The sequence below is a fragment of the Rhinolophus hipposideros genome, assembly GCF_964194185.1.
Source record: "Rhinolophus hipposideros genome assembly, chromosome: X".
In the NCBI taxonomy this organism is placed as follows: domain Eukaryota; kingdom Metazoa; phylum Chordata; class Mammalia; order Chiroptera; family Rhinolophidae; genus Rhinolophus; species Rhinolophus hipposideros.
In genome coordinates, this window is record NC_138046.1 from 55951327 (window position 1) to 56012274 (window position 60948).

At 40.8% G+C, this 60948-nt stretch overlaps 1 protein-coding gene across 1 annotated transcript; it reads right to left on the reverse strand.

Moving 5' to 3' along the window:
- Positions 1-29203: 29203 nt before the first annotated feature.
- Positions 29204-36194, reverse strand: ARMCX4 (armadillo repeat containing X-linked 4). Its single transcript, XM_081043789.1, has one exon. It carries the CDS (start codon positions 36055-36057, stop codon positions 29533-29535), a length of 6525 nt encoding a protein of 2174 aa, XP_080899915.1. The 5' UTR covers positions 36058-36194; the 3' UTR covers positions 29204-29532.
- Between the last annotated feature and the right edge of the window lie 24754 nt (positions 36195-60948).

Genomic DNA, 60948 nt, shown 5'->3' on the forward strand with positions numbered 1-60948 from the left:
TTACCCACCATTGCTGTTGTACCATTTGTATAAATGTCAACATAGTGAAAAATGCAAATAATATTTCATTGTTATTATGAATATATTTTTCCAGCTTTATTGAGCATATGGAATTATTTTTTTCCAAATAGTTAGCTAATTGTCCTAATGTACTTATCAAATAATCCCTGTCTAACTCACTGATTTAAAATGCCAACCTTTATCAGAAGCTAAATATTCATACATATTTGGATCGAGTTCTTGATTCTCTATTCTATTCCTTTAAACTGTTATTTTTTTATTTCTTTTTATGTACTAAGTTGTTTTAATTATAGTATCTTCATAATAGGTTTTAATATCTAGGAGGGTAAGGCTTCTCTAATTACTCTCTTTTTTCATAATTCCACAATGTGCCTATTCACATGTGTTTATTTAGAGATAAAATGTATTATTTTGTTAAATTCCCCTAAAAATCTTGTTTTTGTTTCAATTTAAATTACATTTAATTTATAAATTAATTGAGGTATCTTTACAAGAATATCTTACCACCTCACACCCATTAGAATGGCTATTGTCAAAAAGACAAGAGATGAGTGTTGTCCAGGATTTGGAAAAAAGGGAACACTTGTGCATGATTGATGAAAATGTAAATTGTTGGGGTGGCCGGTTAGCTCAGTTAGTTAGAGCATGATGCTAGTAACACCAAGGTTGCTGGTTCGATCCTCACAAGGGCCACTGTGAGCTGCACTCTCCTAAAATAAATAAATAAATAATGAAATAAAATAGATAATGGAACAGGTGTCTTTCTTAACTCTGATAATTTTTTTTAATGTAAATTGTTGCAGCCACTTTGTAAGAGTATGGAGGTTCCTCAAAAAATTAAAAATAGAACTATTAATGCCATATGATATAGCAATCCCACTTCTGGGTATATATCCAAAGAAATGAAAACAGGATCACAAAGAGATATCTGCACCCCCATGGTCATTGTGGCATTATTCAAAATATCTAATACATGGAAACTACCTAAGTGTCCATTGAGAGATATACAGATATATAGATCTCTCTATCTATCTATCTATCTATCTATCTATCTATCTATCTATATGTATATACGTATGTATATATGTATACATATACGTATATATATGTGTACGTATATATGTATGTATGTACATATATATATATATATATATATAGAGAGAGAGAGAGAGAGAGAGAGAGACAGACAGACAGACAGACAGACAGACAGAGAGAGAGAGAGAGGGAGGGAGAGAGAAAGATTGGCCAAAGGGTACAAATTTCCAGTTATGAGATGAATAAGTAGTTCTGGGGAGCTAATGTACAGCATGGTGACTAGAGTTAACAGTACTATATTGTATACTTGAAAGTTGCTAAGAGAGTAGATCTTAAATTTTCTCACCACAACTACACAAAAAATGTTAATTATGTGATATGATGGATGTGTTAACTAACCTTATTGTAATAATCATTTCATAATATATATGTGTATCAAGTCATCACATTGTTCACCTTAAAGTTACACAATATGTCAAGTATACCTCAGTACAGCTGGGGGAAAAATAATGTATTTCCATCCAAGAACACATTCTTTTTCTAGTTACTATTTGTCTCCATTTATTTTACTCAGCAGAATTTCTAAATTAAAGAAATACTCCTAGCACATTGCCTGACACATTGTAAGTTATTAATAAGTGTTTGTTGAATGAATGAATATGTCTTGCAGATTTCCTTAAATTAATATTTAAGTAGCTTATCTTTTCCCATGGCTACTGTAAGTTGAATATCTTCTTTTTATTACATTTTTTGTTCATTGGTTTTATATATAAAAGTGATTGGTTTTGCATATTGATTGTATGACCAGCTTGTTTATGAAGTTTGTAGTTTTAAATAGTTTTTAGTTGATTCTCTTAGCTAATCTTGCCTCTTCCTTTCCAACATTAATATCACATTTCCTTCTTTTAGATAATTGCATTAACTAGTGGTTCCACAATAATGTTAAATAATTATGAAAAAACTGATGTCTTTGTCTTTTTCCTGATTTTTATGGGAATGCTTCCAGTGTTTCTCTCAAGAATAAAGGGCTTCTTTTTAGAAATTTGTATATTTTTATCATATGAAAGAAGTATCCACCTATGCTTACTCCAATAAGTTGTATCCAGAAGATATCTGGCTTCAAGTACAATTTGATTAAGATTCTAGCTTAATTTATTTTCTATGATTCTCTCTGCTGTGACCTTCTTTACATACAAACTTCATCCTGAGACTGGCCACTCTGATGGAACCAAAATAGCTGCAATAGTTCTGCACCTTACATCTTTAGCAATCAAAGTCCCAGCAGAAAAAATAATCTAACTCAGCTGGTTTAAGAGACTTGAATATAGAGACTACTCAAAGAGGTATATGCAAGGCTGAGAAACCAAACAGGGAATTCTGAGGTAACCAAACACTGGCAATAGCAGGAAACTGTTACCCCAGGTCTAAAAGGGCAAAAGGAAGAAATAGTATTACTAGGGCCTAGTGAGAGCTAGAGCCATGGAGGAGGGGCCTTCTGGAAGGAGCTAGTCTTGGTTCATCACTGCCAATACATTTATTTATATTTATATATTTTATCTATTTATATTTATATCTATTGGCAGTCACTCAATAAAACAGCCCAAATCAAGGAGGGTGCAGGGAAGAAATACCTTGTCTTCTCCCTTCTGTACTCCAATGTTTTGTCCAAACTCAAAGAGACCACAATCAAGAATGGAACCTGGGGGATACAATCCATAAGGGTCAGCCTCCCAGGGCAAAGAATAGGACAGAGGAGGGCAGGGAGTTTATCAGGATGTGGAGCAACATAAAGAATAAGCAACACAGTCCACCCCTTTTGCCACTCAGCAACCATTCTTGCCCTTTATTCCAATGAAGAAATTCTCATCTCCAACAGGGAGGCAGGGACAAAAAGTCCTATCAACCACTTTACTGTCATGGAGTAATGCTAATTCATAGTCTTCATCTGAAACCTAACTTATAACAACTGTCTCCAGTATTTTTCATATATTAGAGAAAGGAAAAAAAATAATAAATTATCAACAAAGATACACCTAGCTGCTACAGTTCCCTTTTGTAGCTGGTCATGAATCCAAAGTCAATCATCATAATTTCATTCTCTCACCACTTATTTCATGTTCCCCTTCGCTGGTCAAAGTTCACCCTGATGTAGTGACCCTAACCTTCAATGCTATATTTATTGGATTTCTGCACTTTCCCATCAACGAGGACTACTGGGCAAGTGAATATCAAAAGGTGCTCCAGTGATTATCCCTGTGCTCCAAGCATAATTCTGGTTCTTATTGTATAGCAGCATACCCCTTGGTAATGGGATCCAGTCACTCCAGCCTATACAGTAACCCCTTTCTCTGTCTGTCAGTTCATAGCATGAGGAGACCAAAATGGCCAGAGTGCAGTTTCAGCTTTTAATTTAATGGAACTATGGCTTTATTCTCTGGTGGAAGCATCTTTTTCCTTGGAAGAATAGAACCTCCACACCTGCTGAGCCCAAAGTTGTGGAGACAAAATAATTTTCTTTATTGGGTTAATTGGTATAATAATGAGAGGAGCTACTCCCTCCTCCACCCCATCATTCCCAGACTTGTGTATCCTCCCTATAAGAGAAATAGACTATATATTGGTCACTAGTTTTAAAGTGGCTATTGTCTTCTTGTAGTATAGCACTCTCAACCTGGAACAGCTGATTCCATAACTAAGGCTTCAGTAAGTCAGTTACTTTTCTATCAGTCATGTTGCTTCTACATGATGGAGTAAGTGATAAAGACTAGTGAATCTTTGGATACGACTCCATTATTCTACTTCATCTACCTTTAAATGAGTTTCTTGGTCAGAGACAATGTTGTATAGGATACCCTGATGATGATCAAGGCATTCTGGAAGTCCATGGATGGTGGCACTGAAAGAATTATGAGCAAAGAAGGTAAATGTGTTTGGAATATATATTTATTTCCATGAGAAAAAAAATTTGTTCTCACCGTGATGAAGAGTGTCCTATATAAATAACCTGACCATCATGGGGGTGACTGGTATCCTCAGGGAATAATGCCTTATTGTATTGAATGGATTATCATCATCATATTTTGTTGTTGGGTTGGGCACTCAGCATTATTAGTGCAATATCAGCCCTGGTGAGTGGAAGTCCATGTTGTTGAGCCTCCATAACATTGATGCCAATCTAACAAAGATAGCACACAAACAAAATATAGGGGCCATTACTACTAGTCTATTCTTTTACTACAGTGTTAGATTTAATTTACCAATTGTTTGCTTGTACTTTTGCATGTATGTTTACAAATTAGACTGACCTCTGGTTTACTTTTTATAGTTCTATTCTTTATTTTGATATGTCTTATGAAGACTTATAGAATTAATTGGGTATTTTCCACCTTTTTCTATGCTCTAGGACACTTTAAATTACATAAAAAGTGTTGAATCCCAAACACTTTTTACAAAGCCACTGTCACCCTGATCCCAAAAGCAGATAAAGACACCACAAAAAAAGAAAACTACAGTCCGATATCTCTAATGAACATAGGTGCAAAAATCCTCAACAAAATATTAGTGAACAGAATTCAGCAATACATTAAAAAAGATCATACACCATGATCAGGTGGGATTCATCCTTGGTATGCAAGGCTGGATCAACATCTGCAAATCAATTAATGTGATACACCACATTAGCAAAATGAAAAATAAAAATTACATGATCATATCAATAGATGCAGAAAAAGCATTTGATAAAATCCACCAGCCATTTATGATAAAAACTCTTAAGGAAGTGGGAATAGAGGAATCATATCTCAACATAATAAAGGCCATATATGACAAACCCACAGCTAACATCATACTCAATGGGGAAAAGCTAAAACCATTCCCCCTAAGATCAGGAACAAGGCAAGGTTGCCCACAATCTCCACTTCTATTCAACATAGTGCTGGAAGGTCTAGCCACAGCAATCAGACAAGAAAAAGAAATAAAAGGCATCCAATTGGTAAGGAGGAAGTAAAATTATCACTATATGCAGATGATATGATACTATATAGAGAGAACATTAAAGACTACACCAAGAAACTATTAGACCTGATAGATGAATTTAGTAAAGTAGCAGGATACAAAATTAATATTCAGTAATCAGTTGCATTTGTATATACCAATGATAAAATATCAGAAGGAGAAATTTAAAAAACGATTCCATTTATAATTGTTCCAAACACTATAAAATACCTGGGAATAAATTTAACCAAAGAAGTAAAAGATCTGTACTCAGAAAATTATACAACACTGAAGAAAGAAATGAAAGAAGACATAAATAGATGGAAACACATTCCATGTTCATGGATAGGAAGAATCAATATAGTTAAAATGTCCATACTGCCTAAGGCAATATACATATTCAACGCAATTCCTATCAAACTACCAACGACGTTTTTCACTGAAATAGAACATATAATCCTAAAATTTATATGGGACCATAAAAGACCCCGGATAGCCTCAGCAATCTTGAGAAATAAGAACAAAGTGGGAGGTATAACGATACCTGACTTCAAATTATACTGCAAGTCTACAGTAATCAAACAGCATGGTACTGGCATAAAAATAGACACATAGATCAATGGAACAGAATAGAGAGTCCAGAAGTAAATCCATGCCTATATGCCAATCTAATCTACGACAATGGAAGCAAGAATGTACAATGGGGTAAAGACAGTCTGTTCAATAAGTGCTGTTGGGAAACCTGGACAGACACATGAAAGGAAATGAAGCTGGACCACCTCCTTACACCATATACAAAAATAAATTCAAAATGGCTTAAAGACTTAAATGTAAGGTCTGAAACCATAAAATATCTAGAAGAAAATATAGGAAGAAACTTCACAGACATTACCCAGAGTAAGATTTTTACTGATATATCCCCTCGCGAGACGGAAGTAAGAGAAAAAAATAAACATGTGGGATTACATCAAATTAAAAAGTTTTTTCACAGCAAAGGAAACCATGAATAAAACAAAAAGGGATCCTACTCAATGGTAAAGGATATTTGCCAATGATATATCTGATAAGGGATTAATATCACAAATCTATACAAAACTCACTCAACTCAACTCCAAAAAAACGAACAACCCAATTAAAAAATGGGCAGAGGACTTGAGATATTTTTCTAAAAAGGACATACAGATGGCAAACAGACATATGAAGAAATGCTCAGCCTGACTAACCATCAGAGAAATGCAAATAAAAACCACAATGAGATACCACCTCACCCCAGTCAAAATGGCTATCATCAATAAAGCAACAAACAACAAATGCTGGCGTGGATGTGGAGAAAAGGGAACGCTAGTGCACTGTTGTTGGGATTGCAGATTGGTGCAGCCACTATGGAAAACAGTATGGAGGTATCTCAGAAATCTGAAAATGGAACTACCCTATGATCCAGTAATCCCACTCCTAGGCATCTATCCGGAGAAATCCAAAACTCCAATTCAAAAATCTGTATGCACTCCTATGTTTATTGCAGCACTATACACAATAGCTAAGACATGGAAACAATCGAAATGCCCATCGGTAGATGACTGGATTAAGAAACAGTGGTACATTTATACAATGGAGTATTACGCAGCCATAAAGAAGAAAGAAATCTTACCATTTGCAAAAACATGGATGGATCTAGAGAACATTGTTAAGTGAAATAAGTCAGACAGAGAAAGACAAGTACCATATGATCTCACTTATATGCGGAATCTAAAGAAAAGAATAAGTGAATGAAATAATCAGAAACAGCTTTGGGGACAAAGAGGAAAAACTGAGAGTTGTTAGATGGGCGGGGGGGTGGGGATAAGGGGGAAGGTGAAGGGATTAGGAAACAGTTGGTAACCACAAGAGGGCCTCAGGATTTTTGAAAATTAATTTGGGGAACGTAATCAATAATGTTGTAAAGATTTTGTAGAGTATCCAATGGACATGTGTCCCATTTGGGAGACCGCCTCAGGGATACTGTGGATGCTTGATGACTGCACTGTACACCAGAAGCTAAACAATAATGAATGCCAACTATAATTTTATATATATAATGTGATGGCTCGGTGCGAGGTCAGAGGGATAGTGGATGGGGGGAGGGGAGTTCACAGTGTGAGGGATATAAATGATGAACGTCTAAAGAATTACCTTGTCTTGTACACCTGAAAATAATAAATAAATAAATAAATAAATAAATAAGTGTTGAATCCTTGATGACTGTTGTGGTAGGAAGAATAGTGACCTTCCAAAAATATCTGCATATTGGAAGCAGTGGTTTGTTACCTTATACTGCAAAAGAAACTTTGCTTATGTGATTAAGTTAAAGGTACTGAGACAGGGAGATTACCCCAGATTGGCTGGGTGGACCCAATGTAATCACAGGATCCTTCTAAGGGACCAGAAGAAGCAGAAGAGTTAAGAAGATGTGACCATAGAATCAGAGGTCAGAGTGATGTGGGTGATGGGCCAAGGAATGCAGGCAGACTCTAGAAGCTGGAAAAGGCAAGGAACTGGATTCTCCACTACAGCATCCATGGCAACACAGCTCTGTCAACCCATTTTAGACTTATGACTTCCAAAACTATAAAATAATAAATTTGTCTTCTTTTAAGCCATTGAGTTTGTGGCAATTTGGTATAGCAGCAATAGGAAACCAATACAATGTTTTGTTTTTTAAGAACAGAAGAGAAAGTATTTTATATTTACCCAGATATTAATATTTACAATTTTTATTGCTTCTCTTTCATTCCTGAATTCCATATCACCCTCTGGTACTGGTATTTCACTTTAGCCTGAAGAGTTTCTTTATCATTTCGTGTGCAGCAAGTCTGCTGGCAACAAATTATCTTGGTTTTCCTTCATCTGAGAACATTTTTTATTTTGACTTCATTCCTGAAGGATATTTTTTCTGTATCTGGAATTATGGGTTGGTAATTCTTTTTTTTCACATTTGAAAGATGTTGATCCACTGTCTTCTGGCCTTCATTGTTTGTGATAAGAAAACCATGGTCTTTCATATTGTTGTTCCCCTATAGGTAATGTGCTGTTTTCCTCTAGCTACTTTCAAGGTTTTTTCTTTACTTTCAGTTTCAGCAGCTTTGATAAGATGTGTCTAGGCATGATTTTCTTTGAGTTTATTGTACTTGGGATTCTTTGAGCTTCTTGAATCTGTAAATTTGACTTTCAACATTATTTCTTCAAATATTTTTTCTATCCCAGAAGGGGCAAGCCAATAAGATCAGGAGCTACCACCTCTTCCAAGCATCATCTCATAGAGCAGGAGTGTCATTCAGGTAAAAGCAGGTCCCTGCAGTGGTTCAGGAGTTCTTCCCAGGAGGAAAGGCAAGACATAAGGATAAGCAACTCTGTGGCTCTGCCTGAGGGGACTGACTTAATTTTTAAAAGGTAGAAGAAAATTCCATGCTAAAGGCATTGTTGAAAACAATGCAGATTTCGATGGAGAATAATTAAGAGGAGGGTGGTAGCACTAATACAAGAAAAATGTCAGAACTGTCACAAGTTTATTAGAGATAACCAGAAAAAAAGACAACCAATAAGAACCCTCCTTGGATCATATAAAATTGTGGGGGTTCGAGAAAACTGTGTACATATGCTATGCTGCATCCACTTAGGAGTATCAGAGAAAGGCATGGAACAGGCTTGAAGGGATTCCCTAAACCACACACAGACCCATAAACACAGGGCAAAAGCCTTATTGGCACAAGGAGCTTAAACACAACCTCTGACCAAGCACTAACTGAATCATAAGCTACTCTGACCCAGGGGTGAATCCTAGAAAGCCAAGATTAAAAATAAAATCACAGTCACCCTTGGCAGTCTGTGAGAATGTGTGAATGCCCAAGGCTATGCCCTTTCAGGAGCAATCAGAGAAGGAATCTACAAGCTACTAGTCCTTGGCAGAATAGGGGAGGAGCAAAATATGTAACTCACTGAAATGTGAGAGCAGCCTCCAAGCTACACACATATCCGATGATAAAGGATGAATATGTAATTGGCTAAGAGAGCTTAACCACAACACTTGGCCAATAAGTGACTTATGCTAACCTGGGGACAAAACCTAGGTAAACAGGCTAAAAGATAAAAACAGGGGAAAAGATCTGAGCTGAGATACTGGAGGTGTACACCATGGGGGGAAATAGACTTGACAGAATTAGTCTGACCAAGTCAACAAACAAATGACCAAGAAAATAACAACAGCGACCACCGGGAAGAGGATCAGTATCCAAGGTTGCTATAATATATTATCTAAAATGTCTAGCTGTCAACAAAAAAAATAAAATGCATGCAATAACTACATAGGTAAACATAAAAACAGTGTAAATGTATTTTGTTGTAACTATTTTTTCTCTGATTTAAAAGACAACTTGATAAAGTAATGTAAAAAAATCTATGTTGATGTACATACAATGTATGAAGATGTGATTTGTTATTAAGTTGATATTGATTGGAACTTGATTTTTATAACTTAAGTTGTTAATTGTAATCCCCAGGTTAACCACTAAGAAAATACATTTTAAAATTAGCAAAAGAAATGACACGGGAATTCAAATGGTACACTAGGAAATACTTATTTAACATAAAAAAGGCAATAATGGAGAAATATAGAAACAACAGATATAAATCCTATCTTATCAGTGATTGCATTAAATTTATATGAACTAAACAATTTAAAGGCACAGATTTGCAGAATGAATTTAAACATGATCCAACCATATGCTGTCTACAAAAGACATTCAGAGTCAAAGACACAAACAGTTTAAAATAAAAGGATAGAAAAAGATATAACATGCAAAAAATAATTAAAAGGGGCCCGGAATTGTTATACTATATCAGAAAAATTAAGCTTTAAGACAAGCATTGTTATTAGAGACAAAGAAGGGCCATTTATAATGAGGAAAGGGTCAGTCCATGAAGAAGATATAACAAACTGTGTCTTATAATTATAAACATACATGCACCTAATGGTAAAGCCTGAAAATACATGAAGCAAAAACAGACAGAATTGAAGGGAAAACAAAAATGTATACAAGGAGTAACAATAATATATAATATATGCCAATTATGATGTGCCAAGTACTACTCTAAGTGTTTAATCTTTTAATCTTCACAGCAATCCTATAAAATAGGTATTATTGTTATTCCCATTCTAAATATGGGGAAAGTGGGACACAGAGAAATAAATAGATTTGCCCGATATCACACAGGTATTAAGTGAAAAATCCAAAATTTGAAGCCAAGCTGTACAGTGGCAGAATCTATGCTCTTAACTACTCCTTCTCATGGCTCAGCTATGAACATTTACGCAGACATAATATAAACAGTGAATATTGATTTAACAAAATATAGTGACATAACAACAATATATTGGGAGAATGTGGGAAAAGTGTGGTTGTATATGGGGTGGGAGGTAACTAAATCCTTCCATTGTAGGAAGTTGTAACTGATGTATAAACATTAAAAATCAATAAATAAAAGTATAAACAGGTTATTTAGAAATATGGAGGTGCTACCATAAGAAAGAGTTAAAAAGTTTGAAAGTGACTGAGAAGCAGAAATCTGGGGTGGGGAAGAATGAAGCAAAGTTCTAATGGACTTTTGTTGTTGCTGTTATAAGTCTTATTGTACTCTATAACTATGGAAATTACATTTTTAAAATCCAGGTTTTGAAACTGAATCAGAATCAAAATGGCAGCATGAAGTGAGCCTCTGTAAAGCTCCCCTGGAATTTACATCTAACAACTCCGCAAAGGACTCCCTGCAAAACAGATAGACAAGATGAAGAGGCCCACTACTAAATTTACCTACAGGTGGGAGAATCGCGCTAGCGGGGCAGGAGGAAAGGGAGAAGTGCGGAGACGAAGCCGCGCAGGCGCAAAAGGCAGACCTGGCTCAGTGCTCCGAGCTCGCTGCACCCTGGAACTAAGGCAGCTGCAGGAGAGGGAAGAACTCGGACTGCTAGGGCTCCGCTTATGGCCCACAGGGCTGAGGGGCCAGCATATAACACGGCTGAACCCAACGCTCACAACAGAGACCTCAGAGAAAAGACTGAGGGAAGAAGGCTGAAAACAGTGGTTTAAGCCCTCACTGCCCAGCAGAGAACGGAAGCCTTAGGCACTGAGACTAACCGCCCCCTTCCTACCCTCCCAGAGCTCCCACCTGCATGGTGCTAGAAGAGGAAGAGTAGCAGTGTCAGATCAAAAGAACACAATATTTGCTGTTCTGAGAACTGTGGACCACAGACACAGATTCGCAGCCCAACTAGTTCTGGCAAAGGGGAGGGAGCTGTGGAAGCGGGACCGGCTCTGGTGGTGGTCGACACCATTGATCTGGGCCACCTCTCACAACTCACCCCGCCACTGGCCCCACCTATCGGGAGGGATCCCTGCAGGAGTAAACAGAACTGCTGAAACGTACTGGCTCTGAATCTGGCCCAGAACGACCTTTGGAACTTCAAAAGCTCTCTACATCCCCACAGGGACATGGCACCCTATGACTCAGGCAAACTGTTAACAGAGGAGAAGCCTGTCTCCCAGGATATCCCCCCATTGTGTGAGAAGCTGGAACATTGCAGACAAAACATAGCACTACTGTGTGAGAGAGGAAAAAAAGGCTGCAGTCGGAGAGAAAATAAAACATTCTACCAACAAGTACTGGAAAACAAAAGAAAGACATCTTCCTACCAACCTGTTCCAGAAGCCACTCCTGTAGATGTCTAGGAAGAGAAATAATAAATCAGCAATTTCCATGAATAACCACGGCAACAAGACAGCTCAGAAAGAAAGAGAAAAGTCTCTAGAAAAGGAACTTAAACATATGGTAATATGTGACTTAAATGACAGAGAATTCAAGATTGCAGTTCTGAAAAAACTCAACGAGATGCAACAAAACACAGAAAGGCAATTTAATGAACTCAGAAACGCAATCAAACAACAACATGAGCATTTTACGAAAGAGATTGAAATTTTAAAAAAGAACCAAATGGAATTTCTGGAGATTAAGAACTCAATAGAAGAAATTAAGAATGAAATAACCAGCTTAGGTAGTACAATTGACCAGATGGAGGAAAGAATCAGTGACATCGAAGATAGAATCCTAGAAATTACAAATATGGAAGAAGAAAGAGGCTTGAGACTTAAAAGAAATGAAAGAACTCTACAAGAACTTTCTGACTCTATCAGAAAGAGCAATATAAGAATAATGGGCATACCAGAAGGAGAAGAAAGAGTAAAGGGAACAGAGAATATATTCAAACAAATTGTTGATGAGAACTTCCCAAACTTGTGGACAGAACTGGATCCTCGAATACGAGAAGCAAATAAAACACCTAATTACCTCAATCCTAACAGGTCTTCTCAAAGGCACATTGTATTGAAGCTGTCTAAAATCAACGACAAAGAAAGAATTCTCTAGGCAGCCAGGGAAAAGAAGACGGTAACCTACAAAGGAAAGCCCATTAAATTATCATCAGATTTTTCAGCAGAAACTCTACAAGCCAGGAGGGAGTGAAACGAAATATTCAAACTATTGAAAGAGAGAAATTATGAGACAAGAACAATATATCCAGCAAAGATATCCTTTAGATACGAAGGAGGAACAAAGACCTTTCCAGACATACAGAAGTTGAGGGAATTTTCTAATACACGACCTGCACTACAAGAAATACAACAGGAGGCTATTAGACCACCATCAACAGGGACAATTTGTGGCAACCAAAACATAAAGGGGGAAAGTAAAGGCCTGAACAGGAATATGGGAATGGAGAAAGTAAGCGTGCTGAAGAAAATGGAATACTCTAAATATCAAACTTTCTTTAACATAAACTTAAGGGTAACCACTCAAAACAAGTCCAGAACTGAAATGTATACTGTAATAAAAGAAAACAGAGGGAAACATCATAGAATACCACCACACAGAAATAATAAACAACAACAAAAAGGCAAAGTAGAAATGGAGACACAGCCTTACCAGAAAACTAAAGATAGAATGACCCGAAATCCTCACGTATCAATAATCACCCTAAATGTGAATGGACTGAATTCACCAATAAAAAGGCACGGAGTAGCAGATTGGATCAAAAAACTAAGCGGAACCATATACTGTCTCCAAGAGACAAATCTCAGCTACAAGGACAAGCATAGACTCAAAGTGAAAGGGTGGAAATTGACACTCCAAGCAAATGGTACCCAGAGAAAATCAGGTGTAGCCATAATGATATCAGATTAAACAGACTTCAGGATGAAAATGATAACAAGAAAAAAAGATGGACATTTCATAATGGTAAAGGGGACTGTAAAACAAGAAGACATAACAGTCATCAATATTTATGCCCCCAATCAGAGAACACCAAAATATACCAAGCAACTACTAATAGAACTAAAGGGAGAAATTGACCAAAACACAATTATACTAGGGAACTTTAAACATCATTGACAGCTATGGATAGATCATCCAAACGGAAAATAAATAATAGCAGCCCTAAATGGCACATTAGATGAAATGGACATAATTGACATATATAGAGCACTTCATCCTAAAACATCAGACTATACATTCTTTTCAAGTGTACATGGACCAATCTCAAGGATAGACCATATATTGGGACATAAAATCAGCCTCAGCAAATTTAAGAAGATTGAAATCATACCAAGCACATTCTCTGATCACAATGCTTTGAAATTGGATACCAACAGCGAAAAGAAAGCAGGAAGAAACACAAATACATGGAGATTAAATAAGATACTATTGAAGAACGACTGGGTCAAAGAAGAAATTAGAAGAGAGATCAAAAGATATACAGAAACAAATGACAATGAAAATATATCCTACCAAAATTTTTGGGACACAGCGAAAGCAGTTTTAAGAGGGAAATTTATATCATTACAGGCCTATCTCAAGAAACAAGAAAAATCCAAAAAAAATAACCTCATGTTACAACTTAAAGAACTAGAAAAAGAACAAGTCAATCCCAAGGGCAACAGAAGAAAGGAAATAACAAAAATCAGAGCAGAACTAAATGAAATAGAGAACAAAAAGAAAATAGAAAAAAATAATGTGACAAAGAGCTGGTTGTTTGAAAAGATTAACAAAATCGACAAACGCTTGGGTAGACTCACTAAGATAAAAAGAGAGAAGACACTAATTAACAAAATCAGAAATGAAAAGGGGGAAGTTATCACGGACACCACAGAAATACAAAGGATCATGCAAGAATACTATGAAGGACTATATGCCACCAAATTCAATAACCTAGAAGAAATGGACAAGTTCTTAGAAACATATAGCCTTCCAAGGCTGAACCATGAAGAACTGGAAAATCTAAACAGAATGATCACCAGTAACGAAATTGAATCAATCATCCAAAACATTCCAAAAGGCAAAAGTCCGGGACCAGACGGCTTCACTAGTGAATTCTACCAAACCTCCAAAGCAAATCTAATACCAAACCTGCTCAAACTCTTCCAAAAAATTGAAGAAAAGACAGTACTCCCTAACTCATTTTATGAGGCCAACATTACCCTGATACCAAAACCTGGTAAGGACAACACAAAAAAAGAAAACTACAGACCAATATCTCTGATGAATACAGATGCAAAAATCCTAAAAAAAATTTCTAGCAAATCGAATACAACAATACATTAAAAATATTATTCATCACGACCAAGTGGGGTTCATCCCCGGGGCACAAGGATGGTTCAACATCCACAAATCCATCAATGTGATACATCACGTGAACAAAATCAAGGACAAAAATCATATGATTATATCAACTGATGCAGAAAAAGCATTTGACAAGATACAACATCCATTTATGATTAAAACACTTAATAAAATAGGTGTAGAAGAAAAATACCTTAACATAATAAAGGCCATCTATGACAAGCCCTCAGCTAATCTCATAATTAGTGGTGAAAAACTGAAGCCCTTTGCTCTACGTTCAGGAATACAACAGGGCTGTCCCCTATCACCTCTGCTTTTCAACATAGTGTTGGAAGTCCTTGCCAGAGCCATCAGGCAAGAGAAAGAAATAAAAAGCATCCAAATTGGGAATGAAGAAGTTAAATTATCACTTTTTGCAGATGACATGATGCTATACATAGAAAACCCTAAAGACTCCACCAAAAAGCTATTAGAAACATTCAACGAATACAGTAAAGTTGCTGGCTACAAAATCAATGTACAAAAGTCCATTGCATTCCTATATACTAACAATGAAATCTCAGAAAAAGAAATACAAAAAACAACTCATTTTGCAATTGCAGCAAAAAGAATAAAATACCTAGGAATGAACTTAACCAAGGATGTGAAGGACCTATATGCTGAAAACTATAAGACATTTTTTAAAGAAATTGAAGAAGACACAAAGAAATGGAAAGACATTCTGTGCTCATGGATTGGAAGAATCAACATAGTTAAAATGGCCATATTACCCAAAGCAATATACAGATTTAATGCAATCCCCATCACAATCCCAATGGCATTTTTTAAAGAAATAGAACAAAAAAATCATCAGATTTGTTTGGAACCACAAAATACCCCGAATAGCCCAAGCAATCTTAAGAAAAAAAGAACAATACTGGGGGTATCGCACTCCTGACTTTAGCTTGTACTACGACTACAATAATCAAAACAGCATGGTACTGGCAGAAAAACAGACACCTAGACAAATGGAATAGAATTGAGATCCCAGAAATATAACCACATAAATATGGACAGATAATTTTTGACCAAGAAGCTAAAAACATACAATGGAGGAAAGACAGCCTCTTCAATAAATGGTGCTGGGAGAATTGGATAGCCACGTGCTAAAGAATGAAACTGGACTGCTATCTGTCACCATGTACCAAAATTAACTCAAAATGGATCAAAGACTGAAGCATAAGACCTGAAACAATTAACTGCATAGAAGAAAACATAGGTACTAAACTTATGGACCTTGGGTTCAAAGAGCATTTTATGAATTTGACTCCAAAGGCAAGGGAAGTAAAACCTAAAATAATGAAATGGGACTATATGAAACTTAAATGCTTCTGCACTGCAAATGAAACCATCGACAAAATAAAGAGGCAACCAACTGAATGGGAGAAGATTTTTGCAAACAGTGCCTCTGATAAGGGGCTAATATCCAAAATATACAAAGAACTCATGAAGCTTAACAACCCAATTGAAAAATGGGCAGAGGACCTGAAGTGACATTTCTCCAAAGAGGATATACAAATGGCAAATAGACATATGAAAAAATGCTCAACATCACTAATCATCAGAGAAATGCAAATAAAAACCACAATGAGATATCACCTCACCCCAGTCAGAATGGCTATCATCAACAAGACAAATAGTAACAAGTGTTGGAGAGGCTGTGGAGAAAAAGGAACCCTCATACACTGTTGGTGGGAATGCAGACTGGTGCAGCCGTTATGGAAGGCAGTGTGGAGGTTCCTCAAAAAATTATGGATAGAATTACCATATGACCCAGTAATCCCTCTCCTGGGTATCTACCCCCAAAATTTGAAAACATTTATACATAAAGACACGTGTGCTCCAATGTTTTCATTGCAGCTTTGTTTACGGTGGCCAAGACATGGAAACAACCAAAATGTCCTTCGATAGATGAATGGATAAAGAAGTGGTGGTATATATACACAATGGAATACTATTCGGTGGTAAGAAAAGATGATGTAGGAACATTTGTGACAACATGGATGGATCTTGAGAGTATAATACTAAGCAAAATAAGTCAGACAGAAAAAGCAGAGAACCCTATGATTTCACTGATATGTGGTATATAAACCAAAAACAACAGAAGAACAAGATAAACAAATGAGAAACAAGAACTCATAGACACAGACAATAGTTTAGTTGTTACCAGAGTGTAAGGGGGCTGAGGAGAGTGTGATGAGGGTAAGGGGGATCAAATATACGGTGATGGAAGGAGAACTGACTCTGGGTGGTGAACACACAATGAGATTTATAGATAATGTAATACCGAATTGTACACCTGAAATATATGTAATTTCACTAAGAATTGTCACCCCAATAAATTAAAAAAAAAAAGAAACTGAATCGGACTCCAATTTTGTGTAAAGAATGTAAACAAACAAACAAACAAACAAAACCTTGAGAACTGTTATGGACTGAATATATGTGTCCCCCCAAAATGCATATGTTGTGCCTGCTGGTGGCTCGGGAGGTTGGAGCTCCGTGCTCCTGACTCTGAGGGCTGCCCGGTTCGATTCCCACGTGGGCCAGTGGGCTCTCAACCACAAGGTTGCCAGTTCAACTCCTAGAGTCCAACAAGGGATGGTGGACTGTGCGCCCTGCAACTAGCAATGGCGACTGGACCTGGAGCTGAGCTGCGCCCTCCAGAACTAGAACTGAGGGGACAGCAACTTGAAGCTGAACGGCACATTGAGGGGATAACTTGACTTGGAGAAGAGTCCTGGTGGTGCACGCTGTTCCCCAATAAAGTCCTGTTCCCCTTCCCCAATAAAATCTTTTTTTAAAAAAAGCATATGTTGAAGCCCTTATCCTTGGTATGGCTGTATTTGGAGATGGGGCATCAAAGGAAGTAATTAAGCTTAAATGAGATCATAAGGGTGGGTGCCTGATCCGATAGGGATTATGTCCTTAAAAGAAAAGAACACCAGAAAGCTCACTCACTCTTTCTCCGTGTGCACGCAGCAAGGGAAGACTGTGTGAGATCATAGTGAGAAGGCAGCTATCTACAAGCCAGGAAGAGAGTTGTTACAGAAACCAAATTTACCAACACTTAATCTTGGACTTCCCAGCCTCCAGAACTGTGAGAAAATAGATTTCTCTTGTTTAAGCCACCCAGTCTGTGATATTTTGTTCTAGCAGTCCAAGCAGATTAATACAAGGACATTATGCCAAGTGAAGTATGCCAGTCATGAAAAGACAAATAGTGCATGATTCCACTTATATGAGGTAACTCGAGTAGTCAGATTCATAGAGACAGAAAGTAGAATGGTGTTTGCCAGCTGCTGAAGGGAGGGGATAGTAGGAAGTTATTGTTTAATGGGTACTGAATTTCAGTTTGAGAACATGGAAATAGTTCTGGAGGTGAATGGTGGTGATGGGTATACAATGATTTAGATGTACTTATGTCAATGAACCGTACATTTAAAAATGGTGAAGATGGTACATGTTTTATGTACTTTACCACAATTTTTTAAAGGGGGGGGGAGAAAGAACATACAGAGATAATGTGTTATAATATTGATAGGAGGCTATACCCTCTGTTTCAATTCTGCACTCCTCCCTGCCAAAGTCCCATACATATTGCGCTTCTTCAACATTCTGTCCTCAGTTTTTCAATATATACCCCTTTCTGGGGCTATGTGACTCACTCCTTGGTTTCAATTACCAATTATAATACATATCTTTAGTCAGAGCTTTCTTCTAAACTCTAGATCCATACTTTTCAAATGGACATGGAGCATCTCTACTTGGAAGTCCCACAGACACCTCAATCAAAGAGTTCAAACCAGATTCATTTCTTTCCCCTCCTAAATATGCTCCTTCATGTTTGAAATACAGAAGGGGAAGAGAAATGTCAATACACTTCCACCATCCCCTACTCCAGATTGCACTCTTTCCCCTATGCTACACTACTTTCAGGGCCAATCAGTTCATGTGTTTCCCAGAAATGGGCTTTCTTGCCCAAGAAGAGGGACTGCATTTTCATCTTCAAAAAGTGATGCTAAATTATTCCTCATGTGTGCATGACCCTGTAAGGCTACTGTACCCAACACTTTAAACCAACCCCTGAGCCCTGAGTCTGCTACAATAGCAACAGTAGAATAAGAATCTGGGGATTTGGGGCCACAGTCAGACCCAGAGCTAGCTATAGGACCACTTAACTCTCCAAAACATCTAAGAATGTTATCCACTGCTATCCTAGCTTCAGTGTTATCCTTAGAACTGGGCACAAGGGCCCTCCTAAATCCCGTGCTTTGAAGGTCCTGCACAACTCTCTCTCCTCCCTCCTCTCTCTCTCTCTCTCTCTCTCTCTCTCTCTCTCTCTCTCTCTCTCTCTCTCTCTGTCTTATTAAAGACACATGGGTGGCTGTGTCACATGGGATCTGGTGCACATTGTTCACACCGTGCAACTCTTAACCCAAGACATATGCACTTTGACTAACGCTACTCAGGCTCCAGGAAAATGCTTCTCCACATCTGTTTCCCTATATCCTCTAAACAAAAGGCAACTGCGTCCAAATGCTATGAAGATTTGTGTATTGTGCCAATGCGAACATAGAGACAGACATTATTTAAACTACAGGGAAGATTCCAGCAGTGGAAGCACTTAGGGAAGAGGAAAAAACAAGCTAACTTGTCAAAATCTTTTTCCCAGATATATGAATGCAATAGGTGTTTGCTTAACAACTATCATTTCCCAGTAGTGTCCATTTTCTTACTTGTCTTTCTTTTCCAGTTTGTGGTTCCACAGGTCACTTGATATCTTATGACCAGACATTCTATCTCTACCAAAAGTTGAACATGGAGGCTAAAGAATATTTCACAATATTAAACAATTCATATTACTCTTGATAGATAGATAGATAGATAGATAGATAGATAGATAGATAGATAGATAGATAGATAAAAGATAGATGGATGTAAGATGTGTAAAACATTGTCACAGATTGGATTCCCCAGGAAGCAGATTCTGGGACAAAACTAGAGTATAGGAGGTTTATTAGGGAGTGTTCCTGGGATCAACACTTGTGGAGGGAAAGGGAGAAAGAAGCAGGAATGAAAAGAGGAAGAAATCAAATTTCAGTGCACTATCAATCGAATGCCTCAGCATACCCTGTAGGGAATGCTAAAGATAGGATGAAATTTCAAAGCTATCTCAAATAGGAGCAAGAGAGCCGAGTGTTATACACAGCATAAATGAGTCATTGGATGTGGGCCACCCTGAGAATGGGATGTGATCTGGAACAAGACAACTCTTAGCTGATGCAACCCTGAAGAGGGCTAACAGCCAAGGGCTCTCTGATGGCAACATTCCTAAGAACTGACGTAATAAGGCCTTTATTGCTAGAGGGAGCTCTGGACAGGGCCTTGCAGTACCATATCCACTACAGTCCAAACCGTGTGCCTCCAAGATCCACTTCATATAAGTTCTGGGATTGGCTCTTGCAGGGCCTCTCTTCGTAGGGGAAATTTAGGGCAAACTACAGCCCCGAACACTGCAGTTGGTATCAAAGTTGCAAATGATCATCTCCCTCTCTCACTATCAATCACAGATTCTCATCACTCTTCGGGTCTTGGTGATTTACCTGGTGGTATGACCCAGACACTCAGTCCTGATCACCATGGCTTTCTCAGACTGTAGTTGCTACCCTTGCTGACACCCACTTACCAAGCTCACCAATCTGTGAACAATGCTTGGATTTTCCTTCTCAGTTAGCTTGTCAAAAGAGATCCCCCATGAGGCCACAAGTGTAAGGTGAGTGAAAAATGCTAGTGCTCCATTAATGGATATCATGGAGGATCAGATGCTTGTGCCCTCCAGTCCTGCTTGTGTTTGATCCTATGTGTAAATCTTCCATCTTGTTGCTGGGCTTGCCCACCCTTTTATCTTGGTGGACCTAACAGAACTCAGCTCACAATGGGCAATTCTGGATGCATGGTCACTGGATGTCCTATGGCCAGGCATTCCATCTCTACAGTAGCATCTCAGGAGCTGTTTTTAAAAAGATAAATGGTTCTCCACTGCATGTGCCATAGCTTTGCTCCAGAATCTGAGCTCTGGACTAAGCTGTGACTTTCCCATTGGGGTTTACCAAAAACTCCAAATGGCATCTTCCGCAACACAGATACCTCTAATACCTTACAGTCTATCTATTGTATGGGCCAAATGGCAGGACTGCTTGAAACCGCAGTCTGGAGCCTTCTCTTGCTCTAGGCCCCACTCAAAACTGGCAGCTTTTTATGTCGCCAAGTATATAAGTAGATAAATTCCAGGTCTGAAATGTGTTGCTTCCAGAACCCAATGAAGCCTACCAAATGTTGAACTTCCTTCTTAGTGGGGAAGGTGAAAAGTTCAATAATTTGTCCTTTATTTTGGAGGAAATCTCCTGGCATACCCCATACCATTCAACCCCTAAAAACTGGACTTAATGTAGCCAGCCCCTGGATCTTTGTAGGGTTTATGCCCCATCCTCTGGAGTACATCATGTGTCTTACCAAGGCCGCTAATGTGCTAGCCACGATTTTGGTCCAATTATCATGATATCATCAACATAATGGACTAGTATTATATTCAGATGGTCCAGATCTCTTCAGATTATATCATGACAGAGAACAGGATAGTTAGTAGAGATTCCAGAAAAAAATACTAAATGTATACTGTTGTCCAGTCTATGTAAATATGAACTTTTTCTGATAGGGATAGAAAAAACACATTTTTCAAATCAATAGCTGATTACTAGGTATGCCATGTCATGTGATCCTGCTCTAGCAAAGATATTGTATGTGACACGACAACTGCATTTATGTCACTATTTGGTTGAGTTTGCAATAGTCTACTGTCATCTACCAGGGTATGTCCATGTTTCCAGGGGCCCAAACTGGTCATTAAATTGAGATATGACGGGAAGACATCCCGGCATTCTTTAGGTCTTTAAAGGTGGCACTAACTTCTGCCATCCTCCCTGAGATGCCATGGGTTTTCATTTACAATCTTGGCCAAGAAAGGAGAGGGCAGTTTCAGAAACTTCCACTTGACCTTCTTAATTACAATTACTCCACAGGCCAAGGAACAAATATGGGGTTTCTACCAATTATCAAAATGTCTTTTCACATTATTCAAAGACCAGGAAAATAACCACTGTGTGGGTCTATAGACCCAGTGGAGCCACTGTGAACCTAACATAGGCTGGGAGCCCACTTAATATTGGATTCCCATCTGCCCCTATTCTAACGGAGGGACACAATGATATTTTAGGCCTCTGGGTATCAATATCAACTCATAACCAGTGTCCATCAGTCCTCAAGATATTTGTGTATTCCTCTTTCCCCAGCAGACAGTTACCTGGGTACATGGAAGGACTGGAGGAATCTTTACTATGCATATGTTGTAGGGTTCTTCTTCCTGGGCACACAGCTTTTCCTTCAAACAGTGCACTCTGGATCAAAAACTGACTTAGGGAATATCAACATGGTGCAATAGGGAAATGCTGTGCTTATCTTCTCTCACAATCACATCAAAATTACAGCTAAACTACAAAAAACAACAACAACAAAAAAAACCATCATTGGGAATAGCCTTAAATCTTGCTGAACCGAAATCCTATAACTAAGGACGTGCAGAAAAAGCCACCTCGAGATTGGTAGGAGGGGCAGAGATGCAGAACAGGCTGGTCCCATACCTGCATGTGACCGTTAAAGATCCAGAGGGATAATTCGGCTGTAGAGGTCCCTCCCACCCCTCAGAGGAGCATGAGGTCCCAGACCCACCCCAGCCCAGGGTTGTAGTGCTGGGAAGAGAAGTCCCCATAATTTCTGATTGTGAAAACCAGCAGAGATTGCGAATGAGTGAGATGAAGGGCAGCTGCACACCCAGGCTCTCCTCTTAAAGAGACCATGCAGACTTACCCACTAACAGAATCACTCACTCTGAGCTCTAGTGTTGGGGTAGAAGCTGGAAAGGAGGCGGGACACATGGTCGGGAACTGAGTTGTCTGTCTTGGGATGGGGGCTGGAGAGGCAGCTTTCTCCTGGATGGAGAAGCTGGCAGAGACCATTGTTTCTCTGTTGAGCCCTGCCCCTTCCTGGAGTGTGGGAACAGGCTGCCGCCATATCTGAGTTTCTGCTGTTTGTTTACCACACCCTGTCGATTGGAGACCCCACCCCACCCAACTTTCAGGCACACCCAGGCCTCTTCCAGTGGCTTTTTTGTACAAACCACCTGCCTTAGCTCAGGCTGTAGACTTTCCAAGGGTCTCTCAAAACTTCGCGGAACCCAGACAAGCAGCATTTGGCTTGAGTGTGTACCTCTGGCTGAGCAGCCTTAAGCTCAGCAGAAGCGACAGCCGGTATTGGTTCACAGCTTGGCCTCTCAAGGCTCGTCCAAGCATGACATGGGTGGCAGCCACCTGCAGATTTCTTGGTGGCTCCTGCTGGATGGCCCTGGGTGGGGCATGGGCTGCAGCTGAACTTGACGTATACCACATCCCTTCCAAGGTGGTCCTAGGGCTGGTGCCCCCAGTGGCCAGCTTCAAAAGGAGCTGGAACATCACCCAGCTGCCTCCAAGAATGACACACCCACAGGGTGATTGGGCAGGCACCAGAGTCCTGCTGAGGCAGATACTTCTCTGTAGGGTCAGCCCCTGCATAACAACTCTTCCACTGTAGTCAATGCCAGTCCTCACAACCAGTGAGCCCAAGGGTCAATCCCTTCCATTGATGTGCAATTATCAACCAAGGCTTGACAGCAAGAGGAGGGCACCCACAGCCCACACAAGGGACACACCTGGAGTGCGTGGCTCAGGTGACCAGAAATAATGTACCTCTGAGGTCCACAGCACACAAACTACATAAGGCCACTCTACTAAGACCAGAAGACATACGAGTCCTACCTCATACATAGAAACAAACACAGGGAGGCAGCCAAAATGGGGAAGCAAAGAAACATGCCCCAAATAAAAGAACAGAGCAAAGCTCCAGAAAAAGAACTAAACAAAATGGAGACAAGCAATCTATCAGACACAGAGTTCCAAACACTGGTTATAAGGATGATCAATGACCTCAGGAAGAACTTTAACAGAGATATGAAACATAAAAATGGAGATAGAAAACATGGAAAAGAACGAGTCAGAAATAAAGGATACAGTAATGGAAATGGAGAATATATTACAGGGAATCAACAGTAGATTAGATGAAGCAGAGGATCAAGCCAGCAACGTAGAAAATAAAGTAGCCGAAAACACCCAAGCAGAACAGCAAAAAGAAAAAAGAATCCAAAAAATGGAGGAGCATTTAAGGGGCCTCTGGGACAATATCAAGAGTGCCAATATTCACATTATAGGGGTACCAAAAGGAGAAGAGAAAGAGCAAGGAATTGAAAACCTATTTGAAGAAGTAATGACAGAAAACTTCCCTAACCTGGTGAAGGAAACAGTTATACAAGCCCAGGAAGTGCAGAGAGTCCCAAAAAGATGAACCCAAAGAGGCCAACACCAAGACACATCATAATTAAAATACCAACGCTTATAGACAAAGAGAGAATCTTAAAAGCAGCAAGAGAAAAGCAGTTAGCTACCTCCAAGAGAGCCCCCATAAAACTGTCAGCTGATTTCTCAACAGAAACTTTGCAGGCCAGAAGAGATTGGCAGGAAGTATTCAAAGCAAGGACACACAACCAAGATTACTCTGCTCAGCAAAGCTATCATTTAGAATTGAAGGACAGATAAAGAGCTTCCCAGACAAGAAAAAGCTAAAGGAGTTTATCACCACCATACCAGTATTACAAGGAATCTTAGAGGGACTTCTTTAAGATGGGAGGGGGGTTAATGATGGGTGAAAAGGGAAAGATATTAAGAAGTACAAATTGGTTGTTACACAGTAGTCATGGGGATGTAGGGTATAGCATAAGGAATATAGTCAATAATATTGTAATAACTATGTATGGTGTCAGATAGGTACTAGATCTGTCATGGTGATAGATGGGAATGGGGTTTGATGCAGGGTGAAAAAGGTGAAGGTATTAAGAAATCCAAATTGGTAGTTACAAAATAATCACGAGGATGTAAAGTATAGGAATATAATTAATAATATGGTAATAACTATGTATAGTGCCAGGTGGTACTAGTTAGGGGGATCACTTCTTAAATTATATAAATGTCTAACCACTATGCTGTACACTTGAAACTAATATAAAATAATATTGAATGCCAACTCTAATTGAAAATTTTAAAGGGGGGATAAGATCAATTATATTGTGATAGCATGGTACAGTGTCAGATGGTTGCTGGAATTATGGTGATCACTTCTTTAGCATAGGGAATAAAATCAATAATGTGGTAATAACACTGTATAGATCTAGGTGGGTACTGTTGAATAACTATGATGTACACCTGAAACTAATATAACATTGTATGTTAGCTGTATTTTAATTTAAAAAATCTTAAAAAAAAAAAAAACTGACTTAGGGCCAGAAGGTGAGCAAGGGATTATGACTTTTTATTGAGACACCTTCCTCAGACTCCTGAACATATTAAATTTCTTTTGATTGCACAGATTGAGTACAGATTTTTGGCTGCTAATTTTCCTTAGGGTGCTGTGTTATATTGACTATTCATATTATATTGATTACCTCTTAACCACCTATTTAGTAGGGGTACTGTATTCTATTAACCATCTCCTCGGTTCTCTGCAGGTCAGACCTCCCTGCTGTCCATTATGTTATTTTCATCCACGTGACTTCTGAAAGTTAAGTAAATCATCCTCTATTGCTTCAGAGCCATCACTGTTTCTATCAGTCATTCTCATCCTATTACATCCTCTCCTTCTCTGAGCCCTGGCCTTCAAAAGCTAGCCACCACTGAACTTCTCAGTGATGCTGGTGATCCTTTCACCAGTGCATTCCTTATAGGGTGTGCCCATTGGGTCTTCCTGCAGAACATGGTTGTCTGGAGGATTTCCTGGTTTATACAGTATGTTAATTCTATTATTCCCACTCCCCTGAGCCTTTAAACCCTTTTCCCACCATCTGCTATGGCAGCTCTGGCATTTATACCTCACTCAACATGGGCCACTGTATTTTTGCATACTTTAAGAAGTCGTTCTAGTGTGAGTTCATATGATCTCTTGGGGTCTTTCCCAGGGTGATAAATCTTGTATTTTGGGAGAGAACTCCTAAATCAATTAATTCACCCTTAGTCAATTTTATATTCTAGCTCCCCTGATCAGTTCCATGCTTACTCCCTTAGCACCTGCTAGTACTTGCTGGCTAGGTCCTGCAGCTCTTTCTTTGGGCATTCTCTTTTCTTCCTTATCAGGCCTAGCACATCCCCAGAGATGTGGCAGCTGTCTGCTGGCAGCTATGCTATGCCATAACCCTAGATATAGGCCCAATGGCCAGAATGGGAGGTGGGGACAGATTCTTAAGGAAACACGTTATCTTACAGGGGAAAGGGGTTTGCATGTTCAGGCAAGGTGAGGCACTACCCCTTAATAAAAAGAAGTGGGACACTTCTGAATGTGCAGGGAATTCAGGGAAATCTGCGGACACAAGATTTATAGGGACATCAATCAACATGACCTCATCTCATGTGTCAGGGTCTCATTCCTTCCAAGCAGGGTATAGCAGACTTGTCTTGGTTGGGATTTTAACTTTCTTTGAAGCTATACCTGGAAAAGGTGAGGGCTTCTTTATATGCTATGAATGAAGCCCTCTCTGACTTTCTCACATAGCTTTTAATTGTTCGTTAATTTCTTTCAGCTTTTCTTTTTTTCTTGTTTTTTTCTTTCTGGAGGTCAATCAAGCTTAGCAATAGCCACCCAATTTTCTGGACTTCCTTATATTTAATATTTCCTACATATTTCTCAAAATTCTGCTATATGGCAGCAATTAATGCATTCTCTTCCACCAGTGCCACCCCAGTTCATCATCAGTGAAATTGTAACAATTCCTCTGCCACCTATTCCAGGTGCCTCTCTATTCCACCTACCACCAATGACTGAGTCCTCATTGCCAGCTGAGCAGTAGGTGATCCATCTCCAAAATGAAATCACAATGTAAGCTTTCCTCACTGCTTCTCATACCAACTGTTATAGGCTGGCTTCCTGGAGAGCAGACTCAGAGACAGAGATCAGCATGAAGGGCTTTTATTAGGGGATGTTCTTGGGATCAACACCTGTGGACAGGAAAACAAAAAAGTAGGATTGGACATAGGGAGAAATTAAGCTATCCAATTTGGGGCAAGAAGGCAATGTTGATCAGTCATTGCATGTGAAATACCCCAGGAGTGGGGTATGACCTTGGGGGAGGTGGCTCTCCAGCTGAGGAAATTCCTGAAGAGGGCTGACAGCTGAGGGCTGTCTGCTGGCAGCACTCCTAGCAACTGAAATAATAAACTCTTTATTCCTGAAGGGGGATTAAGGCAGCAGATTGCACAATCCACCACAAGTGTGATATCATTTTTTCCATTAAAAAGTTGGTAGCCATTGGATGCTAGAATAGAGAACAGTTTTAGTTTCTTAAAAAGTTAATAAGATTTAAATTTTCAAACATTTACACACAGATATACAGCTTTATTTAAATAATATTTATTTGAAAATTTAGTTTATACCTTCCAAATAGTCAGACTTAAATATGTGAACATCCATTTATACTTTTGCTTTAGGTTTCTGAAATGCTACTTACAGGCCAGTGTAGCCTGCACTCACTGTTTCCATTTGGTAAATTATGCAAAAAACCCTGGTTGATTATATAAAAATCAGAAAATTCAGATGATTTCAACACAGATAAAATCACCTATTAATCTAACACCCACAGGAAACTATTAACATTCTCAGAGTATACATCAGAGTCTTTACACAGAGATAATTTAAATATATACTTTTCTTCATTAAAAAGTATAAGATGTGTTTTCACATCCTATTTTCCCACTTAAGATTGTATGCTGAGTCCTTTCCAAGTAAATATACATAGATGTTGCAACAACTATGTATAGTGCCAGATGGGTACTAGACTAATCAGGGGATCACTGCATGAATTATAAAAATGTCTAACCACTATGCTGTACACCTGAAACTAATTTGAAATAATATTGAATGTCAACTGTAACTGAAAAATATATTTTTAAAAATTAATGTAGATGCCCATCAACATTTCTAAGAGCTGCATAATGTTTCAATGTGTAGACATACCCTAATTTGTTTAGCCAGGTGCCTATTTTGAAACATTTGGGTCATTCACAATTTTTCACTCTTCAAAATGATCTGAAGCCTTGTACAAGCTAATTATTTGGTTATTTCCTCAGGATAAATTTCTACAAGTGGAATTACTGGGTCAAAGAGCATGCACATCTTAAAGGCTGCTAAAACGTGTCCAAATGGGCCTTGCACCAGTGTATGCTCCCACCAGCACAGTTGGAGTGCCCCCCCTCACAACCTCACCACACTCTGGGGTGGGAAAGAGGTGGATCTTCTCCAGTATGGATGCCAACAGCCCTCTTGATGGTTCCATAAAGATTCTGGCCCAGCCGACCTTATAAAAGAAATCTGATAGAAGTGCTAAAAATTATTCTTTCTTCTATTATAAGTGCTAAAAATTATTCTTTCTTCTTCTTATTTCCAAATAGTAACTAGAGTATTCACTTACATAAATACCAGAGTTGGCCAGGAAAGAGGATATTTTCCTATCAAATGCTCTCAGGACTCTAAAATAAAACTGTCCCTCTCTGTATGCCCCCAGAATGGATTCCAACACTTCTTCATTCAGAGGGTCTCCCACTTCCTTCCTTACCATTCCCATGATCAGCAGTGAAATTTCACACCTTTATCATCTTGCACTTTGACGATGGTAATAACTTCCTAACCAGTGTTCCAATCTCCAGTGGCCATCCCCAACTCTGACCCACCTTGCACACAAATCAGCTGTATCGTTTTCCTTTCATCCTGTCATTCCTGTGGTTACGAAACATTTTGGTGTCTTCCAGGGGTGGATGGAGTAATATGCAGGCACCTCAGTTTAGCAATCAGGGATCCTCCATGAATGGGACACAACCCAACTGCTGGACTGTATTTCCCATCACTCTCCTTCCCACCCTTTGCACTCCAGGCAGGTCAGCCTCCTCTCTGGAGCAGGATTCCCACCTCCATGCCATTCTTCCCACCACTCTTCCTTCCTCCAATGCCCTTGTGCCCTGTTTTTATCCCATCCTTCAAGCCCAGCTCACTTAAATGGCCCTCCTCTGTAAAACTTTCTCTGAACACTGTTGCCTGCAGAAGTTTCTGCCCCGATGGGAAGGGTCTGGCTATGTCAGAGACTTTTGGTTTTGTTAGTATTTTTTTCCCCATACATCTTGCTGTTTCAAAAAGATCATAAACTCAAGGACAAAGACATCTCTCTTTTCTGCTTAAAACACACAACTTTATTGATGAGAAAAATAAAACCTCAAATGTATAAACATAAGTCCACACAAAGGACCAAAGATTACCTTACTTATGAAGAATCAATTTAGTTTCTGCTCATGAAGCATACTAAAATTATCTCAATCCAGACAAGGTAAAAATCAGCACATGTATTTTCAATAAAAGTTTGAATTCATTTGGTGTTCCTAAAACGGTCCAGCTATAGACCATCATAAGTACATCAGTCTCAAAGTTATAATGCAATTTACAAAGTGCGTTACCCCCAGGCTGCAAAGCCAAAATATTACTCAGATTTCTTTGGAAACATACAACTAATCAGAGCTTACTTAACAATAGCTCAACTTTTTCTTTCACCTCGGGGTCATTGTATTCTGCTGCTAAGACTCGAAGTTTCTTGGCACATGCTTTAGGTCGTTGGAATACAAAATAAAGGGAATTTTTACTGAACTTGTCCTGGGTAAATACTCTTGCTCTTCTTTTAAAATGGTAATTTATATTTTCAAATAGTGAAAGAGCATTAAGAATGTTCTCTTTTGTCTCTTTCTTGCTAAAGATATTAATCAGTGATGTTGGCGCATTGGCTATGAGCAAGTCTTTTGTCATAGATGGATTTTTAGAGAAATTCAAAAGCATTCCCAAAATATGGTCTTTAGTTTCTCCACTTCCCACAGTTAACAAACGAAGAAATTCTGAAATGTAATTTGTAACCATATGCTGATATTCACTAATAATTGTCAGGTGCTTTATCAGTCTTAGTCCAGCCAGCTGCACATTTGAATTCAAAGGGTAGGTGACGGTGTCTTCACACACTTGGTTTAAGTATGTTTTAACCTTCCTATGATTTTCAGCAGCCACCGAGATGTTATTCAGTGCATTTAAAGCCTTCTGCCTAACACTGGGATGGGGATTACTGAGCAAGCTTTCAATAATTGAGATTCTACCTGCATTACGAATGACTTCGTGGGAAAATGGATAATCAGGACTGTTATATAGAGCATTATTGGCTATTTCATGAATAGAAGGATCTTCAGTCATTTCAATCATGCAAATGAGTTTTTCAAGCTCTCGTGGATCCATATTAGTTTTGTGTTTGCAGCGGCAAACCCAGGGCTGAGTTTTCTCCCCAGACCTGATCTGCTTTCTGAGCTCATCTTCAGGTGGTAAGAACTCATTTTGGTATGGAAACTTCATTTCTGTCCAGATCATGGCTCCCGCCCACGACCCCATTCCTGCCCCAGGAACCATGAATGGATATGTGCCCCTTGACTCAGATGACTTTTTGGCTTTAATCTTAGGTGCAGATTTGTCTTCACTTCTGTTTTCATTACCATCCCCGAAACAAGACCGTACATTGACTCCACCAGCAGCCTCAAGCTTATCCTTGGTGTTGGCCTTAGCTCCAACACCACCCTCAAAACTGACATTTTCCTCACTCTTAGGTCTGTATTCATTACTATTCTCACTCTCAGCCCAAAACAAAGACCTTAAACTGATCTCCTCAATATCAGGGCTAGATGCTCTGCTTAGCTCATCCTCATCTATATCCTCAGCCAAAGTCCAGGACCCCATGCCAGGCTCTTCCCCAGCCCCAAGCCTAGACCCTGTAGTGGTTGCATCTCCATCCCAAAGCCAAGACTCCTTCCTGGCCTCAGCTCCAGCCTCAGCCCCCACACAGGAATCCATAAAGGCCTCCTCTTCAGATCTCATCCAGGACCCAATACTGGCCTTGTCCTCAGCCCCTGATCTGGATTCTATACTGGGTTCATTTTCACCTCCAGGCCTGGTCACAATGCCAGCTTCTTCTCCTTTCCAGAACAAGGACCCTGTATTAGCATGACCCCCAGTCCTAAACCAGTTTTCTTTGTTGGCCTCCATCCCAGCACTGACCTTGGACCTTCGACTGGCCTGGTCCCCTGCCATAGGCCAAGACCCTCCACTTGCCGGGTTCTCAGGCTCCAGCCTAGACCCAGTCCAGGATTTGCCACCAGCTTGATCTCCAGTGCCAGCCCGGGAGCCTCCTCCACTGGCCTGATCCTTAAATCTAGGTTTGGAATAGCTACCTGCCTGATCTCTAGCCCCAACCCAGGACCTTCCACTGGCCTGATACCCAGTGCCAGCCCAGGACCCACCACTGGACTGGTCTGTGGACCCTGGCTTAGACCCTCCAACAGCCTGGCCATCAGCTCCAACCCAAAACCCTCTTTCATTGGCCTGACTTCCACTGCAAGCACAGAACCATCCATTGGACTGATCCTCAGGCCCCCGTGTGGACCCTCCACTGGCTTGGTCCCCAGTGCTAGCCCAGGAATCTCTAATGGACTGATCCCTGGGCCCTAGCCTAGAACCTCCACCAGCCTGGCCTCCATTGTCAGGCCAGGACCCTCTTCCATTGGCCTGATCCTCAAATCTAGTGTTTGCTTCACCACCAGCCTCATCCCCAGTTCTGGTCCAGGACCCTCCTTTGGCTTGGGCCATAACCCCAACAAAGAACCCTTCGCTGGCTTGATCCCCAGAGTCAGGCCAGGATTGTCCACTAGACTGGTCCTCAGGCCCCAACTTGGACCCTCCACCAGCCTGGACACCGGCCCCAGACAAAGACCCTTCTTCACTGACCTGATCCTCAGATCTAGGCTTGGACCCACCACCAGAATGATCACCAATCCTAACCCAGGACCCCTCATTAGCCTGGTCCACAACCCCAAGCAAGAATCTTCTACTGGCCTGGTTCCCATCCCTAGCCCAGGACCTTCCACTGGACTGGTCCTCAGACCCAAGCCTAGACCCTCCACTGCCCTGGCCACCAGCACCAGCCCAGGATACATTTTCACTGGTTTGATTATCAAATCTAGGCTTGGATCCATCACCAGCTGGATCACCAGTCCCAAACCAGGACTCTCCACTAGCTTGGTCCACAGACCCAGCCCAGTACCCAATACTAGCCTCATTCCCAGCCCTAGCCTCAGCACAGGACCCTCTGTTAGCCTGACTCCCAGCCCCATCCTGGGACCTCCCACTGGCCTGTTCTTGAGCCCCAGCCCAAGACTCTCCATTGGCCTCGTTCTCAGCCATAGTCCAGGGCCCTCCAAACGCCTCTTCCCCAGCCCAGGACACCCCACTGGCCTGGCCCCCAGACCAGGAACCCTCACTGGCCTGACCTCCAGTCCAGCGTTCCCCAATAGCCTGGTTCCCAGTGCCAGCCCAAGACCCCCCACTGATCTGGTTCTCGGCTCCAGTCCAGGACCCTCCAATGGCCTTATCCCCAGCCCAGGACCCTTCACTGGCATGACTCCCATCCCAGAGCCCCCTGCTGGCCTGGTCTCCAACTCCAGCCCAGGATCTAATACCAACCTCATTCTCAGCCATAGCCCCAGGCCAGGACTTAATGCCAGCCTCATCACAAGCCCCTGCCCAGGACCTAATACCAGACTTCTCACTAGCCCCACTCCAAGACTCAATGCTGGCTTCAATCTCATCATCAGCCCAGGACATGCTATTCTCCCAGTATCCATCTCTAGCCTGAAACCTAAATTTGATCCATCGCTCGGAAGCAATCCAATCTTCAATACCAATTCCACTCCAGTAATAGTCATGGACCTCAGGCTGAGTCTTTCTGTAGGCCTGAGTGCTGGTCCCACCCTCACTGTCAGGAGTGGATATGGCCTCAGCCTTGGGATTTGCATAGACAGCACCTTGCTCTGTGGCTTCTGCCTCAGACCTGGGCACAGCCTTGCCCTTTGCACCAAACAAGGTCTTACTCTGGGAATGGGCCATTGACTGAGGCTCACCGTAGTCCATTGTATCTGTACTGGCCTCTATCTTAGATTCAGCATTGGGTTTGCCCCTGATCTTACTCCTGGCACCAAGCAAGGCCACACCCTGGGAACTGTCCATGGCCTGGGGCTGAGCAGAGCTTGTTTTATCTGCTCCAGCCTCTGACTTGGACACAATATTGGGATTATCCTTGATCATACACCTGGCAACAAGCAAGGGCTCACCCTGAGAATTGGTCACAGCTTTGGGCTGAGCAAAGTCTGTTGCATCTGCCCTGGCCTCTGCCTTAGACACAGCATTAGGATTGTCCCTGACCTTATGTTTGGCACCACACAAGGCCTCACTCTGAGAATTGGCCACAGCCTGAGGCTGGGCAGAGCCTGTTGCATCTGGCCCAGCCACTGCCTTAGACATATTGGGATTGCCCTTGACTTTCTTCCTGGCACCGGGCAAGGCTTCACCCGGGGAATTGGCCACAGCCTGGAGCTGGGCAGAGCCTGTTGCATCTGGCCCAGTCCCTGCCTTACACATAGCATTGGGATTGCCCCTGACTTTATTCCTGGTTCCAGGCAAGGCTTCACCTTGGGAATTGGCCACAGCCTGGGGCTGGGCAGAGCCCATTGTATCTGCTACAGTCTCTACCTTAGACACAGCATTGGGATCACCCTTGACCTTATTCTTAGTACCAGGCAAGGCCTCTCTCTGAGAATTGACCACAGCCTGGGGCTGAGCAGAGCCTGTTGCATCTGCTCTGGCCTCTGCCTTAGACACAGCGTTAGGATTACCCTTAACCTTACTCCTGGCACCAGGCAAGGCTTCACCTTGAGAACTGGCCACAGCCTGAGGCTGGGCAGAGCCCATTACATCTGGCTCAGCCCGTTCCTTAGACACATTGGGATTGCCCTTGACTTTCTTCCTGGCACCAGGCAAGGCTTCACCCAGGGAATTGGCCACAGCCTGGGGTAGAGCAGAGCCTGCCGCATCTGGCCCAGTCCCTGCCTTACACACAGTATTGGGATTGCCCCTGACTTTATTCCTGGTTCCAGGCAAGGCTTCACCTTGGGAATTTGACACAGCCTGGGGCTGGGCAGAGCCTGTTACATCTGTCCCAGTCCCTGCCTTAGATACATTGGGATTGCCCTTGACTTTCTTCCTGGCACCAGGCAAGGCTTCACCCGGGGAATTGGCCACAGCCTGGGACTGGGCAGAGCCTGTTGCATCTGGCCCAGCCCTTGCCTTAGACACAGCATTGGGATTGCCTCGGACTTTTTTCTGAGCACCAGATAATGCTTCATCCTGGGCGCTAGCCATAGCCTGAGGCTGACCACAGGCCCTCAGTTCTGCCTTAGCTCCTGCCCTAGATATGCCATGAGGATCTTCACTGGCATCAACCCTGGAATCAGGCAAAACATCCACTTGTGTCTTGGTCCCAGCCTGAGGCTGTGCACGGGTTTTCATGTCTGTCCCGACCCCTGCCTTACATTTGCCTTTGGCTTTGCCTCTAGCCTTACCTCTAGCACTAGATAAGGCCTCAACCTGGCTCTTGGCAGAAGCCTGAGACTGTGCTTTATTATCTGTCCCAGCCCCTTCCTTAGCCATGGTGTTGGCATTACCCTTAGCCTTAATCCTGCCATCAGGGAAGGCATCAACTTGGACACTGGCCATAGGCTGGGGCTGTGTATAGGATAACATGTCTGTCTCAGCTCCCACCTTAGACACGGCATTGGGATTATCTCTGGTCTTAACACTGGAATCAGGCAAGGCCTCAACCTGGGAACTGACCTTCAAGTTTGCCTTGTCCCCTGTTTTAGATATGGCATTGGAATTACCTCTACCCTTAACCCTGGTATCAGGCATAGTCTCAGGCTGAGCAACAGACTTCATGTCAGCTCCAGTCATTGACCTAGATGTCATGACGTTGGTATTTCCCCTGTCATCAACCTTGGCACCAGACATTGCCTCAGGCTGTTTCTTGGCCACAGTCTGAGGTTGTGTAGTTCTCATATCTGCCTCTGACCCTGCCTTACATATGGTATTGGTATTACCCCCAGCATCAACACTTGCCCCAGTCCTGAACTCAGCTTGGGCCTTGGTTACAATCTGAGGCTGGGCAGAAGCCCTCTTGTCTGCCCCAGACCCTACCCTAGACACAGTTTTGCAATTTCCCTTGGCTTCAACCCCAGCATGAGGCATGTCGTTAACCTGGATCTTGGCCACAGCCTGAGATGATACACAGGACCTCATATTTACTCCAGCTTTTGCTCTGGACATGGTATTAAGATTTCCCTTAGCATCAACTGTGGTACCAGACCTGGCCTCAGACTGAGTCTTGGCCACACTCACAGACTCTTCCAGGGCTCTTGCTTTGGTCTCAGCCATAATTCCCTTCTTGTTTATGGCACTTATCTTGGCCACTTCCCTGGTCACTGCCAAGGCCTCATTCTGTGTCACCAGTACTCTGTTCATCTCTTTCTCTTTTTCAGCCAATATACAAGGTTCCACTTTTGTCTGAGTCATTGCTTCTTTCTTGGTCCCTGCCCTGGCAACCAGTCCCCAAGCTTTAGCCTTGGTCTGGGTCACTGCCTCTTTCTTGACTACTACCCCAGTCTCAGAGTCAGTTTGGGTCACTGCCTCTTTCATGGCCACTTCCTTGGTTTTGACTTTGGCCTCAGCCAGAGTCTCTGTCTCTGTCACGACCACTGTTTTGACCTCAGATTGGGCCTCTGCCTCTGCCCCAGCCATTGCCTTAGACTGAGAGTTGATTTTGGGTTTGGCTCTAGCAGTGGCCTTAGTCTCTACTTCAGCCCCAGCCCCACCTTCCATTCCAGTTTCTGCACCAGTTTTGGCCTTGGGCCTAGTCTCAATCTCTGTCTCAGTCATGGCTTCATTCATGGCCAAGGTCTGGTTCTGTACCCCAGCCACAGTCTCCATCTTGACTCTAGACCCATTGCTGGCAAGTCTCCTCACACTCTGGGCTCTTCCCCTGGTTAATCTGTAAATGTAGTAGCAAGTACCAGCCCAGATCACCAATCCTGCAGTCACCCAGCCCACTTCCTGAACGCGACCCATGTAACCACCCAGCTGAAGGCACGAACAAGGTACAGGGCTGCTCAGTTGGGCTAGGGAAAAAGGGTGTTAGATCTGGATGTAAGTCTGTGAGGGTGTTGGTCTTCAGCCACTCAAAGGCCACTACAGCTGCCACTGGAGGTAGACCTAAAAGTGGAGGAAGGAAATGGACTAAAATTTCTCATCTAATTCTGTGCATCATACAGCTAGATAAAAAGAAGGACAGGAAAATGCAGAAATGATGTGCTTGGTGGGAGAAGAGGATCATTAGCAAACTCTCTCTCCATCCCTTTTATTTTATCCCCTCCCCATTTCCCCCAGTACCCAACAATTTTCCCCCAAGGTATTTCCATACACATTTCCTTATACAAAAAATAATGGTGGAAAAGATAATGGGAGGACTCACTATGAGTGCGAGGGACTAAGAAGGCCTCAGAAGACCTTGATTTTTACTGGACCTACTTGGGCTACCATTCCCACAGGTCCCCACCCTCATACCAACCTGTATTGATCCAAGGCAGTTCCCTCCTCTTTCTTTTTCTTGGTTGCTGATACACCTTAAAATAGATCTATAAACTCATGAGATCTATGGACCTAGAGACAGACAGACAGACAGATGGAAGGACAGATGAAAGTAGATATTTTGTTCTTGATGTGACAGGCATATTAATAAACTACTTCTTTATCACCCGCATTGCACCCCTCTCCCTGTACCAAAATATAGGTGAGGGTGTGGGGTAACTGACAAGGATGGTGGGAAAGGTGGCTGGGAAAGGGAGAAGCTAAAGATCCTCCAGACTGGACACTGACCCTACTGGATACACACTGGCCTCCACCAACCCACCCTTGAGGTCTACCCAGGCAGTCCCCATCCTCTTACCAGTCTATACTGATCAGGGGCAATTTCTTCTTTGTTTCTTTGCTTCCAGTTATCTCAAGCCCTGAAGCAGACCTACAGGCAGATCTATGGACAAGTAAACAAACAGGAGGTAATAGAGACTGAGTCCTTCATAGAATAGACAAGCATCCTGATCCATGACCCCAGTCCTTGCCTTGCCAGAGCCCAGGTCCAGTCTGCTAATGTGTCACATCTCGTGGCACGCCCCCTCAAGTCTTCTCTTTTCAGACACATTCCAGCCCACTTTTACCCAAATATTCCTACTGTTTCCTGTACTGAAGTCAGTATGGGGTGTGGCAACACTGTGGAAAACTGGCAGAGTGTAGGAGAGGCAGAAGTACCCTCTATTGAGACCCTCTCAAGTCTCAGCCACCTCTGGTCCCACCCTCTCTTGTCATCCCCAGGCACTGCCTACCTTCACACCAACCTCCATGGGTTCAGGCCAATCTCCCCCTTTCCCTTGCTTCCAGTGGTAAAGAGCCCTACTGTAGGTGTATGAGAAGACCTAGGAACAGAGAAAAGGGGGAAGGTGAATGTTGAATGCTTGTGACATCCCAGCATCTAAGGCATCACTTGATTTAGAGACCCATTCTCTGGCAAGTAGACCCTGGGACTTCCCCAATACTGAAATGCGCAGGGTGGAAACGAGAGGCAGGAAAAATAAAAGGGGAGAGACACAGGCAAAATATTTTAAAACCACCTGTAGGATTCTAGGGCTTCTCCCAAAAGTGCATCATTTCCTTCACCAAGATGCTCAGACAGGCAGGGTATCTGGAGAACTGGAGGACGGCAATAAAGATAGAGGTCCCCAGATCCCATACTCTAGAATCACAGCCTACAGCCCTCTACTTCCCCTTAAACCCACCTCTAGGAGTCTCCAGCAGTAGAAGAGACAAGGCGTGGGGGAAGGCTTTTGCTTCTGCAAAATCACTACCCCTCCCCTACAAAGGCTCTCTCGAAAAAAAAATTGAAATGTTCTTCAATACAACAATTTATATCTTCTCAGTATTATCTAAAGTGCAAACAAAAGCATCCATTAAAAAGTTTGCTATCTTTATTTGTCTTCAACATAAAATTTAAATGACAAATTCTAAGCTTGGTAAGTAAACACAGTTTAGGGAAAGTCCCCTAGCTAGTCCCACCCCATATTCCAACCAGATAGTGGCGCCTAAGTTCCTGTCATACAGAATTCACATACAAGGGGCGGTCCACAGACATTGCCCACGCTCGCACTAACCTCCAGATCCTGTGCAGTTTTCTCCTTTCCTTCTTCCCTCGCCTCGCCACAAACTGTGCCACACCAAAAGTAAAGGCACTGAATGCTTGGACCAGCACCGAAGACACGGATCCCAATACTCGCCTGTCTGGATTCAGGAACCTGGTTATCAAAAGCCCTCCCAACATTCCAATACCCCACCCCCACCAACCGTCCAGTCACTAAGGCCCACCATTTTATTTTCTCTGAGAACGCCACCGTGGCGTGTCCCTTCCACTGAAATGAGCAGGAAGCTGCGCAGACGTGTGCGGTCAATAATTAGAGTAATGGAGTAATGTAGGAAGGGACATCTCAATCTCTGTTTCCCTCTTGAGACACTCCCCTTCCCAACCTCCTCCCCCGCCCCGCCGCCACCAGCCACCCTGTCAAAGCCCACGGTTCTCCTGCAGGGGGAAGGGGGTTCAGGAGAATCAGAGCGAACGCTCCTGGAACTTGACCTCGCTTGGTCCCCCACCCCCGGATCCGTTAAGGGGGTTGGCGGTCGGCTGCCGCCCTGGCCTCCACCCGGCCCCCTGCCCTTACCTGCTCCGCTTTCCCCCTGCCCGATGCCAGCCCGCGGTGCGCAGGGAAGCGGGCAGCTGGTACCCAGACAGGAGTGACGATTTCACCGAAGGCTGCGTCGCTCTGCAGCTCCGGGTCACGTGAGGGCCTCGCGTCACCAACGAGCGCTCCCTACCCCTCTCAGGGCCCGCGAGGAGTTCGACCGACCCTCCCCCCACTCCGCCTGCAGAACTCCCCCTCCCCGCGTCCCTGCGCGGGACCCCAGCGTGCACCTCCCTGTCACTCAGCCCAGTCCTCTCCAATTGGAGGACCCACAAGTGGCTTCACCACCTTGCGGTTGGGGTTTGCTCTTCTCCGGTTACCTGGGAGGGTCTACATTCCCCACCCACCCCCAATCTTGGGCTCCAGCCTTTTCTGCTGTCTTTTTGAAGAATCCTCTCTTTCTCTCTTAGGCTATTAGACCAACGCTCCCCATCGGGTACTTTGCTGTACCAAAATAGTCGTAGGGAAGGGATGTCAGGAAAGGAAGCAGAGAGTGCAAGGGAAAGCCTTAACTTTCTTTTTACTCAACTTTTTTTTTTCTTTTTAACATTACATTCATTGTTTTTGTAAGCCGGAAACGCAGTCAAGCAATTTTCATTTGACATTAAAAATGAGATGGTAAAAATAACAAGACTCATTTGTTTACATTATTTTTGCACCACATTAAAAAATGTTTTCTAGTTGCTATAAAGTATTTCACAGTTTTCAAAACGGATTAGTAATTCTTGACATTTTAAGTACAAAATTTTCCTAAACAATGTGATTTATAAATTAATCTTTGGAAAGACATTCAGTTTTCTACTCTTGACAATTTTCCACAAGCGATTTACAATACAACCTTTTGAAGTTCTGGCTGAACTTATGATCTTGTGTCAGGTGTCTGAGAATTTCTTCATAGATGACTCCTGGACAATTGAATGAAGACCTAGCTCCAGATGAACCCAGTGCCTGCAAACTAGAGACTTCCCATATTAACCTGTTTTCCATCCCAGGGGTTTTGTTTTATTTGTATTCTACATAAGCACGTGGTCAAATCAGTCTCATCACACCCTGGAAAGGGCCAACTGTTATCCCACTGATGGAAACGAGGCTTAGCAGGTGGACTTTTCATTTAATCACGACCCTGGTGATATCTCCGGTATCTGTCATTCATGTGCCGTGTCACTGTAACAGCAGCTAGTGTTCAGCATCTTCTAGTGGAGACAATGGTAAGAGTCTGGGTGTCTGGAAATCACTGCAACACCCCTGAGATCCATGTCATTTTTTCCTCACAAAAAGCACAGTTTACAAGCAGTTGCCAGGGGAAAGTCTTTTTCATTCCCTGCCTTCTGTTATATTTTCACTGCACCACCCATACAAACCCCTCAGAATAATCCCAGAACTCAGGGACAAAGTATGCAGAAGTTAGTCCCCAGACATCCAGCTGTCCCGACTAGGGATTCATATTCTAAATATAGACCCTTTAGGCAGCCTCTTTCTTTGAACGTTGAAATATGACACCCCAGCAGGAAGTGCTTCAAGTGAGAGGCCTCTGTGTGGGGGAAGGCCCCTCTAGGAGGTGAGCCAGCAAGCCCAGAGTGCCATAGAACCTTAATGGCTTTTCAGAACTCAATTGCGGAATAACCAATTTATGTTCTCCATCAAAGGGAACAATTCAGAAATTGATTACACAAACATTTAAAACTTTAGCAAAGTAAAAAACAAACAAAAAAACCCAAAAAACCCATAAGCATAGATGTCAAACAGCTAATTTGTAATAATCTAGAAACTTTTGCACATCATTAATAATAAAATAATAAACAACCCCCCAAAAATGTGCCACAGACATTAATAGATTTGTGGACAGAAAAGAGATACAAAAAAACTGATAAAACATATGAAAAGATGCTCGATTTCAAAGAAATACAAATCAAAACAACCATGTTTTACCACGTTTCAGCTAGGAGTTGGTCAAAATTTAGAAATTTGATGATATTGTTCACTGGTTAGTGGGAAAAAGGGCATTTCCACACTTTGTTGGAGGGAAATACTCTGACACAATCTTTTTCAGGAGGGCAATTTGGCAAAAGCTATCAAATGATAAATATAATATCCCAAAATTCTTTGACCGACCCAGCAATTTTATTCCTAGGAATTTAGCCAGCCTATATACCTATACGGTTTCACAAAGATATATGAGGTCTACAAGTAAGGTCACAAACTCATCCTAGAAAAAGTTCTACACACCTCATTGCTGAATATCACTACAGTCACCTCGAAGTACTCCCCTGGGGAAGCTATGCACTGATGCCAGCACCTAGTCTACCCTTCAAAGCAATTTTGGAACTCTTTGTGGAATGGCCATCAGAGCTGTCATCGTACATATTATCCTTGATGTCCTGAATGTCATCAAAATGTCTTCCTTTCAATATTTCCTTTATCTTTGGGTAAAGAAAGAAGTCATTGGGGACCAGATCAGGTGAGTAGGGAGGGTGTTTCAATACAGTTATTTCTTTACTGGCTAAAAATTCCCTCACAGACAGTGCCCTGTGAACTGGTGCATTGTCATGATGCAAAAGCCATGAATTGTTGGCGAAAAGTTCAGGTAGTTTTTATCTAACTTTTTCACGCAGCCTTTTCAGCACTTCCAAGTAGTAAACTTGGTTAACTGTTTGTCCAGTTGCTACAAATTCATAATGAATAATCCCTCTGATATATAAACAAATTAGAACATCATTTTGACTCTTGATTTGGACTGAAGGAACTTTTTTGGTCACGGAGAATTGGCTGACTTCCGTTGTGCACTTTGACACTTTGTTTCAGGGTCATATTGGTACACCTGTGTTTCATCACCAGTGATAACACCGCCCAAAACATCACCTTATTTCTCCAAAATGTTTTCACAAACTTTGACTCTCCTTCGTTTTGTTCATCCATGAGCTCTTTTGGGACTATTTTTGCACACACCTTACTCATACCAAGATTTTCAGTTAAGATTTTCGTAACTATTTCTGTATGGATGTTTACTTGTTCTGCTATGCTTCTCACAGTCAGCTGACTATTTTGATGCACAATTCGACGAATTTTTGCTATGTTTTTGTCAGTTCTGCTTGTTACTGGTCACCCTGACCTCTCTTCATCAGTGACATGTTCTCTCTCCTCAGATAAACATTTAATCCATTTGTCCACTGCCGTTTTCTTCATTGCATTATCCCCATAAACTTGGACTAACTTCCCTGATTTCACTTCCACTCTTGCCAAGTTTAACAAGAAACTTAATATTTACTTGTTGCTCTAATTCAAGCTCAGACATTTTCATGTTGGCACACAAAAACATGCAACAATAATGAATGCCACTCAGCAAGACACCTACACACATTGGCATGAACACAGCTGTGAGACACAGATATGCCAAGTTTATGAAACCTTACTGAGCTGTTTGTACAGTGCTGCCAATGTCAGCACACTGTGGCAAGTTCATGAACTTAATTGTCATGCCTCGTATACAGAGGATGCCAAAAAAATGCATACACATTTTAAGAAAGGAAAGCTGTATTAAAATTGTAACACTCAATATATGCCAATAACAAAAGATGAATACAAGTGACTTTTGACTTCTGCAATTACAAGAAGTGGTCAAAGTGGTTATCGTCAGCGTCCAGACACTTCTGATTACGGAGAACTACTGCTTGAGTGACCTTGACCAAAGTGTCCACTTGTATACCAGCACTCCCAGTATATACTAGGATCTCTATCACAGTGCTTGTAAAGGTTAAAAAAAAAACTGAAACAGCATAAAATGTCCATCAATAAAGGAAATATTAAAAACATGTTAAATTTATACAATATAGTTGATTAAAAATGATTTAGCTCTGTATATCTTGAAGGAAAGACACTTAGAGTATTTTATTATTTGCTGTTTAATTTCTATAACTGCACACAAATTCCTCAAGAATATATTCTAGTATAAGATTCAAATAGGGGATACATTCCAAGACTGCCAGTGGATGCCTGAAACCTCAGATAGTACTGAACCCTATATATGCTATGTTTTTTCCCCTATACATACATACCTATGATAAAGTTTAATTTATAAATTAGGCATAGTAAGAGATTAACAATAACTAATAATAAATTAGGACAATTATAACAACACACTGTAATACAAGTTATGTGGATGCAACCACTATTAAGTAAAATATGGGTTACTTGAACACAAGCACGGTGACACTGGGGCAGTTCATATGATAACCTAGAGGGCTGCTAAGTGACTAATAGGCAGGGAGTGTATACAGCTCAAAAACACTGAACAAAGGGATGATTCATGTCCAGGGTAGGACAGAGCAGGACAGCTCAAGATTTCATCACATTACTCAGAACAGCGCCCAATTTAAAACTTAGGAATTATTTATTTCTGGAATTTTCTATTTAATATTCTCGGACCATGTTTGACTGCAGGTAACTGAAACTGTGGAAAGCAAAACCAAGGATAAGGGGGGACTACTGTATGTATATATAGGGTTTGGTACTACTGGTGGTTTCAGGCATCCACTGGGGGTCTTGGAATGTATTCCCCGCAAATAACAGGGAATTGCTGTATATTACTGCCTCAATAGCACACTTTTAATTGGTGTAGCTTTTTAGGAACCTTTGGTGTCTGGTGGGACAAGTCTTTCATTGTATTACTTTTTCAACCTTTTTTTGTATTTGCTTGGGCATTTCAAGTGAAGTTCCAAGTTTCATTTTTAAAAAATCCTGTTGAACTTTTATTAGGATTTGATTGAATTTATAAATTAACTTGGGGAATAATTAAAATAATAGTAATAAATTCATTCAGGGTCATGTAGTATTTTTTTTAATTTATTCATATCTTTTTTGGTCCCTTTAGTAAAATTGTATAGTTTTCTTCATGTAGATTTTACATATTTCTTATTAGCTGTAGTCCCAGATATTTTATAGTTTTGATTAACAGGGCAAATGGTGTTTTTTTGCAGATGATATTCTTTCTTCTTTTTTTAGGAAAATAATTTTAGTTTTTATAAAAATCATGCATACTCATTATAACAAAGCAATGCAAAGCAGTAAAGCACAGAGAAGAAAGGTAAAATATCACTCAGATTCCATGAAATAACCATCAAACTTTCAAAAACCAGTTAAACTTCCTCAAACATTATATGTTCTTTAGATCCAAACACTTCATTATAAATATATATATATATATACATTTTTGTGTGTGTATATCTTCTTATTTCCTTTCATTTTTTTCATCTCCAGTCAACGTGATTATCTCAAGCCCTTCTTCTGTCCGTAATATAATTTTTAGCCATGTTTTTCTATTTCAGCTGTTTATAATTTATTATTTCTATCATAATATTATTTGGGCCTAATTGGTTCCTTAGTTTACAATCTTTCTTTTTGTCTAATTCTGCTTATGATCTCATCTTTGAGCTCTAGTTTTATTAAGCCCACATTCTTCTATAAGTTGTCTTATAGAAGACAACATTCTATAAGTTGTCTTATAGCTTAAAGTACTTGGAAATTCCTTCCTGTGCTTTGTGGTGTCTTTTCTTCTTATTTAGATTCTTTGTCTTTTGCATGCTCTATCTTATACAGAGCCCCAGGGCAAGACTGAGAATCCGGCCCCACTGCACCACTATGCTCAGCTCTGGAATCTCGTGTTTCTTTACTTGCTTGTGAGTTTGTCTGTTTGCTTGGTTTTTTTGTCTATCTTTTTTATTATTAGAGTTTATTGGGGTGACAATTGTTAGTAAAGTTACATAGGTTTCAAGTGTACAATTCTGTAATACGTCATCTATAGATGAGAGTAAAAGGGAACAAATATATGGTGACAGAAGGAGAACTGACTCTGGGTGGCGAACACACAATGTGATATATAGATGACGTATTACAGAATTGCTTGTGACTTTTTGAAGTTTGTATATTTGGGATGTGCCCCATTCCTCTGTCTGCTTGCTGCTCATGACCCCCCACTCCATTCCCACTTGCTTTGTATTCCTCTTTTTTTTTTGCATTTTGTTAACATTAGGAGACATTCTGTAAGGCAATGTCTTTTCCTCTACTCTAACACAGAAGCTTCTTCTAATTCATTTTCCAGTTAGTTGCTCATTGCTGGTGTAAGATAAGGCTATAATTTTTGTATGGCATTCTTATATTAGTTCACCGTAATGAATCTTTATTATTAGTTCTATTATAAAAGTTTGTCTGCTGATTACGATTTTAAAGAGACAATTACATTGTAAATGACAATTTAGTATTTTATTTTCTGACATTTTAGCTTATGCACACTCCTTTATGGCTTTTGCACAAAATAAGAACTTAAGAATACTGTTGAATAGCAAGGATAATGATATGGGAGCCCCCTCACTATAGAAATTTTAAGTCTCCTTTTGAAGTAGGAATATTTTTCTGTGAGTCCCCAAATGATGTAAATGATGTTGGATCTGCTAGTAGTTTCTAGGTGTGGGCTGGGATCGTATCTTGTGAAGCCGAATAATGGATACACGGACCAGGGAGAGGCAAAAGTTTTAAAAAGAGGATAGTTTATTAGAGGCAGGAGAAGAGGTTGTAGCTTCCGAGTGGGAGGGGGTCCCGAATGGGGGTGCCCAGTGACTGAGGCAAAAGTTCTTTTATACCTTCCCTTGCCTGCTTGGGGAAGGGGGCCTTCTAATTGAACCTATCAATCAGGTTTGTCCATCCTGAAGGGATTAATGAACCAACCCATTCCTATCTATTCAGATCTGCTCTTTTGTCCAGCCAGAAGGAATTTGAGATTATTAACCTCAAGGCATATTCTCATGTCCTTGTCCAGAGGTGAAGGAGACATTCCAGGATATGGCTGCTTTTTTGTTTCTTCCACCAGGGACCCCCCTGTCTACCTAGCCAACATACTAACTATCCTGTCTCAATACCCCCTCTGAAGATGAAACCCTAACTGCTGTTACGGAATAGGCGTGATGACCGCTCTGGCTACTTCAGGCTGAGGAGGGGCATAGTAGAGAGAGAGTAGAGAGAGGGGCGTAGTAGAGCAGCTAGGGCTTGTCCAGAGGTCTATCTAAGGGTCCCTGGTAGGTGAACAAATCCAGATGAGGTTGTTGCTGTCTTGTAGACCATTGTAGCCAACTAGTGGGTGGTCTGTAAGCTGAGACGCATTGTAGCCAACAGAATGAGGTAATATCTATAATAATGAATAAAAGAGAAATGAGAAAAGCTTCCTTAAGTCCCGCTAAACTGGGAAGCCAGGAAGTAAGGAAGGAAAAAAATCTAGGCCAAAGAATCTAGTTTTTAGTTTACTATTGGAAACTATTATGAATTTGTTGAACTTTATCTTTAATTAACTGTGAATTATCAGACAGCTTGAAACAGCACAACCCTTTAAACTTTTTACATCCTTGATTGTGTTTGAGGAGTAGATAATCTATGGCAGCTCTGTTTGAGAACTGTTTCTCTGACCTGTCCTAACTCTTGTCTTATGGCATGGTGTGGGGACAGAGTCCCGGAGAGCAGTTTCTAGGCTCTTGGCCTCTCGTGAGTGTGTGTGGGGAAAGGGGTCCTGGCTCGGGTGATGGTTGGCCGTTGGCTGTGGCCGGTTGGCCAATTGGCTGCTGATATGGCAGCCTTGGCTGTGTTGGTTGGTTGGTTGGATGGTGGGCAGAAAAGCGGACAGCGCACTGCGGATCCTGTGGCTTCTGCTTCGTGTGTCTCGCCTAGACGCCAGCGAGAGTGTGGTGGTGTGGCTCCCCTGTCTGAGGTTCCGTGGGTGTTCCTTTTTGGCCTCACCATGTCCTGTGTTCTTATGTGGGGAGCGGGAGCTGAGACCCTGCATGACACCCTGCATGACACATGGATAGCCTGTGAGGTAGATTAAAGCACTGGTTGGAGCTAAGATATTATGTAGAGTAACTACAGCGTATCCAGCCTTTTGTATGTCATTTTTTATAAGAGGTCTCGTCAGTGAAGGAGTCCAATCTGGGTAGTCTAGGGGTGTTTCTTGTAAATCTGCTCTAGTAGTATAGGTTTGTATTAAAACTCATTGACAGTTAATTCTTCCTGCCTCTCTGGGAGGAATGGGGCAGGAATAAGGGTGGAGCATATGTGTATTTGAATTATAGGACTTTCTAATAAGAGGGCCTGGTACCATAGGAGGTGGCTGTCAGTGAGTCAATGACTATTATTAGCATTTAAAAGTCCTCAGATGTGATGGGGGACAAAGACGGTTAAGTCCTGTCCCATCGTGAGCTTGGTGGCTTCAGGAACCAGGAGGGCAGCTGCAGCTATGGCCCAGAGGCAAGCTGGCCAGCTGCGTGCTATGAGGTCTTGTTCCTTACTTAAATAGTTTAAGAGTCCTTTTTAAGTTTAATTTGTTTATTTTACATTTTCTTTAAGGTATAGACCAATGATAAGGTATAGACCAGGCTGAGTAAAATGAGCCCAAATCTGAGGGCTGTCTTTGTCTTTACAATCAAGCAGTATTCAGAGGAAAAAGGTCCAGAGTGACCAGTTGAGACAGAATAAATGGCTTCTATATCAATTAGGAAATTAATAGACTTACCTGCTATGTTAGGGTCACCCACAGTTTTACCCCCTTTGATGAGAATAGCTTGGGAGCCGCTGGGAACTTTAGGCTCAACAATGATAACAGCCTTTTGGGGGAGGGAGCTGGTCCCTGCTCCCTTCAGAACAAGGGGTACTCTCTCCACTAGCGCCCTTTAGTCTGTGCAGGGGGCACGGCTGTTTTGGAGGACTAGGACACTCCTTATTCCAGTGGTCTGGGCTTCCACATCCAAAGCAAGCTCCTTTGCCTGGCATTTTCTCTCTGGGGCTTTTGAGGTGCGCTGAGGTGGATTCAGTCCTGGGTTGTCTATTACTGTGGCTAAAAGTCTGGCCTGTCTCTGGTCTCATCCTCTGGTCTTACTGTTCCTTTATTCCTCGTTTTTTCAGTCTTTGCTGCTAAAGACATTTAAACAAATTCCTGGCCTTCTGTTGGATCTGTGCCTCTTAATCAGGGATGTAACAGTGGGCCAGAACCATTAGAATTCCCTGCCAGTTAGGGGAAAATATTAGGCTAAGCTTCCTTATATTGGCCGATAGCGGATACCGAGGAAGGTATATGAACTCTAGCAGTTCTACAACATGTTAGTAGCAGACCAATAGTCTAACAAACTTTATCTTAGTAGAGAGAAAACAACTTTTGTGCCAGCTTACTTTTGAGATTTAAATTTACTTAGTTAATTATATTTAGTTTAACTGTATATAAAACTCTCAAAACTTCTCACAAACCTACAACTTTCCCAGTCTTTTCACTCATTCAGAAATAAGCACCTTTAGGACAAACTGTTTTCTTTCAGTACCTTCAAAAATGTATTTCCATACCTTATACCTTCCTTGAAAACACACACCATTTTCTTCCATGTTAGAATCCATAACCTTCAGAACCTTAATTTTTATTGACAACCAAAAGCAAGCAATCAGTATTTTCACTGGCAAATCCAGGAATATATTTGGAAATCTTTAAAAACAGGTTTTTGAAATAAAATATAAGATATATTTATTAACAGATCTTAGTTTCTCTCTTAACATTTCTGTGACAAGAAGCTAGAAATAGATGAACTTAGACCTACCTAATAATTAACACCTCAGCATTTTGTTATTTTGAAATACCTAGATACTTAATCTAAGCTATTTTCTTGACAAATTCTGTTACAGAGATAACGTGACTTTAAAAGTAGGCTTATTTAGAATGTTAGTACTCTGCGACTCCAATCTAAAGGCGATTTCCCTTATAATGAATCCCACTGTGGATGGTCCCTGCAGGGCTTAGAGCAGCGGAGTAAGGGGTCTGGCTTGAGAATTAGCTGCTTGGTTTTTAAAAGTGCCAGTTTTTTCCTTCAGTTACCTCAGCCTCAGGCATTTCTGTTTATAGGTGGACTAGGAGATGGGTGTATATTGAAGGGTCCTTCTCAGGAGAGGAGGATCCCACTGGAGGTTCCTTTGAAGGAGTCCCTTTAGGAGGGGTCTTCTTAGGGAGAGTCTCCTTAGAAGGAATCCCCCTAGGAGGAGTCCCTTTACAAAGGGACTCATTAAGGGAAGGAAGGCAAGAGATCACAGCCAAAAGAGCCAGGTCAACTCTACATTTCTTAGAGATCTGGGTTGTGCCTCAGGGCAATAAAAGCCTGACAATATGGAACTTCTGACCATTTGTCCTCCTTTCTGCAAAACAGGTCTAGCTGCATGATAGTATTGTAATTAATACTTCCCTCAGAAGGCCAAGTCTCCCCATCTTTCAACGTGTATTTAGGCCAAACCTCTGAACAAAAGAAAATGAGGCACCGCTTCTTCAAAGTCTGAGGGTCAAATTTGTCCCAATGTTTCAAAATGCCATTAAAGGGGGTGTAGGCACGTGAGGGCTGATTGCCCATCTGAAAGGGAGGAAGAACAGAAAGGTATACCTTTGCAATTCATCTCCCACAACCTGCTCTAGAGTGTCCCCTAGACACATGGCGTGGGCCATAGACATCTCACGACCAATTCCAGGCGAGTGGGGAGACATGGCATGCCAGGATTAGTCATGCTTACCTGGGCAGCCCAGTGCGTGCCTCCGGGTCGGCGCCTACCTTGTTCCCGCCTGAATGTGGTGCTGGCCCACAGGCCGATAAAGGCTATGGCCGATAATGAGGTGCCTTAAGGTAGCAGGGTGTACACCCTGACTCTGGGCATCACAAAAATTGATGGCACGACTAATGTAATAGTGGCCTTTTAAATAAACATGTTTAAGGAGGGAGTATATACTTAAAGCTTGTAGGGAAGGCATATGGCCTAGGCCAGAGGAAGTGGAAGGAGGCCCTGAAGTCCAATATGTGAGGGGGAACAAAAAGAGATATCTGAAGCCCCAAAAGGCTTCTGAGAAAGCTGTTTCCTTAAGGAAAAGTGAATCTGGAATATGTTGGTCCTCCTTAAGAACTTTGCCTGGTGGTGGCGGAGGTGGCCTGGCACATGGTGCTCCAGAGGAGCTGTGCCCTTGTGGCCCTTCCCCATCTCCGCTGTCACTGCCGCTGAGCCTAGCTGAGGATGGAGCCAGGCAGCAGAGAAGCTTCGTGAGGTCCCCAGAAGAGTACAGTGATAGAACAGAGGAGAAGAAAAATCAAGTCTCCAGAGAGACATTATACCATACAAACACAGAACTCACTGGTGCTTGGATTTGTCTTGAGCCCGGCAGGTCCTAAATGACCTGTTCCAAGACCGGGTTATCCTATCACAGGAGTTTTCAAGCGGCGGACACCCTAATGGCCATTTAACTGTCCGACCCATGCCCGCAAAGACGGCAAACAAAAAAGGTATAGGAAAGTGAGTGAGAGATTTTCGGGTCCCCTAAAAGGGGCTTACCTCCTGGCTGGCTTGTTAAAATATGTTACCGGAGAATGTTGAGGAAGTCTCACAGGGAAGGGACCCCGGACCAACGTCTCCAGAGCTAGAAAGACATAGTGACAGGATGAAAGAATAGCAGAAACAAAGGAGTCATCCCGCTGGCACCCTTACGGGCCATTGGGCTGGGAAGGGACCACAGGGACCTTTGGGGGCTCACAGCACAGTGGCCATGGCCAGAGTCCCCTCAGTTGTCCACAAAGGCCCACAGTCCTGGCCACGCGCCAGTATTCAGTCTCCTCGTGGAAAGGAAAATGGCAGCAGAAGGATATGAGAAAATAGCAGAGAGGGGGAGGGAAGCCTCCCAACGGCACCCTTACGGGCAGTCAGGCTGGGGGAAGACGCCGGGAGCCTTTAGGCCACACCGCAGAGTCGCCATGGTCAGAGTCCCTCAATTGCTGCCAAGGGCCATTCACCTAAACCGTGCACCGTCTTTGGGCTTTACTCCACCCGAGAGAGAAAGCAAGAGAGAAGGTAGTTGGACTGTGACCGACTACCTCCGGCTCAGTGCCGGAGGGGATCAACCAGAGCCCTTCTGCAAGACCTGCCCTCTGAGTCTTGAGAATAGCAGCCGCGCTTTTCACATTTAAATGGCTGACAGAGGCCTACTGTTTGTATGACAGAAAAAAAGGAGACAAAAAATGATGAAGACCCATAGAGTGGGCAAGTAGAAAGGCACAGGTAATATTTATCTCTCCTTCAATCCCGGACACGAGCCCCAAAATGAAGTAGGAATATTTTTCTGTGAGTCCCCAAATGATGTAAATGATATTGGTTCTGCAAGCAGTTTCTGAGTGTGGGTCGGTATATCGTCTCACGAAGCCAAAGAATGGACACACAGACCAGGGAAAGGCAAAAAGTTTTAAAAAGAGGATGGTTTATTAGAGGCAGGAGAAGAGGTAGTAGCTCCCGAGCGGGAGGGTTCCCGAATGGGGGTGCCCAGTGACTGAGGCAAAAGTTCTTACTTTTATACCTTCCCTTGCCTGCTTGGGGAAAGGAGCCTTCTAATTGAATCCATCAATCAGGTTTGTCCATCCTGAAAGGATTAATGAACCAACCCATTCCTATCTATCAGATCTGCTCCTTTGTCCAGCCAGAAGGGATTTGAGATTATCTGTTAACCTCAAGGCATATTCTCATGTCCTTGTCCAGAGGTGAAGGAGACATTCCAGGATATGGCTGCTTTTTTGTTTCTTCCATAAGGGACCCCCTGTCTACATAGCCAACACACTAACTATCCTGTCTCACTTTCCCTTGGTTTCTTAGCTCCTTAGCCCCTGGCTTTGATTACTCTTCTAACCAGTTTCTGAATCCTGGACTAAAGATTGCTTCTAGCCTGAATCACACAATGTGTCTCACTCCTGCTTCAGATAACTACTTAAAAGCCTGTGACCGCCCAACATCCTCCAAGCTATTCTGAACCTAACTCTTGGATAATTCCATCTCAGAGACCAAATAGCTTTTAACATTCCCCCAAGCCAGTATATTTGTTGATTGTAATCATTGAAGCCTAATGTTCTTTCCAACACATTCTGGGTCCGGCTTCTGGACAACTGATGCCACCTGAATGACTGGTTGAATGGTCACAGGCACTATGGAGTCAGCGGATTTATTAATGAAAATCTATTTTTCCTCATTTAGGGGCCTATCGTCTGGGGATACAGACGATACCCCAGCAAGATTGCCAGTCCCGATCAAAGAAGCCAGCACAGTCTTCCAGGCAGATCTCCAGACCCCTTCCTCTCATCTAAGATCAGATAGGGAGAAAGTTCCGTGAATCCCAATAGATAAGGACCCCTCTACGCCCCTGCCCAGCAGGAAGCAGATACAGAAGAAGAGACCTGTCTCTCAACTTTCCATAGAGATTTTATGGGGATCACGTCTCTAAAGGGGAAAACCAGCCAGGCAGTTAGAGATAGGCATCGGGTCTTTGCATTACTGCCCAAAAGACCTCTCCTCTCTGTCCAAAACTTCCCCTTTTCATTGTAAACAAATGGGTACAAGATATCGAACTAGATTAAACCGGCCACTCACACCTGTGCAGTCTAAAAAGATGAGGTAACAGCCCCTTGTCAATCACAGGCATCAATCAAGTGGTCCCACGCCTGCAGAGGAACAGCCCATTCTAGAGAAAAAGGGATAAAACCTCCAAATCCTCGCCAATCAGGCCCTTTTTCTGAGCCTGGGCCCTTGGCCCTTTGGCCTTTGAGCCTTTTGAGCCTCTTCTTTAGCTTGGCCCACTCCAAACTCTTTGGAGTGTACTTTTTCTCCTAATAATGCCACTTTGGGCCCTTGAGCCATTCTCTTCTAATAAACTGCTTTTTTACTACTTTACCTCAGTATCTCGTTCAATTCTTTGCTCTAGACGCCAAGAACCTGGATACCGCGCCAAGGAGGGCCCACCCTCCGGTAACAGTAATAACAGAATCTAGCTCCTGACTATAATAGAAATGCTTAGTGTTTCATCAAGTACAATGTTTCCCAAAATCTCTGGCACAAACTTTTTGTCAAGTTAAGGAAACTTCCTCTATTCCTAGAATGCTAAGTGTTATCAGGAATGGATGTTTTATTTCAACAAATGATTTTATGGTACCTATTAGGATGATCATATTTTAATATGATTTTAACATTATTTTAATATAGTGGATAACAATAAAACTGAACCACACTTGAATTCTTGGTATAAATCTCACATGATTTTTTAATACACTGCTGGATTTCAATTTGCTAATATTTGATTTTTTTTATTTTTGCACATGTTCATTGATGAGATCAGTTTATAGTTTTTTTGTGCACCATCTTTTTCCAATTTTTGGTGTTAGGATTATATTAACCATGTAAAATGAATTGTGAAGTTTTCTATGTTCTGGAAATAATTTACATAAGAAGAGAATTTTCTGTTCCTTGGAAGGACTTTGCTAAAAAACCATTTGAAAATGGTAATTGTCTTTTTTCCCCTTTTATTTGTTTTTTAAGCAGTAGATCCTTATCTTTTGAGATTCTTCATTGGTTGTTGGCTTATTCAGGTTTACTACATCTGCTGGAGCCCATTTTGATACCTTATATATTCTTTTTTTTATTAAATTTATTGGGGTGACAATTGTTAGTAAATTTACATAGATTTCAGGTGTACAATTCTGTATTACATCATCTACAAATCCCATTGTGTGTATGATCCATTTTGTCTGAAATTTCAAACTTAGTGGTAAAAAAAAAAATGTGACTTGTATTTTCCTATATTTTTCCCAAATGTCTTCTATATTTATAATCATGATTCCTAGTGTTGTTTATTTTCCCTTTTTTCTTGATCAAATTTGCAATTGTTTTCTCACACAACAATTTAAGGTTTTATTGATCAAGTGTACTGTGTCTTTTTGTTTATTGTCTTGTTTTCAATTATTTTTTTTTGTTTTTATCTTCATTTTTTCCTTGTATTTTCTTTGGATTCAGTTTACTACTCTTTTTCTATATTCTTTTTCTAAATTAATTTATTTTCCAATTACAGCTGACATACAATATTATATTATATTCTTGGTTTGCGCACTAAGTTCATTTATCTTAAATTTTTCTTGTTTTCTAATATGTATTTGAGTCTATAAATTACCCTTTTACATCTGGTGTTCTCATTTTCAGTCTTGCCTACATAATATGAAGTGATAATTTTTATTTCTGCTTTAACCCAAGAGTCGTTTAGAAAAGTCATTTTTCATTTTGGGTTAGTGGGAGTTCCTTGTATTAATGTCTAATTTTATTTCATCACATCATGCCACCTCCACTTCAAGGCTTTCCTTAATCATGCAATGTAAAATATCCCTCCAGCCTCTATAGCATCATCCAGTTTAATTTCCATTGAAGGACCTATCACCTGTTTATTTCTTTATTGTTTGATTCCTTTCCCTATGGTGTAAGCTCCTTGGGAACAGAGACATTGTCTTTTATTCACCACCACATTTTCAGTACCTAAAATAGGTTTGGAATATAATAGACACAATCAATATTTGCTGAATGAATAAATTATGGTCAATGAATGTAAACTCTATGATTATTTTTTGTACCTTTTTTTTAGAAATTGGTGGGATTCAACTGTTAAATGAGCATGTTCTAGTATATGGATAGATTTTGTAAATCAAGTGCATTTGAAAAAATATTATTTTCTGTTGTGTGAGAAGTTGTTTATATTAGAGAGATTAGTTAAAGCTCGTTGATTGTGCAATCCAAATCTTCTATATACTTGCTAATCTGTAGATTACTAAAAGAGGTGTGGTAAGCCTTCCACTATAATTGTGGATGTAACAATTTTTCCTTATATTAATATCATATTTTGCATTGCATATCTTAAAGCTATATCATTAAATACACAAAGATTATAATCTTCTATGTTTTTTAGGCAATATAACCATACTTATTAAATATTCCTCTTTGTCCCTGTAAGTCCTTTATGTCTGAAAATTTCTCCTGCCTCATATTTTTTTTCCCTTATTAATTCCTTTTTTTTAATTTTTATTTATTTATTTATTTATTTATTTGTATTTATTAGTTTCAGGTGTACAAGACAAGGTAATACTTAGACGTTCATCATTTATATCCCTCACACTGTGAACCCCCCTCCCCCCATCCACTATCCCTCTGACCTCACACTGAACCATCACATTATATATATAAAATTATAGTGTCTCCTGCCTCATATTGATAATGCTACATTTGCTTTGCTTTTATTATTTTTTGCCGGGTTTATCTCTTTATTTAATACAATACAAAGAGGGATTTTTGTTTTCATCTTTAACACAATCAGAGAATCTCTGTCTCTTTTTAAGTGACTTTAACCAGTTCACCCAGTAATTGTCATATGTTTGGATTTACTCCTGTCACCTGTTTTCACATTTTCTATTTACCATGTTTTTTGTTTCTGTCCTACACACATACACACTTCATGTTTTATGTTGGATCAATTAATTTGACCTATAGTGGTCTGGAGGTTATTACATTCTGTTTTTATTCCACCACCTTTGTCAGCCCTGATAACTTTTTCTTTTGCAGATACTCACTAAGAAGTCTTGATTTCCACTATTAGTTCTCCCTAAATCTGGTAGCCTATTCCATATCACCTCTTTCTGAGGGACCACTGCCTCTTCCATGTTCCTAGATAAAAGTTAAGACCTTTACTTTTTGTACTTTTGCACTAAAAATAAACACCAAATCCATAAGGTTTCTAGCATAAAACACAGGGAATTATCTTCATGACCTTGGGATAGGCAACGATGTCTTGTACAGGATACAAAAAGCATTAATCCTAAAAGAAAACTGTGTGGGTCTGTTTCTGGACCCTTTATTCTGTTTCATTGATCTACATATCAATCCTTTCACCAAAACCACACTTTTTTGAGATTGTACTGTATAGTAAGTCTCAAAAGCAGGTAGTTTGAGTCCTTCAAGTTTGTTCTTTTTCAAAGTTGTTTTTCAGCTGTTCAAATTCCTCTTTTTTCCTTGTAAATTTTTAAATCAGCTTGTCAATTTCTAATCCAAAAAATGGCCTGCTGGGATTTTGCACCCCACAAATTCAGATATGTCATAACTTCATTAAAGCTCAATTCAAAATATTTTATAATTTACATTTTTATTTCTTCTTTTACTCACAGGTTACTTGAAATTGCATTTCATAATTTCAAAACATATAACAATTTGCAATTTATTTATTACTTTTTAGCTTAATTTCACAATGGTCAGAGTACAAACTCTGTGTTATTTCAATCTTTACAGTTTGTTAACTTGCTTTATGCCCTTCGTGTAGCAAATTTTGTAGATGTTCCATTTGTACCTAAAAAGAAAGTATATCCTGAAGTTTTAGAGTGTAGGGTTCTACATTTGTTATGTTATGATATTTAATTATGCTACTCAAATATTTTATACACTTACTGATCTTATCTATTATGTTATCAATACTGAGAGAGGTCAGTTAAAAATCTCCCATTATTCTTATACAATGGAATACTATACAACAATAAAAATGAACAAACTGCAACCACATGGATGACTCTCACAAATATAATATTGAGTGAAAAAAGACAGACACAATATAGTACGTAGTAGATGATTTCATTTAGGTCAAATTCAAAAACATGCAAAACTAATATATATGTTTAGAAGTCCAAGTAATGGTTAATCTTGGTAGGCGGAGAGGCTTTAGCGACTGGACGGGGACACAAGTGGGGCTTTGGGGATGCTGTTAATGTTCTCTTCCCTGATCTGGGTCCTGATCTGGATCCTGGTCACACAAATATGTTCTTGTGAAAAGTTCTCAAGATATACATTTATGGTTTGTGTACTTTTCTGTCATATTTCCAAAGGCTTGCTTTAAAAAAGTCAACTTCAGTAGTGATCAAGATCTACAAATTCAAGCAACAATGAAAGATTATATTTTCTCACCAGAATTACAATTCTCAGTTTTTGTGTAGAGGAAGAGAAATGGATAGTCTTTTGCATGATTGTCAGGAGCATAAAGTAGAATAATTTTTGAATGACAGTAGGAAAATGTGTATTGGAAAGTTTTTAAAGTGCCTATGCCTTTGAAGCCAATAATTTAATTTCTGGGAAAGCATCCCAAGGAAGTGATAAGACAAATGCACAAAGATGTGTCTACAAAAGTTCTGATTGCAATGTTGTTTATAATTCTATAATTCTAAACCACTTGAATATCCAATAGGGGGTGGGTTAAATAAATCACGATACTTTTATATAATAGACTACAGTGCAGTCTTTAAAAACTATAACAGAACAACATATTTTACATGAAAATCTATTTATGACATACATTACTTAGAAATAGGCAACAAGACCATTTGTATATTATGGTTTATTTTTTATTCAAATACATATACACATACATACAAATATACCAGGAAAAACTTTAGATAGATAGATAGATAGATAGATAGATAGATAGATAGATAGATAGATAGATACTAAAATGTCAACAATGGCTTTCTCTGAGTAGTAGGGATTGAAATTATGGGGCTATTTTCTCCTATTTCCCTTTCCCCCCCAATTTTATTCTGTGTATGCTTGTATAATAAAAATAGTTTTAAAAACTCTTCCAGTATGACTGGATTTTTCAATTTCTCTTTAGATGCTACCACATTTTGCTTATTATATTTTGAAACTATATTATTAGATGCATACAGATTTATAATTATTTTATCTTCCTGGTGAATTGGCCCTTTTATCATTATGAAATGTCTCTTTTTGTCTTTATTAATACTTTTACTTTAAAATCTATTTTATCTGATATTGCTATAGCTATATCAGATTTCTTTTGTTAATATTCACATGTTATCTCATTTTCCTTCTTTTTATTTTCAGCCTTCTTCTAAGCAACATATAGGTTTTGTTTGTTTGTTTGTTTATTTTCAATCCAGTGACAAGGTTTGTTTTTTAATTGGAACATTTAGGCTGTTTATCCGTAATATAAGTATTGGTATATTTGAGCTAAAATCTATCATTACTATTTGCTTTCTATTTGTTTTGCCTATTCCATATTGCTTTTTTTTCTTTTCTCTTACCCTCTTTTGGGTTGCTTGATGATTGTTTTAGAGTTCCATTTCCCCACTCTATTACCTTGTAAATTATACATTCTATTACTACTCTTGTAGTGTTTACCTTGGAGATTACAAAATGCATCCTAGATATTATTAAACTCTAATATAGATACTGTCCAACATAGAGTGCACCTGAGCAAATATTAGGTCCCTTGCCTGCACTCCCCACTCCTACCTGTCGTTCCAAAGCCCTATACATCACTTCCTTGGAAAGATGGTGATGTCAGTCCTATACCTCCCTTTCCTCATATCAACAAGAGAAGTTGATGAAGTGGTACCCATATGTTTGTGTCATTTCTTAATATATGTGCACCATTGTGAGAAAATGTAACATATCCGGATCCTGATCCCTAGAAGTTCATCATCTAAAAAGGAGAAGAAATGTGGTAGGTTGGGAAGTTATGCATATTAAAGCCAGGGTAAGAACCCAAACCGGATAGAACTTGGAAAGGTTTTATCTCTCCACCTATCTTCATTACAGCAGGTATAATTTTCTATTCTCAAACCTACCAATAGATGTCAGCAAATCCTAGAAAGGGATGAGCTGTTAAGTTTGTGGGATTGTGGGTGTTTATCACCATGCTTTCTGTTTTAATGTATTTTCTAAATGCTCTGCAAAGAATATGTATCATTTAAATTCTAGGAAAAATAAAATTAATGTTACCTATAGCAGAAACTTAATAGTGGTGAGCACCATATCTATTACTCTGTTATAGAGCAAAATGAGTTATCGCTGGCAAGCTGTCACTGAGTGTTACTTCTGTAACCCCAGTATTTTTTCCTAAACACAAGACTGATTCTAACCCTCCCTGAGATTCAGTTTCCATGTCTTTAAAATGAGAATAGCAATCCTTCCTCAAAGAGTTGATCTAAGTATGTAATGCCACCATGTGTCTACAAGGGCTGAACTCTGTGCAAATTAATCCCTACACAGTTAAACAGGCACACAGAGAACACAAGTGCCCCTTGAGAGATAAGCAAATGGTGCAGGTTACCTAGAACAGAGAGCACTTGGAAGACAGGGCTAGAAATGTAGTCTGGATTCACAGGGTGGGGAATGCAAGCTGGGGAAAGGAGTTTGCAGTTCTCTTGGTAAGTAGTGGATTGTTTCTGAAGGTGTTTGTGTGATGATATCAGAGTCACCTTTAGGGAAACTGCTCTGGGTAGCTGTGTGTAAAGTGGCCTGGAGAGAGGCAGGTGGAAGGTTTGAGAAGCCATTACAAGGAAATAGTACTTGGGGGGCTTAAACCATCTGCTCTCTCCCCAAGGGACACTCTCTACAGCATGGACAGGTCAGCAGACCATGATGAAGAGAGAGGGAGAAAGAGAGGGAGAAGATGATGAATAAAGTGTATATAAAAGTGAATTGAAAGGACATAAAAAGAAGCCACCTGGAGACTGGTAGGAGGGGAGGAGGTGTGGAATATGCTGGTCCCACCCTGTATATGACAATTAAAAATTGGGAATGATATCTCATATGTGGAGGGCCTCCCCAAAGGAGTGAAGGGTTCCCAGGATTTCAGTGCCAGAGCGAGAAGTGTCTACAACTTCTGGCTGTGAAAAGTAGTGGAGATTGTGGCTGAGTGAGACAGAGGATGGTTGCAGTCCCAGATGCTCCTCTTAAACGGCCCCTGCAAGGACTTACTCACTGACAGATTCACTCACTCTGAGCTCCGGAGCTGGGACTGCACCTGGAAAGGCACCAGGGACATACCAGGAGGAACTGAGTTGTCTGGCTTCAGGGCTAGGGCTGGAGGGGTAGCTTTCTCCCAGATGAATGAGCTGGAGGAAGCCATTGTTTCTTTGTTGAGCTCTCCCGACTCCCCGCATGCAAATGCACGCGGCCACCATATTTGAATTTCTGTGGGGACAGAGTCCCAGAGAGCAGTTTCCAGGCTCTTGGCCTCACGTGGAAAGGTGCTGGCTCGGGTGGTAGATGTCCATCAGCTGCGACTAGTTGGCCATCAGCTGTTACCAGTTAGCCGTTAGCTAACTGATATAACTGCTGATATAACTGCTGCATTTATATCAACTAAACTAGAATTTGGCTTTCTCTCTGTTAAAAATAGCAATTTTCTTAGATTATTGGTCTGCTTTTTTATTGAAGTATAATCGACATACAATATTATATGTTTCAGGTGAACCACATAGTGATTCAACATTTATATACATTATGAAATGATTGCCACAGTAAGTCTAGTAATCATCTAAGTTCTTGGCCTGCCTTTAGCAAGAATCTTATTAGCCAGATTAGCAATAATCCCCCTACCATTGATGTAATCTTAGTAATTTTCTATCCACCAATCCCCCTTACTCTGCTCATTGGCTATAAATCCACAGCTGTCTTTGCTGTATTCAGAGTTGAGTTCAATCTCTCTCCCCTATTGCAATAGTCTCTCCCTTATTGCAATAATCTCAAATAGTCTTTCTTACCATTTCAACAAGTGTCAGGGATATTTTTTCCTTTGATACTTCTTCCAAATTTACTGATGACAAAGTTATTAATAATTTCATCATAGCTAAATTTTTCTTTTCCTTGGTTCTTTCACCCTGCTGGTGCCCTAAGTATGTGTTTAGTCTGCCTATTGGGGAATCTAACACTGTCCATTCCTACTCTTTAATTCAGGCTATCACCACTTATTGCCAAAGCAACATGTTTCCTATGATCTTGAGTCATTTGTATATGCTGTTTCTTCTACCTGGAATCTCCTTGTCTGTCCTCCACATTTGATGAACTTCTGCTATCCTTCAAGTCTCTTCTTAGACATAATTTACTTTGGTAAACCCAATGGTGTACCAGAGTTAGCTTGTCCTGACTTTCAAGAGTCTATCATGCACATCTCTTCCCAACTGTGTTTTCAGTTATATCAAGTTGGTAGCTTGAAATTGGCCATGACAGAAGCATTTACACAATGAAAACCAGCAAACATTACAAATCAAGGCTTTCAATTTTTTTCAGAGAACTGATTGTTAAACATTTACCAACATATCTACTTCTTCCCCACCTACCCCAAATTTGGGTTAGATGGTTCTGCTATATGGGCTCTGATAATTCCCTAACACTCATCACTATATACTGTAGGTTACATGTCTGTCTCTCCCTCTAGGCTGAATAAATTGTCTTGAGGGTAGAGATACTATATATCTAGAATCTTATCCAGTATCTG

Bases quoted from the DNA above. Each gene is read 5' to 3' on its own strand.
- ARMCX4 (XM_081043789.1), bottom strand. From the start codon at position 36,057: ATGGGTCGCGTTCAGGAAGTGGGCTGGGTGACTGCAGGATTGGTGATC.